A 72089-nucleotide genomic window follows, 5' to 3' on the forward strand; every position below is an offset into this window, starting at 1 on the left:
TATACACATGCCTACACATACCCATATACATATGTGTACATATACATACATTTATACATACATACACACATAACTCTCCAAAAAATACATTTACCAAACATTATTGGCCAACCTGATTCATATAGACAGATTTGACCTTCTACATTGCCTCGGACAAATCCTCAACTTTATTTGCCCCATTTGACCGGGCAATAGAAAGCTCTAGAGAGATTATGTCTCATAAAACAGGACAATCCAGTGAGTCATATGGAGTGTATGAGGGGGTTTCCACCTCTGTATTGAGCTGACTCTTCTAAAGCCACAACTAAAGCCACAACAAAGACAAGACAGATTACTGTGTCACAGTAACCTACATGTGGAAACAAATCCACCTTATCACTATTCACTTTTACTTAGAACATTACTGGATTGACCTACAGCCACACCACAACTATCATTTTCAAATATCTCTTTTTCTAGCCTGGTTGTTATATATAGTTAAACATTATTTACACACAGCTAATTCTCCATTTGATCTCCATGACGGCCATGGTTCCTGTGAGATTTGCGATGCAACTTCTTTACACATTTGTAACAGTCTAATGTGTTCGCACTCACAGTGAGGAAGTTGGAGAAGGAGGGTCTAGAGCTGAGGACCTGCAGGAGGTTTCCTGTACAGGTGTAGCCATCTCCAATGTAGCCTAGCTTACACTCACACTTCACCTCTGGAATAAGGAAAATAAAAAAAACAAAGCACAGACAGAGAACAGCAGACATCAGAACATCAGGCAAAGTCAAGTTTTGGTGAGACTCCACACTATCTTCCCTTCCTCCACCTCCTCTCTTACCTTTGACCCTGTAGCAGAAGGCGTCCCAGGTCTCGCTGAGGTTCTTGCGGGTGCCGTAGTCCACGATGCCCACATGTCCGAAGCCACAGTTGGGGTTGGAGTAGGTGGTGGGGTAGGCCACCCTGGTCTGATCCAGCCAGCCCGCCGCACACATGTTCAAGCCGCCCTACAGAGTGAGGAGAAGAAGAATGGATCATCTGTAGCTTTGTTCATGGTTGTTTTTCTGTATGATCAACTGCTCCTCAATATGTTTCTGTTGAAATCGTTGTAAATGTAAGCTGTTAATGATCACCAAAGACCTGTGCCATACATATTCATCTCTTTTTTACATATAGCACCACAGTTAATAACCACATCAATGATGACAGTTATGAGTTGAACTTTGACTATTATGATATATAATAATAATGATAATAATAATAATAATAATAACAATAATAATAATAATAATAATAATAATAAACTTTATTTGTATATCACCTTTCATACAAGAAATGCAGCTCAAAGTGCTTTACAACAAAGAAATTACATGCACCAAGTGCTTCACATAAAACTTGATAATAATAGTGAAAATAAGATAAAGAGGAGAATAGAATACATAGAATGCATCTTCACATGAAAATAGACATAGAATGAGCATAAAAAAAGGGATAGAATGGCATAATTAATGTAAAATAAGATGGAGAATAAAACCCACTTGATAATAATAGTAAAAATAAAATAAAGAATAATAAAAGAATAATAAAGAATATTATCAGTTCAGTTATTACATTTCTGAGAACTAAAAATGTCAGCTTTAATTACTGCATTGACATGAAAAAAGTTATTTTTTTATTTTTATTACATTAATGGGAAATTAACGTTAATGTTACCATGTTAATGTAATGAATTAATAACTTTATCTTATCTTATCTTAATGAGAAGTTATTACATTAACAGTTGTAATGCACTATGTACTCACCTGCTGTGCATAGGAGAGCTGTGTGTATGTGGCCAGGGTGCCTCCCTCTCCTGTGCAGGCTTCCTGAGCAGCAGTGTAGTTCAGCTTGTACTGACCTTTGTCCGAGCGGAAGTGGAACACACCAAGTGTGGCATCTGGACTCCGATTATAAACACATCACACACACAAAAAAAAGTCAAACACATAAACATTTCATGCCAAAATATGTGTTCCTGTTGACTATTCTAGATGGTTCTATTTAGGACGGTTGGATGTGTTGGCCATACCCTCAAAGTGGAGGTCAGTGCACTTGGCGTCTTGGTGACACAGCCCGTTCTCTTGGAGACAGCGATTGATTGGCAGTTCTTTCACTTCACAGGTCACACCATCACCGATGTAGTTATCCTTGCATATACACTTCTTTTTTCCCTATTGACAACCATAGTATGCACAAAAACGCCAATGAATTGGAATAGAATCTTTCAAAACAGCCAACACTGAAGTCAAACAGCATCTCTTTAAGCAGTGATTCTCAACCTTTTTCATATCAAGGACCCTAATTTAGTCCACATTAGGGCCACAGACCCCCATTTGATGAGATTTTGTCTCTCTGACCCAACAGTGTGTATAACAGTGAAACTATGATCACAACAGTCATTCTTCTATATAAAATGGTGAAGTTTAACGATTCATCAATTTGCTGGGGACCCCCTGGAACCCCCTCAAGGACCCCTGATGGTCCCCGGACCCCACGTTGAGAACCACTGGTCTAGTTTAAGGTGCTCACCGGTCCGGTCATGGTGCAGGTGGCGTGCTCGTGGCAGCCCCCGTTGTCCTCGGAGGCACACGGGTCGATGGGCTGGCAGGAGAAGCCGTCTCCGCTGTGGCCCTTAGGACACGTGCAGCTCACCTTCTCTCCCGTTTGGAGACACTTGGCGCCTTTAGCACAGCCGCCGTTCCAGATCTTACACATGTCCGCGACTACAGGGACCGGGTGGGACAATACAGCAGGATTAATGGTGAGAAACTCTAAGTGTCTTGCAGCGATGATAGCATACTTTAGTATTCATGGGGTGCTACAAAGACAATACATATGAGAGAGGAACTAAATAAAGGAATCCTTAAGGAATCAGCATGAGTAAAATCTTATCAGTTCCAAGGTTATTATCATTAACGAAAACTAACGAAATAACAAAAACTAGGTGTGAAAAAACATTTTCGTTAACTGAAATAAAAATAAAAACGAGGCTTTACGAAAAAACGATAACTAACTGAAACTGTATTGTGTGTTTACAAAACTAACTAAAATAAACTAAAATTATAGAGAAAATGTCTTTAGTTTTCGTCTTTGTCAATTTATAAGCCTAGTATTTTGGGTGGATATGAAATCTATCTTCCAATTTTTTTTTTCCATTTTTTTTTTACCTTTTTGAATCTCACCCCTGACAAATACCCCATATTACCAAAAAAGACTAAAACTAACACTGAAACTTATAAAAACTAAACTAAAACTAAGCATTTTCAAAAAATAAAAACTAAACTAACCTGCTTTAAAAACAAATTAAAACTAAACTGAAATTGAAAACAAAAAGTCAAAACGAAAATAAAAATAAAAACTAATGAAAAATGCAAAACTATAATAACCTTGATCAGTTCCCATGTGTATATACACGTGCATGTGATCCCTCAGCCCTTACCTGTGCACGTGATGCCGTCTCCCTCATAGAAAGGCCGACACACACAGGTGTTGTTGTCCCGACACACCCCCTTTGGAGAGCAGGGTGGGGAACACACAAAGACCTCAGCTTGTGGGGACAGAAAGACCATCAGTCAATGACTGTCAACACAAGTGCTTCAGTAACTCAGAAATAACAGATGGGAACTGTCCCGCACACCTTGTGGGGTCTCGCAGCGCTCCCCGGTCCAGCCTGGCTCACAGAAACAGGAACCTGTCCCTTTACGGCCCTCGTCGCACGACCCGTGCTCTGTGCAGTTACAGGCTGAGGACGGGACGGCAAAACACACATCAGGATTCGAAATGCAGCGTCACATGGGAAAACTGAGGCAGGAGGACTGTCACCCAAGTGCTACACACCCTTGCAGGTCGGTCCATAGTGTCCCTCGCTGCACAGCTCACAGGCGGCACCCTGGAAACCTGCATCACACTTACAGGTGCCGTTACCAAGGTGACCCTCATCACATTTTCCACGATTACTGCAAGGCAACGCTGCCCCGCCGGGACAAACTGGACAAAAGTAGATGAAGAATTGAAATGAGTGGAAGGAAAAAAATCCTTATTTTAATGGATCTTGCCTTTTCTGTTTGAAAGTTTAGGGGTTTTATTGTGTTGCTCTTACCCAGACAGTCTCGTCCATAGTAGCCCGCACAGCACTTAGGCTGCCAGAAGTTGAGTGTACAAATGGCCCGACAGCCTGAGTTCTTAGTGACAAACATCATGGGCAGGTCACACTTCTGAACCTCCTGAAGACAACATACATGAAGAGCATAAGGTGAAGGCCCACATGCATGCAAAAAAAATATGGATGAATAGTTAGACACACAATTGAGCGGTCAGTTTTGAGTGCTAAAGCCCGGAAGCGAGTTAGCATTTTTGAGCCATGGGTTTCCCTCGGGTGAAAAATGATTACGATTTGAATGGGGTTTTGGTTCAAAGCCTGAAAATAAGGTCTGTGGTTAAGCTTAAGAAAGTTTTCACATTTCGTTCTGTGAGAAAAAATAAATCATTAAACATCCCATTTGTGAATTTTAAAGGTTTTATGCGCCCTAATAAAATAAGTTGCTAACAAATGGCTAACTGTCTGAAACTGAACTACAATGGGTTTGTCACACAATAACATGTCATTATGCAGAATAGTCTGTCATAAAGCCTCTGAACTAGTACACACTTTTTTCAATTTAGATTTACCGATTTATAGTTTTTTCCAATTGTAGTTTTTTAAATGGTAGGTTTTTGAATTTGCTAGCGTGTTATCTTGCCTGAAGCTGAAGCTTTGAGCGTTTGTGACATTGGAGGAACGCTCCTCTGCTATAGTTAATTTTTGAATGAACAAAGAAGAAAAAATAATATAACTGTTGTCATTTGTTGTCCATCATTGTTTATCCTGGGTATTGCAATTGCATTTTTACTTGTTGCACCCCAGTTTATGTAGTTTTGCTGTTATAGTTGGTATTTTTTCATAAGGTTTCTCCTTGTGTTGCATAGGGCTTTATATATATTGTTGGCACTGTGAGCCAGGTGACAGGAAGTGGTGTATTCAACCAATGATTGTTTGACCACACCTTTATATTCCACTCTGGGGTTGACAGCAGCCATTTTGAACATTAATTGTTTGGAGCACCCTGATGAAGGCCGGTGCTGAAACGTGTTGGAGCTTTGTAAGTGTTTTTAATGTCCTTAGATGAGCCCATGAAATAAAAGCTTTTTACATTTTTCACAGAAGAGTGCCTCGGACATTTGTTTCCTTTGGATTACAATTATGCTTTAAAATTCAAGAAAGCAGTATTGATTTGTCAAAATTATCTCATATAACAAAATGTATGAACATTACAAGCTGCATTAAACACAGAGTTTATTTTCGGTATCATTCCAAAAGCACATTCAAAAACCCATTGAAGTTATAATGGGGCTTCTTAACTTCCAGGTCGGCCCACAAAAAAACGTCATTGCTGGACCACTCTATAGATACATAGACAGGGGGTAGATGGGGGACATACCTTTACTTTTGATCCACCAGGACAGCGAGTTGATGAGGAGGTGCATGGCCCGCAATTCATCTATCACAAGGAAAAATGCCAAAAAAACATGTCAATCTCAAAATATCCTTTTCATTTCATGCCTGTTCAATTGCATTGCATATATTAGCATCCTAAGGGAGTGTAATGGTGTGAGGAGTCACCTGAAGCTCAATGGTTCTCTGCTCATCACAGCGCCCCCCGAGACTGGGCGGAGTCAGCAGGCAGTCAATCCCATAGGCGATTCCCCCGTTGAAGAGCAGGTGCCTCTGGATGATCCGGCACTTTCCGCCATTCACAAAGACTTCTCCCTGTTGAGAGGCGAAACGATCAATCCCAAGTATTCCCGCTATCCTCTCTGCTCGGTTTACCGCGCTTTTACTCTTCACTTACGATGTTGTCCATTCCTCCGCAGCTGAATGAGAGCTGGGAGCCCTGGAGAGTCCTGGCTGAGTCCAGGTGGATCAGCTCTGCGGCATAAACCTGAGGTTGGAGAAGGAAAGGTTGAACACAGGCGGAGAAGAAGAAACTAAAAAGGGATGAATCTACATAGGAGCCACAGTAGCCTAGTCTTGAGTTTATTAAACACTAGTAAAAGAATAAGGTCTCCAGGATTGGTCAAAGAGGGTTTTCATGAGACATCCAAACAAATATACAGAGAGAAAATTAGTGCTTCCTTACCTTTTGGCCCTGAAGGATGTGGTACATGAGGTATTCCTTCAACTGTGGTCTGTTGTGCAGGTGGTAGAGGAAGTCCTTCTGCTCCTGGGCCAGGGAGGCCATGACTTGGTCCGAGGGCAGGAACACCGTCACTGGCTGGTACATATGATCATTCACCATGTCCATCACACCCGTGTCCTGGCAGAAACAGAGACAAATTATTCCTTTTCATCCTTACTTCGTTAATGCACCAAGTCAATTCCATCCATGAGCTGAATCTGTTTCCTTACTCAACAGATGGAGGGTAAAAACTCTGTTTACTGTAGATCAGAGATTAGGGGGAATCCAATTAAGTATAAAACTGTCATTTAAGGGTCTAGCAAAATTTTTAACCATTTACCTCCAGCAGTTTGTAGAAGGTCTTATAACCATGGCGATCTGCCACATCTGTCAGGTTGAGCTATGTTGGGTTGAGCAAGAGAAAGAGAGGGATATGAAGAAGTGTAGCAACTGATAATGTAATAACTAACAGATAATGTATTAACTTGTCAAAATACAATAAAATACTAAATAGGTTGAAAAGGTAAGAAAACCTGTTAATGGAATAAACTAATGGATAATGTACTAAATCACATTATTACATAAATTTGTATAACTTCAATTAAATAATTATTACTCCATCAGGGATGTAACATGATTATAGACTAATAATATTGACTAATAATGAAAAAACTCATAAGGATAATAGAAATGTGATAACTTGGGGTATTACATAATTAGTCAATATTATTACATCATCAGTTAAAAATATGTTATAATAATAGTAATAGTAATAATCACCTTTATTACATTTTTTGACCCATTTAGAGGGACATTTTTATTACATTTTGACAAGTTATTACATTATTTTAGACATGCCTTGCTTTGACCCTTGCTTCTCACTTATTTGTAATCTTGGTGAACTATAACAACAGGTTAATGGTATATATGATTGCTTTAGTGCTGGTTGCAAAAAGTGTTGCAGTAAGGTGTGAATTTTACTTTAAAAATATAATTCATTATAGGTTACTGATTGCCTGCTTAAAGTTGTAATCAGTTCATCCATTGGAATAGTCAAATTCAGTAACGTAATTTGAAAATATTAAAATTACTTTGTCAAATATTATCATCAATCACAGTCAGACAAAAGATATTTCAAAATATTTAAAATTATGTGAGCATATCTATAATTAACATGTCTTTTTCCCCTTCAAATGTTTTTTAATTAACCCAAAAGGTAAAAAAGGTAAAAATAATTCTAATCTGATTTTATAGTCTTATTACTGCAAATTACAGCAAATGCAATGGATAACTCTTATGAAATTACTGTAATCTCATTATAGGTAATCTGTTAGTTGCAAACTCTGGTTTTAGTACTGTACATACTGGCACATCTGGCTCCTTTTCTTTCTCCACACTGGGTGGAACCAGAATAGTGTCAATCTCATGGATAATCCCATTGACACTGACATCATCGGTGTCTGTCACATTAGCCTGGTTGATGAAGATGCTGCCCTGAAAATATCCAACAGTGGAGATGCAGAGATCAGACATTGTCAGTGAACACATTTCCCCTATGAACACCAGAGTTAACAATCGTATTCATTCATAACTCTATTACAAAGACTGAGGATGAGGTCTTCCTGTGGATCTAAATGATCAGAGTTCATTGGTCACCTGGGAGAATGTGGTGGTTAAGACTTCCCCTGACAGAGTGGTCAGGTTTCTGGGTCTGGTCAGATCGCTGGCCAGCAGGGTGTGGCACATCACAACGTGGCTGCGGAGGACTTTGGCGAACCTCTCCTTACGGCTGTCCGACAGCAAGGCTTTTATCTAGGGGAAAAAAATCAGACCTCTAACTCTCTCAAACATACATAACCAATCCTGAATCAAGAAATGGGGAAATTAAATTTATCACCTTGCCACTGCCATTGCGGTCTTTCGCATATGCCTCGGTTGTTGGGGCGAAGACAGTGAACGGGCCGCGGCCTTTCAAGGAGATGTCGGTTATCTGAAAAGAGAATTCAACTCCGTTGGTCCACTTTCTCCTTGCGGTGGCGGGACATGCGGATAGCCATTTCAACAAAAGATAAACATGTTTGCAGATGATCATCGCTTACCATCAAGCCAACGTAAAAGTCTCTTAATTTCCTGCCGATAAGTTCCTGTGGAGAGTGAACGATTGGTGAAAAATAGTGTGTGTACATAAATTTGTGTGTGTGGAGTTGCCAGCAGCTCCTGTGCTCCTCACCTTTCCCACTGAGCCTTTGCAGGTAATGCCATCTCCTATGAACCCGCTGGGACACGTGCACGTACGTACACCCGGACCGGTCATGTTACACCTGGCGTACCTGTGACACTCCCCGTTTTTCTGACAGTTACATAAATGCACAGTAAAGTGTTAGATTTGATTGGACGCTACACAACACGACAGCACGAGTGCATATCCACAGAACTCCTTTTCAGGTTTTAGGCCCGAAAATTCCAGATCCCTTCAGTTCTCTGGACATGATACTCCGAGCTGAACGCCATCAGTCCCAGCCTCATCCATGATTGAAAGAAACGTTCTTCAATGTGTATCAAGTCCATGGATCAGCGGGAGTGAAGGGAATGGTCAAAAACATACAGTAGGTGCTGATTGGCTGAAAAGGAGTTCTGTGAATCTGCACTCGATTGCTCTTCCTCAACAACCAGGATGTGTGTCTCAGTGAACTGAAATTGAATTGCAAGAGCTGAATTTGAATTACGAGAACTGAATTTGAATTGTGAGAACTGAATACAGTTTCAGAGCAAATTAATTCAATTTCATAATATTACATTCAGTTTCAAGTTTATTGGAATTCAGTTTCAAACTAATAAATTCAATTTCAAATTATGCTATTCAGATTAAGTTTTTCAGTGCAATTATTCAAGTTGAGCAATTCAAATTCAAATATAAATAATTCAATTTCAGTTTCTAGTGACACATATTTCGGTTAAAAAGTATTTCACATTGATTTATGGTGTCATTTAATTGTAAATACACTAAGAGAGTCAAACTGCAGCAGGGATGTACCTTTCGACAGAGGTCAATCATCCTGCAGTTCTGTCCGTCTCCTGAGTAGCCTTGACTGCAAGCACAGGATGTCTGCAGAGAGAGAGATTTTTCATGATGAAAAATGTATTTCATGAAAAACATGACAACAGTAAATATTTCATCCCCCAAGAATGATGCAGTCACCCTCTGGACCAGTTTGTAACCTGAATTTTTAGCATCTCCCTTGGGACAATCAGTCCAGTTTTGAAAATACCGGAACACAGTGGTGAGATGCAGCATTTCCCCAAGCCTTGTCAAAATTAGATAAGCGGTGTCACCATGTGACCCCCCCCACATGGTAGTGTAACAAGTAGGTAACAAAGCAGGATTTACTTTGTTGGGTCCAACGTGAATACAGTCCGCATTGACATGGCAGCCTCCGTTTCCTTCCAGGCAGGGGTTTATCTCTGAGGGTAAACACAAGACTCCTCCAGCACATGGATGTACAGTATGATGCAATCAGCATTTCTTTCTCTCTTCCTGACACACAGTGAGCTCCACATGTATTCAGAAAGCAACGCATCTTTTTTTGTCTTGGCTTCAAATGCCACATTCCACGTTCAAATTCAATCGTGCATTCCTGTTCAAATATTTATGGCGCTCATGCGGTGTTTCTTACATATCAAGGTGTAACAAGAATCTTTTTCACAAAATGTGACACGTTAAAGCAGCCTACCTACCCACACACACCAGGCCATCACCAGCATACCCTTGTCCACACACACAGTCCCGACGGCCTGGCCGAGTCCTCTTACACACTGCATGAAGACTACAGCCTCCATTATCCACTGCACAGGCGTCTTTAGCTACATACACACACACAGACATGCATAAACAATGAATAGTTTATAAATCAGCACCACCGATGCCTGAAAATGCCAGTCTCAGTCCTCTAACAAGAGAACTGTGCAGGTTGTTAGGAGTGAGAATGTAATCCAACCAACTACAAGAAAACAACCCAAAAACACAAGGTATTATGGGTATAAGGAGACGGGTGTTGACATCTGATAGCCAGCAGTTCCTCATGTTTGGAAAGCCTCCCTCAGACAGCACATCATTGGCCCCATGCTGGCATCGCCACACTGACAAAATGTGTGTCATTTTGTTGTTCTTACCTTTGCAGTAAGTGCCATTGCCCTCAAATCCAGCTGCGCAGATACACTGCATGTCAGATGGCTTGATGACACAACTATCACAAGGATGGATAAAAAAGAATAAAAGAGCCTGATTCATTCTCAACAAGTGTTTGACAAAAGCCAGATGGATGTAGATGAGGGCATTTGTTACAGTTTCCGTCAGTGTCCACTCACTTTGCACTGGTATGGCACTTCACCGAGCCACATAGTTCTTCAGCTTTGGATTCTATCTCTGCAACAGGATAAACAGACAGCTCAGTCTCCACTGGCATCGCATGTCTTATATGCCAAGATATCAAAGTAAGGATTATTTTCATACTTTCATCACAGAGGATGCCTTTCCAACCCAAGTCACACTCGCACGTCCCGTCCCCCTGCAATCCATCATTACACTGGCCATTTTTACACGTGCAGTCTGCAGAGAGAAAGAGAAAGAAAGTGAGGTGGAGGAAAGAGAGAACAAATAGATGGATGAGCAGTAGAGGATTGCAATTTCATCTTAATAGTAGTACTGCTGCATTCCAGTTCTTCAGAGTTCCAAAAAGACCTACAGTATATTTACACCATCATTTAGTACTGATTGATTGGTTTGCAACAAATAATGGTGTATAGGTCGGTCTTTCTATTCACAGTGTGATTGTTTGGCTGTTTTTGTTTTGGAACTCTAAAGAACTGGTCCCCATTGACTTCAGTTGTTTTGGAGAAGGCTGCTACCAAGTTGTGCTGGCAACCTCCCTGTGTGTTATATGGACTAACAAATTTCACCTGTGTTTCATTTGGCATGAGGGTGAGTAGATGATGACAGAATTTTCAGTTTTGGGTGAACTATTCCTTTAATTGAGATTACTAACTGATGCCTTACCTTGATCACAGTGGACACCATATTTGCCAGTGTGGCAGGTTTCGCAGGCTGTTCCATTGAAACCTTGGTTACACCGGCAGATACCTGTCCCGTTAGTCCCGTCCATACACACACCGTTACCAAAGCAAGGCTGGCCCTTCGACCCAGGACACGGTTCACAATGCTCCCCAAAAAACCCACTACAGCACTTGCGCACCTGTAAAGGGACAGATTCTTACATGTAACCTTTTTTTATTGTTTTGGACATAGGCCACATTCTCAACAACATAGATACTGGTATTTGTTCACATCATATCTGTCTTTTGTACATGTTTTTAGTGATGAAACACTCTTCTGCATAGTAAAATATTTCACTTACAATGTTTGTCTTTCTGCAGGTGGCCCTGCAGCCAATGCTGAGCAGTCGTTCCCCATCATACATTTGGCTGAACATACACTTCTTCCTTCGTACTGATTTCTGCAGGGAACACAAACCATTATAGCTCACATAATATACATATATAATTTTTGGTTGGATGTGGATGTCAGAAATCCTACCATTGGGGTTGTTCCATTTGGGCAGGATTTGCTTGGTGGGAAGAAACAATCCTGACAGGATCCCTTTGGATAAAATATATTGTTATCAATATTCAGCATCAGTTTGATTTCAGTCAATAAGGGTTAGCGTATGACTGAGGGTATTTAGCATATGAATTTACAAGAATCTGCTGGTATTGTGCATCGTCGCAGCGATTCCTGTTGATCTCCAGAACTGATGTCAGGCCGTGGATCACCCCTTTACCGCTCAGTATGTTGGACACATTTACTTGAGCCTCATTGACAAACAACTGGAGAGAAGAGGAGATTAAAAGAGAAGTGAGAACATGAAAAGAGAGAAAATGAGAACCAAATTATTGTTTGCAGCATAAAATGAAAATTGGTTAAAATAACCAAAATACAAGCGTGGAAGTAACGAATTACAGCAGTTCTTTACTGTAATTGAGTAGCTTTTTGTTTATGTGGACGTTTGACTTTTTTTTGCTTTTTGTTTTGTTAGTACCGGTAGTCAATTCTGGACACCCTTTGCCAATTCCACGCAATCTTTTATTAGTTTCCTGCCCAAAGACAAGTGATGTTAAGTCCTACATATTTGAGAGGATAAAATTACATGTAATTTTAAAGAGTGCGTGTATCTGGAATTGGCCACTTTTATGTTTGCATATTGACTTAAGTATTGTACTTTGCTACATTTTAAATAGCACTCATCACAGTATACATTTTGTAGCCTCTCCATAAGCATTACATCAGAAACTGGCAAGTTGTAAATTACACCTGCCTCAAACCTATTAAAACTAATAGCAACAGAATCATCAATGTAGTAACATTGTTGAACAATGGGGATGGATGTCCTTTTTTTTTTTATTACAGATTGAATAATCACATGATTTCAGAATATGATTTTCAGAAAGCTCATGATAGTCTATAACAACATGTACAACACATATTGACTGTCCTCTGTCTTGCATGTGCTACTTTTTAATTTTATTCTTACTAGATTTTTACACCAGTCATTTTACTTGTACTTGAGTAAACCTTCAGTAACTAAGTACTTACATGAGTAGGATATTTTGATACTCTTTTCACCCCTTCCAAAATATGGAAATATGGCAGAGAACAGATTCATTCATACCTTTCCGTCCCTGGGGAAGATGCCCAGCTGGTAGGAGAACCCCAGCATGGTCTCCTTATAGCCGCCAGCCTGCAGGTCTGTTTTCAAAAGCCGCTCTGACAGGACAACATGGTAGCGTGTTGTGTTCACATCCTGCCATCAGTATAGACACAGGGTTCATAATGTAGGAGTAAGATATATAACCAGGGTGGGTATTTTTCATAGCCTCATAGCTTCATTGCAGTTGTAGTAGTTGTGTAGTTGTCATTGTAGGAAACATGACGTCCCATCATCTATGTTTGGCCAGTTATCCATAACAATAGATCTGCCAATGAAAAGTGCTTCAGAAATGAAGTGGACCAGCAATTTTTGTTAATAGAGCACCTTTTAATTGTCAAGTTTAGCATGGGTCACAAGTATTAACAAAAATGCTGGTCAGAGTTATAAATTGTGCCCTTGGCAGAAATACTCAGCTCTCAAAAACAAGAAAGAAAAGCAATAAAATGGGGGGAAATATTACTTAAAATAAGCAAAATTATCTGCCAACAGAACAGGAAAATTTCCCTTGCCAAGATTTTTTAAAACAAGTAGAAAATATCTAGTCTCAAAGAACCCACAGATATCTTAAAGCTAGTGCAGCCAGACTAAAATCAAGTACATTTGTCTAGATACAAAGAAAAGATTTAAGATTTTTTTTCTCAATATGTAGGAAAATGTGCTTGAATTTAGCATCCAATGCTATTGCAATCGTCTTGAAATAAGGCTATATACCCTGGAATTTACAGAGAAAAATAGCATATTGTGCTTAAAATAAGTAATCCTGACTAAGACAAATTGTACTACTACTAGAAATGAGATTGGCTTGCTTAAAGAAAGAAATGAATAAGAAAAATACACCAACAAACAACAAAATGGGCCAAGAAATGCACGGTACATTGCAAAAAGCTGTTTTTTAACAGTGTTTTAGGGTGGATTTTTCCTTTAAGTCCCCCCTCCTTCTTGCTTATGATACATACACAAATACACACATAAAAACATGCACACATACACACTATAACAACATTGAAGCAAGGGCAATTGTTTTACTTTACCATAGAAGTTGCAGCCATTGTTTTTAGGTAATCTCTGATCGCACTGTCTATTGGAACAAAGACTGTGTACTCATCTGCCTGCTCGACCTCATCTGCCAGGTTATGTTCCTGAAAAGGAGAAAAGTACAAACTGTGTGCAATCCTGAACGTCACAAGATGTTAACTATGGTTAATGCTGAGAAATGTGAGCAAAAAACTAAGTCAACGTGGAAATCAAACATTCAATTTGGACAAAAATAGCACTTCATAGCCATGTCTTTGTACATACTATGAGGTAAGATCTGAACAGAGAAAACTCTGGCCTCAGGTCAAGCAGCGCCAGTAGTCCTTCACTCAGCTTCCTGTCTGGAACCAAAACCTGGAGGAAAGAAAGACATGGAGATAGGACAGGGAATAAAAGAGAGGCAGTGGTAGAGAAAGACATCATCTGGCATGCTCTTAGCGTGAGCTGTAGTGTGCCCGTCTGAATGGATCATCGTCAGTACTGTACCTTATCAATAACATGTATCAATCCATTGGTTGCAGCTACATTCGCTGTAGTGATGGTCGCTCCCCCAATCACTGTGGACTGACAGAAAAACACAGGGTTAATTAACTCCATGTCCCTTGTCAACTCTGAATGTCAGGTTGGATCTCACCAGAAATAATAATTAGAAGAGTGCCCATGTCCTATCAATGACTGTCATCGAGTAAAGTAATCAATGAATATTTAGCATTTTCATTTTCTTTGACCACTGACATGGCAGAAGATCCAACCACAACCAATGACAACCTGAAGATACCCCCATTCATGAATAATTAAAATAGAGTCATTATAACATAGACCTAGCAGACCAAGCTCATGCCCCCACCTAGCATAGTAAAGTTGGAAATCTTGTGCCCGACCATCTTTGGTCTCACATCTCGGGACTCACCTCATTGGTGGTTGAAATAGGAAGCGTTGTCTTGAGAATGGAAGTAACCTGTGCAGAGGAAATGTTGCGCAGAGTAGATAATGGATAGTCGCCCAGGATCATGTGATTTCTGTTAAAAAATAAATTTGAATTTAATCTCTTGCTATTCATAAAATATTACACTTTATTTCCAAGCAATTACCAATGATAAAAAAATAACTTATTCTGACTGTTAAGAGTCAAATAAACAACAAAAGAGACATTTTAAAATGAGCAAATGCTCCAGGCCTGCAGGGTTGTGACCTGATGATGCTTGGTAAGTTGCCCTTTGTGGTCCAGAAGGACTTGTCATCCTTAGACATTTTGCTCATGGCTGCTGAGGTCGGCACCAGGAGGGTGATGTTCTGCTCCGACAGAAACTGAGACAGACCTGATTCCTGGGACAGGAGGACACACAGGCAATCATCTAAACAAAGGCAGGGACAGCTAAAAGGAAAAATGTAAACAATCGAAATTCAAGTATGCGTACAAATACATGTCACTTACAGTTAACCATGTGATGAACTCTGTGGCCTCTGTGAGAGCGGTCAGCTCCTGTAATCACAGAGACAGACAAAACAAGTTCAGGCTGTTGGAAAAATACAGTAACAGTGGTTGAGTTTGGAACATGGCCATAGCCATACTTTGTACGCCACTAACCTGTTCAATGGTGCCGTAGCATACTTTTCCATTCCCTGCGTATCCCTCCTCACACACACACTGCCACAGACCGGACAGCAAGCGACAGCTGGCCTAGAGAGAGAGAGAGGGAGAGAGTTAAGTAACTTGAGATTCAATCGTCTTACAGTCAAATCCTACATTTCAGTCTTACCGTCAGTGGTGGAAAGTAACTAAGTACATTTACTCAAGTACTGTACTTAAGTGCAATTTTGAGATACTTGTACTTTACTTGAGTATTTCCATTTGATGCTACTTTATACTTCCACTCCACTACATTTCAAAGGGAAATATTGTACTTTCTACTCCACTACATTTATTTGACAGCTTTAGTTACTTTTCAGGTGGAGATTTGACACAATGGATTATATAACAAGCTTTTAAAATACAACACATTGTTAAAGATGAAACCAGTGGTTTCCAACCTTTTTGGCTTTTGACGTCTTCCAAAAAGCAGTGTGTAGTCGGGGTCACATTTCAGATGTCTATGAGTTGTTAACAGCTCCACCAAATAGTGATTTTTCCCTCTAAACCTCACATGGCTTCATTTCAGTAAATGTTCAAATGATCCAATATTTCAGCAAAAATCAAAGATTAGAGAGAAAGTCCAAAAACTGAAAACAGATTTGTGTATTGTGTATAATGCCCCTTTGGAGGGGCCCGACCCCTAGGTTGGGGACCACTGGACTAAACTAGCTAACTGTATATAAAGTAGTTCAAACTAGCTCCACCTCCAGCAGCTACAACAGTAACATGCTGCTTACACACTGATGCTTCAGTATTAATAATCTAATGATGTCATATATAATAAAATATCAGTCAGAGGGACCAAACCACTGCTTTTACTTTAATACTTTAACTACATTTTGCTGCTAATACTTATGTACTTTTACTTAAGTAGGATTTTTCATGCAGGACTTTTACTTAAGTAAAGGATCAGAGTACTTCTTCCACCACTGCTTACAGTCAATTCAAATCATCAGAATGAACAACAAGTGCTTGTGAACTTTTTCAGCCCAGGACCCAAAGTGAGAAAATTTAGTCTTGCTCATTACAATATATACCTACTGTAGTTAGAACTAAAAAGAAACAGACCAGAGAGCCATCTTGTGTTTTGGCCCATAGTTTAAGAAATCAGACTATACAGTATATTGATTCATCATTCTATTTACCAGTTTTAAGCTTGATGCTTGATGAGCCCTTCCCAATAAGAAGTCTTGCTACCTACCAAGTAATGACAACCTCCGTTTTGGGTCACACACTGATTGGCCGCTTCACAGTCTCTCCCACTACCTCTGTAGCCCGCCTTACACAGACATTGGCTCTGTTGGTTTAAAAAAAGAACAGAATAAAAAAAAATCACAGTGTCTGTTTTGGTCCATTGATCACTTTACCCAATATTTGACGAGAGGAGTGGCACCAAAATCATCTCTGTATCTCCAGTAGATAGGTCTGTCCGGTGCGCATGCTAACACTTAAGCATACTAGCATTATCCAAAGTATGAAGATAAACCTTTGAGTAATGAAAAGTTGGTATTTTGTTTTTTTATTCTATGGATTCAAGCCTGGCAGGTTTAGAAGCCTGACATTAAAATGAACTAACCATCCAGTCACAGAGCTGCTATGTGTTCTAATTTTCTCAGTTTTAGGATAATGCTAGTCGCCTACAATTGCTTAACATACTGTATGCTAAAGCGCTAGCATCCGAATCCAATCCTCTCATCAGATATATGTTAAGGTGACCAATGGGCCAGACTCTCCAAAAGATGTTGTAGTCCTTTATGTGAGAGGGAATGTTTCTCCTTACCTGCCCAGGCCCTATATAGACACAGGTGGCATTAGGGTGGCAGCCCCCCCTGTCAGGACTGTCACATTTGTTGATGGGCTGGCACTCATCCCCATCATCCCTCCACCCTGTTAGACACTGGCATGAGTGTGTACCTGGTCCTGTCGTTACACATTTGGCCTGCAGGGGGCAGAATACAGCACACATTTACAGAAACAGAAACCTCTGTCTATGAAACACTATGCACATTATTAAGAGCTTTGTGTTGTACCAAAAATCAAACATATGCTTAACACATATAGGCTTGCTTGGAAACCACTGTATATTAATTTTAATTTGCTCCAGGAAATGAAACAACTTCTGACTTACATTTACACTGCAGCCACCCCGAAGTGGTGGGGCACACGGATCTTGTTCCACACAGGTGATACCATCGCCCTGGTAGCCAGGTTTACATACACACCTGAAAAACACACACACACACACACACACACACACACACACACACACACACACACACACACACACATATTAAAAAAAGTATTTTGTAATGAATTTATTATTACACACTTTCTTTTATTGGCTGTGAAGTGAAATTGAGTGAACCCAAAGCGATTCCACACACTTTGTTGCCCCTTGGTTGAAGTCACAGTCTGCATGGGCGTGGCAGAACTGAACCTGGGTTCCACAGGCCCGGGTCTGGCGCTCGCAGTACAGTCCGGTGTAACCTGACAGGCAGGAGTCCAGCTTACACCGCCCATCTGCCTCTGGGCGGTTATCACACTGACCATGGATACAGGCGCAGGCTGGGGACAGAAGGACACACGGGCATGGGCAAATTTAATCTTGAGACACCGGAGCAAACCACTGTCTTGGCATTGTCAGACCAGGCTGGAAGCAAGAAGGCTCAGCGGACATACATTTGTCACAGTTAGGTCCATATTTGTTGGAGCTGGCACAGTACTGGCATCGGGAGCCTCTGAAGTTTGGCTCACAGATACAGGTTCCATTTCCTTCAATTCCCTCCATACACTGTTTCACACAAGACACAAACACAAACGTTTTGGTATCAAATTATTAACTCTTTGACTGATCCTAATCCAGTGGAAGGGGCTTGAACAATTTGAAGCTAATTTAATGTAGACTTTACAAATTTTTATTCAGTGTCGTGAATATCGACTGCGTCTGACCTGGCCATGGCTGGAGCAGGGCGTCTTGAATCCCCCGGGGCAGGGGCTGCACTCTGGACCATAGAAACCCTTACAACATGCTGGTGTCTGGGCAGAGAGAGGTACAGGTCACTTAAAGGGGCCTTATTGTAGGAATTCAGATTGTTTTCTATTTATACACATACATGATGAAAGATGATTAATGAACACATTGTTAAAATTTGATTTTGTTGAAGTGGTTAAATTTAAAATTACAGCATTTTTAAAAATCCATCCTTTTTCACTGGCACTTTCAGACTAACACATCACAACTGGTCTTGATTGGCTCCCATTAGTAAACAATTGTTAAAATCCTTCTGATTAGGAGTTCAGTATTTGAACTGACACGCCCACTGGAAAGCCTGCGCTCAGCAGGTTTGCCTCATTTTAATTAAACGTGGTATTGTTGACCAATCAGGGTCCCGTATTGTGCTGCTAACGACTTAGTCTTCAAATTCATTCATCCCTTTTACCTAAACTACACTTATTTACATCACAAAGAATATTATTTTTATTGTGAGCCATAATATATTTTAAAATAAAATTGTGAAAAATAAATCATATGGCACCTTTAAACATTCATGCCTGAGGTACAGGGAAGTGGCTGCATGTGAGTATATATATAACAATATGTGTGTCTACCGTGATGGTTGTATTGCAGAGAGGTGAGCAGCCTGTGGCTGGGATAATCAAGGGTGGGCGGCCGATACTGATAGGGTACACACAGCCATAAATGGAGGAGTCCTATACAACACAGAAACAGGAGTGGTGACATTATCACAAACAAATGTGCTTCAGGTTGGTCATATCTTGAAAGGGATGTTAGTAGAAAAGAGAGAGAAAGAATGCATGTACTGTATAGGTAAAGGAAGAGATGGAGAAAGACAGAGAAAGAGATACACAGAAAGAGGTCTTACTGTTAAAACTCCAGAGGGGCATTCGGTCAATTTCACTTTTGAGCAGCTGGTACAAGTGCCCTGGGAAAGGAGAGAGCATGAACTTTCTTTTACATCTTGATCACAGGTGGCAAACAAAACAAAGAGAAAGCTGATGGTGACACGTCTGGAAAACCCACCTTAACCATCTTTGTCGCCGTGGTGTCACACCTGTGGGGAAGCACCGGCTCAATGGTGGACGGGGTCAAAACTCCATCCAGCGAATAGAGACGTCCGTTCTTCGCCTCTACATCGGCCTCCAATACCGCCATTCCATTGACTAGAATCTGACCCTGTGTTTGTTACGTTTGTATTACACATGTGTATTGAAAGACAGTATGAACTAAAAGTCAGGTGGATCCAAAAGTACATCAAGACATGGATAGGGTGTCTAGTTTTTCGGGTCAATGCACTTACGTTATCTGTCACGTTAAATGATAGAACGTTATTGGCCATGGTCTGAAGTCTGAGGCTTGACGCGGCATTGTAGACCTCCAGCTTCAAATTCAGGAGAAGAAATTGTCATCAGAAGATATCACCAATAAAAAAAACGTGTTCATTGGCATGAAATATATGCAAACCTCAAGTCAACACACATACTCACTGTGGTAGAAGCCACTATATGGTTTCTTAGAAGCGCCACCAGTTTGCTATTGCCCTGAGGTATCAGACAAAAGGTGTCACATTGGATGGATGTAGATGTGACTTTATGCAATTGTATATGTAAGTGTTTCTGCCCCTTACTTCAGGAGAGCTAAGGTACTGCAGGTGTCCTTCCTTCATGGCATCAAAGGCTGTGCTGGTGGGGGCAAAGACGGTGTATGGACCGGGCAAATCCATGATAAACGCCACGTTGGCTTTCTGCAAAGAAAGGAAATGGTCCAAGCACATCTAAAACGCTTTACTAGGTTCTTGATTTGAATGTCAGGACAGACAGAAAATACTAATTCTGTTTGCAGGGATGCCACTGCGTTCTGACAACCTGGAGCATTATCGTAGATGCATATAACCATTTTGTGAAGAGAGGGTCGCACTCAGAGATATATCATTCACTTGATTTAATTGTTCATCTGTCACAGGACGTTTTCGGCCATCCGGCCTTCATCATTGTGTACAAATGAAGGAATACGTTCCTTATTTACAGGGGACAGGTAGATTGCCAGGTGAACCTAATTTCTAATCATTGTGGTGTTGTAATCACATGGAAACACATCACATAGAATGGAATCACATAGAATTTCACTGTCAGTCAATAGTGTGCATTGTAATATCAAACAATGTCATCTGAAGTACATCCACCATCCAGTTAGACATACTGAAATAACAATATTTAAAATTAGCATTATTCACAAAGCATATTCCAAAACAACTATGGCTATCACTGTGGGCCTCAGGTTTCTCACCGTTCATAAATCAGTTCAAACCAATAGTTGGCAAAAAACGTTAAACATGTAAATATAATCCAGGGATCAGTACAGCCTCCAAAGCTACATCTGTTATCAAAGCCACACTTAGTAATTTGGTATAATGCAACTTTGAACAATTTTCTTAATTGTGACTTTTAAAAAAAAAACATTTTGAATGGCAGGAACAGATAACACTCTGGAAGATATAGCGTCACTTGTCTTATGTTTATAGAAAAGGAATCAAATTACATTCTTCATTCATGCCAGCAGGATAAAGGGTTTTTAGCTGATGTATACAAAAACACTCCCATTGGAAGAGTAATCATGAAAAATTACTCTCGCATTTAATGCCTGAAGAGCAACTTCAGAACAGCTTCTTGGGACATTCATGAATACTGACATTAATACTCTTATGTCAGCTTTCCTAGTGTGTCATTTTAACTGAAAATCTTTTTTTTTTTTTGTTGGCAGTTACTGAAGGAATTTTATATGAAAATGTTTGCTCAGTATACTGACACACTGTTTCACTGCTCCATCACAAATAACATTATACTATTATATGACCATATAATGAATCACATAAACTGTCACCAAAAATAAATGTACTTCAATATACATACCTCTAATAAAGACTTGAACTTGTCAAATTTGCCATAGTCTGAAACAATCTTCATCAGGTTTTCCTGTGAAAAAATGTTTGTAATACAACAAGAAATTGATTAGAAATTAATAAATGAAGGACAAACAAATGGATGATTGAGATAAAATATGGATAGAAAAATGAAAGTTTTGTAAATAAAAGTCACATTGTATATACTGTGTATACATTTTTTTCAGGAATTTCTTCTTTCTTCTTCTTTGTATTTAATATTTGATATTTAAATTCTATTTGTAAAGCTTGATTTCTGCTTGTTTGTCTGTCTAAATGTCTGTATATTGCACTGCACCAACTTCACCAAGTCAAATTCCTATTATGTGAAAATGTACCTGGCGAAAATAAATCTGATTCTGATTCTGATTAACAGGAGCAAGGAGCAGACATTCTTTTCTGTGAGAGAAAATATGAGGATTATGTATCTATGACGAGCAATAAGTTAGTTGGGTGTGTGGTGTTTCTGCACCTCTTTGTCACTTTCCACAGTGGGTGAGACACTGTCCATCAGCTTACTGATGATGTGGATCATCCCATTGGATGCAATGACATCAGACTGGAGGATCACGCCCTTCTTCCTGCTGCCATGGATCCGGATTTTTGTATCCTGTAAATAAAATAGAAGTTGCTCTTTTTAAAGGGTTATATGGATGGGAAAGTGTATGAAATCCAACGCAATCACAAGACACAATCTTGAGACAAGTGAAGCTCCCATTAATTGAAGGTTTTCGCAACTTTGGAACAAGTTATCGCCGGACTAGTGGCTATTCCTGGTATTTTTGAGTCTGGGAGCTAAGATTTCAGAAGAATGACAGTTGAAAAGAACCTCAGAGTGAACTTCCTCAGAGAAACATTTAAAACGCCTCATAACAAAGTACAGGGGGATGATGGAGAGGAAGACAGAGCCAGGAAAGGAAATGGGCTTGATCTTAGGACACACACAACCATGTGTTTCCACTCTCACTTCCTGTACACACACACACACACACACACACACACACGCCGCCCGCACACCATGAAGTAAAGGTACAACAGGGGGGAGGGCATTAGAGGGACTATCTTGGTACACTGTAAAAACTCATAGTGCAATTTAGAGAAATCAACTCATCTTTAATCATTAACTCAGTGTATGTAGATGTTTTCTGTCTGTCAATATCAATGTCAACGATCAGCTTCAGAACTTATAATCATGAGTTCATGTCTTGTGACTTAAAATTATGAGTTGAAGAACACCAAGCATTCACTAAACTGACCACATTCTTATCTTATTAGCATACTCCCCAGCATGCATTGTATTTGAGCTGACCCCTTTGCTGATTTAACATAATGTTTTAGTTTAATGTTTTGTTTATGTGCAGGATAATAAAGAGAATGAATTTTGGGTGGAGAATTTTTGGCTATTCTAAAGTAAAATAAAAAACTAAAATACTAAAACTAGAACTGAACCAAAATAAAAACTAAGCTAAAATGAATCATTTGTATGAAATAACAAAATTAAAAGATACCAAAGCCACACTGAGAACTAACTAAAAGTAAACAAAAACTGAAATAAAAATTGAAAACTATATAATAAAACTATATGCCAGCAAAATGTCTAAAATGTCAAATGTTTCACTGTGACATAAAATAGATACTTTTCAGCATGTACTGTACATCTTCACTGGAGTTTTTGAGCAGCTAAACAATGACTGTCCTGGAAGTCAAGAGTGATATCAGTGAATATCATTCTTGTAACAGATTGCTGCTGTTGGGTGAAAAACCTCATATCCTCAACTTTTCAGGAAATAAGAAAAACAGCATTGTTTTCGGCTTCATGACACTGCATTTTTTTGACATTATCCAATGGGTTTTGAAAGGGTTTCATTAGTATGGAAGCCCATTTCCGCCAGCGTGATGAAAAAAACGGTCCTGTAAGTCATTATAATGAGAAACTTTCTCAAAATAATGAGTTAGTATCTCAAAATAATGAGTTAGTATCTCAAAACAATGACGTAGTTTCTCATTATTTTGAGATATTAAGTCATTATTTTGAGATACCAAGTCATTATTTTGAGAAAGTTTCTCATTATTTTGAGATACTAAGTCATTATTTTGAGAAAGTTTCTCATTATTTTGAGGTACTAACTCATTATTTTGAGATACTAACTCATTATAATGACTTACAGGATCTTTTTTTTTCCATCACACTGGTGGAAATGGGCTTCCATACATAAGCCCAGGTTGGAGAATGTGAAAACATGAAAATCACCTAAACTGGAGTTACAAGGTTTTCACGCAACAAAAGCGCTATGTTACCAAATAAAACAGATGTACCCTCAAAAATAATTGTTTTGTTTTCTGAGGTCGCTCTTTGATAAAGAGTGATATTGATAAAGAGAGAATGAAACATTGCTTTAGGGTTACACTGTATAATATTTGATGTGGTCAGCTAAAGTTACACAAGACTATCAATCATTCAGATTTCTGGCCTGTTTCTCTCACCCCGTCTGTGGTGTCGGTCTCGCCAGCTTTGCCAGTTAGAGTGTAGTAGACGTCGCTTTTCTTCAGAGTGTCCAGGGGCATCTCCCCAGCAACCATGTGCAGCTTACACAAGTATTTATTTTTGGAGGAGTCAGCCGTTAGAACCTTCAACTAAGGCATCAGGGTGAAAAAAAGAGAAGTCTCAAAAACACACACAGAGCTTACAGCAGAGCATATTAATCATTTTAAATAAGTTTTTTTAGATTTCATTTATTTATCTTTTTATTTAAGAAGAGACATATTAGGCTAGGGACCCCCATTCGATAAAATGACACAGGAACCCATATGGGAAGATTGTTCTTGTTGTTGATTTACTGCTGAATTGTAGAACTGTCTACACTGTGTGTGGGTGAGAGTGAAAACAGTGGTGAGAGTGAAAACCGTGATTACGATACATTCTCTAACTGGGATAATTTCTAGTGAATTAAGTTGTGGTGAATTTAAACTAGGCCTCATTTTGCTGGAGAACCCCAGGAACCCCTTCAAGGACTCCTGGAAATCCCCGGATCCCACTTTGAGAACTGCTTCTTCTCTAATTAGAGGTTAGTGAAGCACGCTTTTGACTGGAGGCTCGGCGGTTCAAATACCCACTCGAAAAATCTCGACCTCAAACACAGGCAAGGTAGTTAGGAGTGCTTTCAACTGATTACTGTTGGGTGTATATGTGATTCTCTAGGTAACAGCTCACCGATGTTCCCCGGAAGCCTTTGTTGATTGGGACAAAAATAGTGAAAGGCCCTAAGTTGGCCAAGGGCCAGGATATGGAGCCTGAAAAAGAGAGACAAAGATATGGAAATACAGAGAAAATGAGAAGAGCAAGAGACAGATGGAGACAGAAAGATCACATATAGAAAACATCAGTAAAGCATTATCTGCATTTCATATAGTGCGTGATGGATTTCAACCAAAAGAGTGGAGTGCTGGTGAACCAATGAGGCGTACCGAAGAGTGTGATGGCGCTGCTGAGCTGACCGGTCCATTGGCCGCCGGGCTCTGTATTCAGATCATTGAGACGCTGCATGATGTTGCCATAGCAAACTTTTCCATTACCAAGGTAACCCTGGTGACAGGTGCACCTAAAGGAGAGGGACAATCATGCATGACCACCTTCAATCTATTGAATATGACACATCATACATTCTGTAGCTGAATAGAAAGCCACTGACTCGACTCTTCCCGGTCCCACGGTAGAACAGTTGGCGTATCTGTGGCAGGAGTCAGGTGTACAGGAATCCTTCAGGCTGCAGCTCACCCCTCTCTCCAGATTGTCAAACCCAGGAAGACACTCGCAGTGAGACTACAGGACAAAAAACCCACCACAGGTATGGCGGTCAAACTTTTGCCCACACCTTTCCCAAACAACACATTAACAAGAGAAATATGCCAATCAACTTAAAAATGCAATAAAAACACAACCAAATTTTATAGATGCACTAGTCAAGATTTTTTATACAAAAATACACACTTTAGCCTAAATGACAATGTGGGGCTGTAACAGAGAACAGCACCCATATGCCTCGTCATTGAGACCCCGTGGATTTGCCCAAATGAAACACTGGTGTCTGGTATGTACATTTCTCATCCCACACGAAAAATCCCCCCTCAGATCCTCTTATACTGTTATATATCATCAGTTTCTTTGGTGTACCCACTTCCCCTCAACCTGCCTCGTCTACTGCTACTTCAGTTAGTGATTTCCTGCGTTTTCCACAAGGCCTTTGGACAGCCCCCAGAGATGGGGCGTGAAGTTGTTGCAATCAATCAAAAGTGGCCGTATGGGCATATAAATATAGCTGCATTGTATTCTGGTCTATCGAGGCTACTGTGGGTACAGAAATTGGTCAGTCTTCTTCTTCTATGATGGATTTCTCCCTGTATGATTGTTAAACGTTGGTGCAAAATGCCGGCTCTTGAAACAAGCCCTTGCTGTTTGATTCTGAGGGACTGACACCAAAACCTGACGTTTACTGATGATTATAGAGTTGCAAAATGTTCTGCTATCAAACTGCATTGTAGCTGCACTGGAAATATCTGGACCTAATGTCACATTGTGTATGTTTGGCCAGTTATCCATGGGAGTTGCCTATGTGCAAAGTTGTCTAGTACAGCTTCTAATGTAACTTCTAATGTACAGTACAGGTATTTTCACCAGATGACTTGACTAACTGTAACCATACCCACATATCAGACATGCACACATGTGCACACTCACCCTCCCAGGTCCATCATACACACAGCGGGTGGTGAGGACAGAGCAGCCGCCTTGATTGGTCTGGCATGGGTCGATGGCCATACAGACATGGCCATCCCCGCTGTAGCCCTCAGCACAGGCACACAGGTGTTTGTTGGGACCAGTGTGGACACAGGTAGCGTGGGTATGGCAGACCCGCTGTAGACATGGGTTTATGGCTGAGGAAAGGGAAGATAAAAGAAAATCCCACACATTGCAACTCCTTTTAACATCTTCTTAAAGGAATACACCAAGTTCAGATCTACTGGGAGCACATGGATTACTTTGCTGTCTCGTCATTTAATGGCTAAGTTGACCAACGGGCCAATCTGTTTTGTCATATGAAACTCACATATGCACTGTGTTCCTGAGCTCTGGTAACCAGGCATGCAGCTACAGACCAGTTTCCCTGTGAGAGCTTCCTCCATACAGCGAGAGTTCTGCTGGCAGCTAAGGGCAGCGCACTCTGGCAGTTCTGGGAAAGAGACAACGACTTACATTAGAAAGGCACATCTGGTGCTATAGCCTGTATCCATGCACATTCATTCTCACAGCAATAGACACACTAGTTCTTGAATGTGGCGCCAAAATTAGTCAATGTCGATTAACCCCTTACCTTGGTCACAGTTGGGGCCTTTGTACCCAGAGAAGCAGGTGCATATCCCATCACCTTGTAAACCCGTGTTACACAAGCCATGTACACATGTGCAGACTAATACAAAATTATGGGATGGAGAAACAGAAAGAAATAAAGAATTAAGTGTATTAGAAAACCAAACAATAAATCTTAAAGACTTTTGAGTAATCCGCATAGGGTTCATTTTTTTGCTTTTTTGTTTTAGGTAAGGTTACCTGAGCTACAAGTTGGACCGTATCTGTCTGGTGCACAATCCTCACATGCAGTTCCTGCAAAGCCCACCTGAATCCATACACAAACACACACACACACACACACACACACAAATATGCAAGCACACATAGAGGATAAAACACTTCAGATTCACTGCGTTTGTGTTGCAAAAGCAATTGTTTGAGCTAAGAGCATAAAGTTTGTGTTTATATGCAGGTGTGTATCACACCATACAGTAGGCTACCTTACAACTGCACGTTCCGTTACCCCCCATTCCATCAGAGCAGACTCCGTTATTGCTACAAGGCGAGTTTGCATGCTCTGGACACTCTGTAACACATCCAGAAGTATTTTAAAATCAACAAAATACAGAAAAATACATTCTGGAAACCACATTGACAGTGCAACAATACGCAATTAGATTCATGATTTGCGGAGCTGCAAAAGCTTTGTTTGTGATAGCCTCTCTCCAAGGACATGAGTAAGCAGACATGCTCTTGTTAAAACAGACACAGACCCCCCCTTCAACTTCCCGTTTCCTTCCTTTCCTATCGTCATTCTCTTCAGTCCCTATCTCGCTTCTTCCCTTGTCCCTCTCCTATCAGAATAACCCGGAGATGCAGCCACTCAATTCATCACCTCACTCCGCTAACAAGGTGGGATCTTTCTTTCTCGTTTTCACTCTCTCACTCTCTCTCAGACATTCACACGTTCCATCGATTTCGGTCGAGGTGCCCCTTGAGCAAGACACTGAACCCCCAACTGCTCAGCAAGGTTATTATCGTTCACAAAAACTAACAAAATAATGAAAACTAGGTGTGAAAAAACATTTTTGTTAACTGAAATAAAATTAAAAACGAGGCTTTACAAAAAAACGATAACTGAAACTGTATTGTGTGTTTACAAAACTAACGAGAAAATGTCTTTAGTTTTGTCTTTGTCAATTTATTTCATACATAAGTCCAGTATTTTGGGTGGATATGAAATCTATCTTCCAATTTTTAATTTTTTTAATTTTTTTTTTTAGCTTTTTGAATCTCACGCCTGACAAATACCCCATATTACAAAAAAAGACTAAAACTAACACTGAAACTAATAAAAACGAAACTAAAATTAAGCATTTTCAAAAAATAAAAACTAAACTAAACTAGCAAACCCACTTTAAAAACTAATTGAAACTAAACTGAAATTGAAAACAAAAAGTCCAAACGAAATAAAAATAAAAACTAATGAAAAATGCAAAACTATAATAACCTTGCTGCTCAGTGGCCACCAATAGAACTGGGCAGCTACCGGTGTGAATGTGTGGAACTGTATGAATGTGAAGCAGAGCGTTGCTGGAAAAGCATAGAATAAAGGTTAAAATAAAACCGTTCGCTATTGCAGAACCCAAAGAGAGGAAGCCTGTACCTAATCCCCCCCCCCCAACGTCCAGCCACACTCTGGATGTCAGCACATTCCTGGAAGATGGGGCCCTGCTGACGGTGAGTCCTACCAGGGGGAGGAAGGAAGTGTGGCAGTCCCCTGCTCCCCCGCCGGGCCTGGCTGCATCCTGGACCCACTGGAGCGAATGCCAGCTCACAGTGTCAGTCACCTTGCACACAGGACGCTCCTGACACACTTAGCCACTCTTCACACTCTTTCATCTGAGGCTCTGGTGCTTTACAGCTTGTTGTCCGGCTGGAAGAGAATCCTAAACTTTTCCACCTGTGCCTCCTTCCTCCCTAGGACATTGCCTCTTTCTTTCCCTCTGCTGTCCTGTCCAGGTGCTCGGGGAGGTAGCAGCGGCCGGATTCTCATCTGAAAACTTCCTACCAAAATATTCCCTCAGTGTCCCCTGTAGTATTGTGTAGTCACAGGAGCTGTGTGGCCTTTGACATCCATGAACTTTTTTTTTTTTTTTTTTAGGAGAAGCAGGGCTTGAATTAATTCTTAACAGACAGATTTCTCAACAGTGATACTTGCAAACATAATTGGATCCCTTCAAATAGTGGCTCAATATTCAGTCTATAATGTTTTGACTGATTTGGCAGGCAAGATTAGCCATTAGCTATTGATGTACACTGAATGTACAACATATTAGGGACATATTCCTGATATTGCACAATCCACATCTCAGTTGTCTCAAAGCATAAAAATCCTTCTCTAACTCATCTGCTTCTTTTCATCTCCATCTCCTCGTTTGTGATTGGCATAGATTTAAAAAGGGAAATCAATAAGGGATAATGGCTTTTATCTTCATCAGTGGACTTCTTGAAAAGAGCAAGTGTCTCTAATATTATGTACATTCAGCGCATGTGTGTCTTGTTCTCAGTGGTTGAAAGTAAATAAGTACATTTACTCAAGTACTGTACTTAAGTACAATTTTGAGATAATTGTACTTTACTTGAGTATTTCCATTTGATGCTACTTTATATTTCCACTCCACTACATTTCAGAGGGAAATATTGTACTTTCTACTCCACTACATTTATTTGACAGCTTTAGTTACTTTTCAGATGGAGATTTGACACAATGGATAATATAACAAGCTTTAAAATACAACACATCGTTAAAGATTAAACCAGTGGTTTCCAACCTTTTTGGCTTTTGACGTCTTACAAAAAGCAGTGTGTGGTCGGGTCACATTTCAGATGTCTATGAGTTGTTAACAGCTCCACCAAATAGTGATTTTTCCCTCTAAACATCACATGGTTTCATTTCAATAAATGTTCAAATGATCCAATATTTCAGCAAAAATCAAAGATTAGAGAAAAAGTCCAAAAACTGAAAACAGATTTGTGTATCAGAACTTTGTTTTTTCTTCTTTCCTCTCCCATTAATCATCTCACGACCCCTCAGATTTATCTGGTGACCCTTTGGAGGGGCCCGACCCCTAGGTTGGGAACCACTGGACTAAACTAGCTAACTGAATATAAAGTAGTTCAAACTAGCTCCACCTCCAGCAGCTACAACAGTAACATGCTGCTTACACACTGATGCTTCAGTATTAATAATCTAATGATGTCATATATAATAAAATATCAGTCAGAGGGACCAAACCACTACTTTTACTTTAATACTTTAACTATATTTTGCTGCTAATACTTATGTACTTTTACTTAAGTAGGATTTTTCATGCAGGACTTTTACTTGTAATTAAGTATTTTTACATTGCTGTATTGGTACTTTTACGTAAGTAAAGGATCAGAGTACTTCTTCCACCACTGCTTGTTCTACTTACCGATGCAGTCTGGGCCCCAGTACCCTGGACAGCACCTTTTCTCCTCCACCTCCTTATAGCACTCAAAAGAGCAGCCTTTGATGGCTAGCTTCAAAGATGCAGTCTTTATATAGTACCTGCAGACAGACAGATGGAGACACAGACAGTCCTAATGTAACGTACATGTGTGATGCATGTCCAACTCAGATACACATATTGCAGTACATGCAATACTACTCCCAGATACCCCACACACTTATTCCTACTCACTTGCAGTCTTGTCCAATAGTCCCGGGGCTTTGCTTGAAACCAGAGGGACAGGGGATCAACAGACTGATGCTGCAGGAATGACACTTCGTCCTCGTTCTGACTACCGTCGTATTGGAGCAATAGTTCTGTCAGTGAAAAACATACTGGTTACTTTCACCACACCAGCATATTGTTTATGATTTTTTAAGCTACTTTTGAGCATTTTTGATAGTTGACAGTGGAGAATGACTAGGAAGATGGGAAAGAGAGAAGGGGATGACATGAAACAAAGGCCCAAAATTAGGGTTAGACCGGTATTGCCCTTTTATTAAATATCAGATGTCATGTCATCCACTGCTGATATGAGGTAAGGTCCTCCCTAATTACAGTGACATGAAATTTTATTGTTTGCACAAATTCTGGGGGAAACGCTAAATGCTTGTAAAATGTTTGGCATGAAAATGGTCAAATTTAAAGATATTGGCACAAAATATTGGCTTTCGTCAATTTCAGTCTATAAGTATTGGGCTTCAAAAACCCATATCGGTCGAACCCTAATCCAAAGATTTGAACCGAGAATGTTGCAACTACATGGTCTGCACTTCAGCCAACTGAGCCTCAGTCAGTGTGTTACACTATGCTGTCTCTCACCCAAACTGTGGGCCATTATCAGAACCAAAGTTCCCCCTGCTCCCACCCAAACTGAGCAAATAGTACACCATGTATGCACAGAGATCATAACTTTCCATAGAATAGAGATTACTGCATAAACATCAAAGACCAGACTGTTATTGTTGACTTTGACCGAAGCTGGACTGCAGGAAAGTAAACAGGAAGGGTGTCTAATCTAAGTTTCTGCTGCTATCTGTCTGATCTGATCTACCCAGCCAGGCCAGCTACAGGCCGGTTTCAACATGCACAGAGAAGAGGCACATAAATGTGACACAGAAAATGCATAGAATAACGTAAACTTCTCCAAAACACAGTTAAAAACTCTTCTTCTAATATAAAGACTTTTTGGACTTTTGCACACAAGAGTAGAATGCCTTGGCTTCCTTTTTTTTCAGGCTAAGAAACTAGTATTTCAAGTTTCTTAATTGGGTAGAAAACTGGCTAGTGCCTTGATGAGAGTGAGAGAAGACGCACTTATGCATCACTTTGTAATAATTTAGCTCTGTGTGTGCCTCCTTACTGTTACTGAATGAATGAATGACCTTACCTGATCTGATGCAGCTGACACCATATTGTGCAAGTCTGTCTCCAGCAGCAACAGCGTGAGCAGCATGAAACCTAGAGCTGGACAACAAGACCCCATGTCGTCTGTCCGTGTCTGTTCCCCCACACTACTGGTCACTAACCCCTCTCTCCCTGTATTTTCTTTTTTTTTTTTTTTTTCAGTCACTTGCCTCCGACGCCGTCTCTTTCTGTCTTTTCCTGTGCGAGACTCACCGCAGGACTGGGACGGCTCACATCGTCTATCTGCCTTTTCACTTGCCGACACCTCTCATCCCCCTCCCCTTATCTCTCAGCATTGCCCACTGCATTGAAAGGGCACCTAACCCCCCCCCCCCTCCTTTTCTTTTATTTAGTTGCCATCTCTGCCATGCTAAGCACTCATTTCTGTGGTGTTTTTTTTATTTTTTTTTATTTTGTCTCCATCTTTGTTGCTCAGCGCTCATTGCTGTGGTGTTTCTGCACTGCACTTCCCAGAGATCACCTGTCAATCAAACAGTGTGTCCAGCACTGTGACGTCTTTTTCCTTGGATTTCCCTGGATTTTCTGTTGATGAAGTTGGAGTTTCTGCAAATGGAAAATCTTTCATGAACTAATAGAGTGTAACAAAACAGACATTTATTTATGTGAAAATGTTACCGATTATCACTTTAATCATTTTAAAGTACTTCTGTGTGTTGTATTTTAATTTGAAATATTATAAACTGAAGTAAACTCGCTTCCTCTCTCTCCTCTCTCTCTCTGTCACATACGCAGCAAGAGCCCCTGTCAGCAAATTAGCAAATGTTGGGGGTTGGGGGGAGGGGGGGGGTCTATTGCCCTGCTTGTGTTCAAACAGTGGGTGAGCGAGGGGTGCAGGAGAATGGCAGGATATCCTGCACTGTAAATAAGATTCACTCTCTCCTGTCCTCTCACACACTCTTCCTGAAACAATCTGCTCTGTCATGACTTTCACACACAGCGCTTTTCCCAGATAACGCTGCACAGAGAACAATCGATTTTCTGCTGAACGGCAATACTGGCGTTACCAAACATTTACATTGGGTTGTGTACTGCCATGTAAAGGAGCCCATGTATAGGCTAATATCGTAGGGTAGGGTCTTTTAAGGGAAAAAATATAATTGATTTCTGCTTATAATGGTGATTGTTTGCTATGTATGCTATGACCTGCAAACGGAGGTCATAGTATACCCTCCTTTTTATTATTATTGCCACGTCATTACTGGTTGTGCAACTATGGATAATTAAGCTAGAAATGGTCCAATACATGCTCAATCATGTTAGGATATGTGTGATTACCTGAATATTGTAACAAATCCATTTTTCAGTTGGTCCGTAGGTCAGGAAAAAACAAAGTGAAGTCATCCTTCATGGCCACCAGATTTGGACTGATTCCAATGATGATGGACTGATGGATGAGAGAAAAAGCCAGGATTGTAATGTGTGATAACCTGTTACTGTTGACTAAATCCTGACTTCTGATTTAGGATGGATTTTTTTGGATGACTGTTCATAGTCATATCTATTTAAATTGTTAAGAAGAAGCTCTGAGGTAGCAGTGCATAGTGTGATTCAGATGCTTAAGGTCAAGTTTGCAGATCGACGTTTCAATTTGTGGCTTTTGAAGTCCTGGATCGGAGGTGAGATCTTGTGAATATCCTGCTTCCATCGTAGTTTAGCAGAAATTTAGCAGGAAACACTCACATTCTCTTCATCCCAGGGGCGATTCTAGGATCAGACCTTTAGGGGGGCTCAGCCCCTAATGAAAATGTAATATGCATACAGTGCCTTGCAAAAGTGTTCAACCCCCCTGCTAAATCACTCATTTCACTGGATAACAATTAATACATTCATATTTTTCTATATATGATATTTTAATTTACAACAATAATACTTTTAACGAATTACTAGTAAGTAACATGAGTTTTACACCACAAAATATTTTTTAAGAAAATGAAAAACTGAATATGCTTTTTGCAAAGGTATTCAATCACAGATTTCAATATAATACACCTGTTTTAGAGAGCATATATAGTTAACTAGGAAAGTGTTTTAATGAAGATGTCCTGTTTAGAATGAAGTCCACTAACATATGTTCTAAGTGTACTTCTGGAAAGCATTTAATGTGGGAAAAAAACGCACAGCATCCATGAAATACATGTAAAATTATATTGTGAATGGAATGTTTTTTTTTCTCAGCGAAACAGTTACTGTTTTGCTACTATAATAATAATCTTGACTTCACTATCTGTCCACTTTCTCACCTGGTTCTTCCTGCTCTTGCTCTCTCTCTCTCCATCCTCCTCAGTCAGTGCAAAGAGGGAGTTCTTTGCACTGACAATCACACACAAACATATTGTATTCAACTAGAAAATGACATATAATCTGATAATAAATAAAGCAAACAAACAGAGTATTTGTGACGTAAATAAATGTAAGAGGAGGTTGGGGAGAATCCACATTTGATAACAGTATATCAGTCCACTGCTTAGTTATGTGAAATCATTGTGGAGTCCACTGCAATGAATGTGGGCAAAACAGAAGCTGCCTTGACATTATAACTATGTGGTCTTGACTACCTGTCCACTTTCTCACCTGGTTCTTGCTCTCTCTCTCTCTCTCTCTCTCTCTCTGTGCTGACTCCATCCTGCTCTCTCTCCTTCTCTCCCTCTCTATCCTCCCTCTCCCTCTTTGTGCTGTCAACCAAAAGGCAAATATAACAACCAAACAGAGTATTTATAATCTAATAAGAGGTATAAATTGATCCATATCAATTTATAACATTATTCTAATTGAATACTGGGTTGCTGTGGGCAAGTGCATCAGTTAAAATCTCCCCAGAAGACCACCTGAAGACCTCATGACCTTGAAAAACACTTTAGAAAACTTCATGCTATGATGCAGTATCAATAACTTTTGAAAATTGGAGTTTTGTGCGATTTTGACAATTTTGACGATTGGATGACAAGCACTATTTCTGAAAATGGCTCAGACAAACCCACTTATCTTCAATGTACCTGGACATCCCATACATTTTCTGAATGGTCTAGGTGTCTAGATTCTGGGTCTAGAGTTTCATGAGGCTGTGATTATCCTAGAGCTCACAATAGGTCATTTTATACAGTAAGGTCAAGTTTTAAAAAAATGCTGTCATCACATTGAAAGGGTTACTATGAGGCCATATTTCATCACACATGAATGCAATTTAATCTTTGGATTCACAAGAGTCTCAGCTTTGTAGCCATACCCAATTTCTACAATTCGGGGCTGGGCTTAATTATTATTATTATTTTTTTTAGGGGTGCTGAGATGAAATTTAGGTGTGCTTGAGCACCCCTAAAAAGAGTCTAAAATCGCCAATGTGGGAACATACTATTTCTTGAACTTGTAGATTATGGTTAAAATCTATAAAGCCATCCCCTGGCAATACATAACTCTCAGTTGAATGTGATAAATAATTATTAGATAAATAAATGAATAAATGTAACTCCACAAAGAGTCATGATTAATCTGTGTGTGCCTGTATAAGTACTTACACCACAAGGGGTAAAACACTGAATAACTTTTATTTCAGCTATAAAACTGCCCTCCATGCTGCAGAAATATAGTTTTGATTTGGTTCTGGTGGTGAAAAGCGTTCCTTTGGGAACTCAAGCAACTTTCTCAGCATCAACGCCAAAAATATTTCCCTCTTCTGTTTTATCTGGCCAATTTGGAATGTTATTATTTATTTATTTATTTGTTTATTTTTCATGTTAAATTCAGTAAGTCTACTTTGAATTAATCCTAATAGAATAAAATAAAACAGTGTCTGTTTTTGATAAGTGTGGTGTGCTGAAGAGGAAGGGAACCCGTAACTGTTTCCATCCAACTGTCAAGTGAGTTTTACACAAACATTTGAAATGTTGGAAAAAATCCATCAGCTTGGTTTGGAGTGAATAAATTGGAACCAGGAAAAAAAAACACCCACCAGAAAAAGGGAGAATATTTCAAGAATTGATTAGTTGTTGTATTTTTGTTTTAGCTGATGTTAGCCACATTTTACGCTTTCAACCAAAGACGAAAACAAAGAAACACACTTGGCAACGTTCTAATTCAGTAGTTGCTGACCATACAACCACAATGGAGACTTATACATAGAAGAGACAGCTGTTATGATGTTTCTGGAGGTTGTGGTGGACAGATAGACATTTCAGAATGCCCAAAGCCAATTTTGAACTGTGCTATGAGTTTGAAGCATTACAGTAACTAACCATCCAGCCTTAGAGCTGCTACAAGTTCTCATTTTCTCACTTTTAGGATAACGCCTCACTTTTACATGACTTTCCATAACTAAGTCAGCGTGATTCCAAGATCTGAAAATGTTCTTCCTTCCTGGTTTGTTAATGTTGTTTTTTTCTAAAGGAGTGAACAGTCTGGTTTCCACTCCAGTTGGGCTGAAAAAAACATCTAATGCAATGAATGTGTGAAACAAGTTGGAAGATACATTCTGCTGTATTTCTGTAAAGTGACTCTGACTTCCCTAGAGAATTTAGCAGCCTTTCCCTGCCTGGAATGATTTAATGATATTCCAGGAACTCCATGACCAGTGGGAACCCTGTCCATATGGGATAAATCCTTTCTGGGCCAGGTGAGAATTTTAGCTGCAGTACCGATGTCAGCCACCAGGCCAAATTAGCCTGCTTGGGTGGAAGTCAGACTGGAAGGGACAATAGGTTAAAAGCTCTGATGTCCTTTAGTGACATCTAGTGGTAGAAGGCATTTTAGATGAGTTTTTACAGGATAAAAAAAAAGTAAATGCTCTTCCTCTTCCTATGGTTGTTACTTTGTGCCAATTGCAAGGGCAAATGTGGAGCTTCTTTCCCATGACTATTGTTTCATCAGCTTCTAGTAATGTGCTCTTTCTATTCGTAGTCATGTCCATGGCAAAAACTGTTAATGTGTTATCCTTCTGTGAGTAATCTTCCACCACTATTCTTGAAGACTCCAAGACCAGCTTTGGATACTGCTGCTATGGGTTGCTTGTTGGAGTCTATTCCCTCCTGTCAGCTGTCTTTACAAGCTATCACATGGGCTTTCCCTAGTTGTCATCTGCTCCATTCACAGCATTTTAATTGATGAATCAGGTTGAAGCATTTACCAATTCACTCATGTAACTATTCCGTGTGCTGAGATCGGATGTTAGAGGAAAGAGGGGTGGTTGAGAAAAACTAGACATGGAAAAAAGTGAAAATGCATGAAGGGGATGAGAGATGGAGAAATAATTTCAGAATAGAGAACGGAAATATAGCAAAAAAAAAAAAAATGTTATATCGTGTTTCAATTTTAAGGTGTAAAGCATGCCCAGAATGTTTGCTCTGAGGAGTTCACTGGCAATGCTTATGCTCTATATAAGCCAAATTACTGGCATGGGGTCTGCTGGCCCCAAAGAGAGCTTGGACCCACTAAGAGGAGCAGATGTGGAGAAAGACACAAGTGAAAGAAACAGACCTTGGCTTGGTTGTTAAAGTTTACGCTTCAACACACAGAGGGATTCATGGAGAACCAAAACCATGAAATACACTGTACATCAACAAAATGTTGATATTGATCCCAGTCCAAACCCATGTCTCGCATTCACTTCACACAAAAGTCAAGTGTCACCAAGTTCCACAAGGTCCTCATGAGTTTTACGAGCCAGGCAATTCTATTGTGGATCTATTGGCACAACAAATCTCACCCTCTATATTGGCAGTGAAGCCTAGGTTCAAGGATGAGTTCACGAGAACAGGGGTTGTTTAGGGATTGTTTTCAGCTGCGCATTCCTACGTAAATGAAACCAAGACTGTTCATACAAACACTGTTCTCAGTTTTAACTAAGTGACATATGTTCAAAGTTGAGTTGGATACATAAAAACCAATAAAGTCGCTATACCTGTTCCTCAGAATGTGTGATTAGAAGAATACTGTTGACTTCAGCTTCAGAAACAAGCTGCTTATCTGTTGGATTTGCAGCTGACATGGGTCTGCTTGCTTATCCCCTTTTCATGTCAAAATAAAACCCTCAAAAAGAGAAAAATGTGCTTGACTTTCGTCAGTTACTGTGTGGTCACTTGTGCTATTTCTATGAAATGGTATACCATGAATAATACTGACATATGTAAGTCAGCGGCTAATGTCAGTACACAGCAAACCAATGAGTCAAGCCTGTAAACTGTAAAGCTGACACTGATCATTTCTGGTGTTCAGATCTCCTTCCTCTCCAGTCTGCCGGTCTCCGCGTTGCCCTCTCCTCTCTCTAATAAATCACTTTACTTCAGGGTTCAGGGGGGCTCTCTTTAAGAGAAAACACTCCCGGCATTTAACGCAGCATTGCCACTTCTCGCATATCACAGTCTTTCATGCCGATGGGGGGGGGGTAAAAGAAGAGAGAAGCAAGAAAGGGGAAGAGAGAGACAGAGAAGGAAGAGGTTGAATTTTTAGACACAGCAAGAGGAATGCTGGACAGCCGACCAAAAGCATCTCCGGAGTTGTGCCAATGTACCTACCGAGAGCAAGTTGCCCCATTACGGCCATGCCTTCCTTCATTTATAGTTGAGGTTTGGGACCAGTGAAGCAAACAAACAGAGGAAGAGGAGGCCTGGGCCTACAGACCTCGTCCCCTTAACTCCTTAATCCTTGTCATTCATTATAATCTGAAAGACCATCTGAAAGATTACAGATCAGAACCCCTACTTTCAGGTGACTAATAATACAAACCCTCAGAAGAAATCTGGAAAGTAGTGGAATATGCTGACAAAAATATACAAAAAAAGATAAAGGCTTTTGTCATTGTACAGCATAATTTAATATTTACAAAGTATAAACAATTTACAAAAATACTACTTCTGTTTTATATAGTCTCTCTTGAAGCACTTATGCCTTTTGCATGTAAATTTATCTTGCCCTGAATTTTGCTGAATTATTATATACTGTAGCTATTATTGCATGATAACCATTTTCCAAAAGTATTTATAATTAAAATGTCATGGTGATCCATAAATTATTGTTTATTGCAAAAAAACCCCATAGCATTTCACTGGTTATTTTCTATTGCAAATGTTGCCAAGAAATATTAATTGATATGGTAGGTGTTGTTTCTAACCCTTCTCACAATCCCATATCCTTTATCCACCATTATTATAAAATACAATTGGTTATTGTAAAAAAACAAAAAAAGTCCCATATTTAGCTCATCTGGCTGATGATGTAATATTATTTATCTTTAGTCCTCAAAACATATCACCAAGTGATTCTCATCCCTGCCAAAAACAAATCTGAGAATCTGAGAATCTGGCTTATTCATCAAGCAATCTAAAGCTAAATAACACTGATTATCATTAACTATATGCTACACAAGCATAGAGAAGCAGCGCTCACAGTGAGCTGAATAAGTGCACCCCAGGTCTACAGGCAGTCTGAGTTCCCTTTGTACTCCTGTCAGACAGAACTGACTGTCACCTGAAATACCACACGCAAGTCTCCATCAGCTCTCTCAAACTGAAACCATAATAACTTCAGTTTTCAGATTTATCGGAGAGTCATATATCTGACATCTTGTCTATTCCCCTGGAAACACTGGAGGCCAAGAGTTAAGGCGTTTGAGTCACAAGTCTTTGTCTATCTTTCAGTCCTCTCTTCTCGATCTCTCCTCCTTATTTACAGGTGTGCATGTCGTTCATGCTCTCGCAGCGCCTGCAGCGGACGTAGCAGCACCACACGAACTTGCACTCGCAGCGCTCCACGTGCCGGACCACGTGCGTGTTGTAACCCCGCCCGCAGCACAGCAGGTTGCAGCCGTCGGGTCCTTGAGAGGTGCGGTTGCAGCGGCGCCCCCGTGTGCCCGACACGCCCCAGCGCTTGTCCTCCAGGCAGTAGTTGGGCGACTTGCTGAAAAAGATGAGCTCGTCCTTCCCTATGGGCACGTGCCGCTGCTCCTTCTCCTTCCTCTTCACCTTCTTCTTGGAGCGGTCCAGCACCTGCACGCTGCTCTCGTAGCGCTCCTTCAGGAAGTTGCCCACCCGCTCGAACGAGGCCATGGTGCGCCAGCATGTCTTCACGGCGCAGGAGCCCGAGACGCCGTGGCAGCGGCAGTCGGTGGACATCGTCTTGTCGATGGCCTGAGAAAGAGAGAGGGACACTGAGGGAAAAAAATAATGTTTTTGGCTCTGATCAAGAGTCCTTGTCTGCTTTTTGTTCCACTGTCAGTTCACGTTTCAATCTGAATCCCGTGGCGACATTCTGATCATGATCCCAGCCCAAGACCCTAAATTACAGTGGAAATAGCGGGCTTTTACCATAAACTTTCATTTCTAACCTTGTTGTTACCTCCGCCAAGGAGGTTATGTTTTCGGTGCCGTTTGTTTGTCTGTTTGTCAGCAGGATTACAGAAAAACTACCAATTGAATCCGGATCCGACTCACGAACAAGCAATAATAGCACGAACCTTGGCGGAAGTCTGCACTCTCCGAGTGCCCTTCTAGTTTTATATTCAGCCATTATTTGCACACAACCTCCATGACCTCCATGATGCTGCCAGACATGGTTGCTAGGACCTGTGACTCCAAAAGCCTCTACAGGAGTCAGGCCTAGCCGCTAGGTTCAGTCGTTACACTGATACAATACGCTCCCTGGACACGAGTGGAACAAAAGCTACTGTGTTCCTCTCACTTCAGACAGGGGAGACAGGAGACTGCAAACCTCAGGGCCTGACAGTGATATTTGGATGGCCCCCTCTTCTCCCTTCACCTTCTAAACCTCCCACCAGATACACTGCTTTCTTTGTGTCCAGTGGAGGGCTGTGTGTCGAGAAGTGTGTGTGCCTTTATGTGTCTATAATAATATTGTGATAGCTCATTGCTCCCTGCGGGGAAATTGTCTTTTGTCTTGTCCCCCTCCATAGGGAGGTCAGAACTATATCGACTCATTGTCTTGCTCAAGGACACTTCAGCAGGATGCATACTTACTGACAAATTTGAACCCCGGTCTCCTTACTCTCTACATCAGTGATTCACAACCTTTTTCACGTCAAGGACCCCTAATTTAGTCCACATTAGGGACACAGACCCCCATTTGATGAGATTTTGTCTCTCAGACCCAAATCTGAGAATATTGTTATTGTTAGATATGATTTTGTCCAGAATTCCATGACTCTCTGTATTGTAGGTAGAGAGATAACAGAGAAACTATGATCAAAACAGTCATTCTTCTACATTCTCTAATTGTGTTAACTTCTTGTAAACGAAACAATGCTGAAGTTTAACAATTCATCAATTTGCTGGGGACCCCCAGGAACCCCCTCAAGGACCCCTGGTGGTCCCCGGACCCCAGGTTGAGAACCACTGCTCTACATCATGGGCATACCTTGCATTGAGTTGATTTGACCCCAAATGGTTGGGTTATGCATCTGATCCAGCAACAATAAGAGTCAAACCTAACCTGGAGTAGTTTAAAACACCTGACCCAGTGTTTTGGGTCATACGTATAACTGTACCATGCTGGGCAAGGATGTAATGGACGGTAAACTGAGTCTAAAAATTAGATTACCCACTATTGTATTTGCGGAAAATAGTCACCCACTTTATAGGCTGACATAAATTGTTGTATAAATGTTATAAGGAACATTGCAAAATGCAATGACGTATTAACAGGCTGTGTAAAATAGCAGCAGTACTATCAGTAGTAGCAATTTTATTGTAAATGGTTTTGTCATTTTGAAATCTCAGAGACAAATTGGCCTGAGTTTGTCTCTCAGTTCTCCAACAGACACATCATTTGTTCATTTATTCATACACTAGGAATCTAATGCCTGCTGAAATGACTAATCATGATATGACATGCAGTACATCTGAGTCCTAAATCTCTCTCAAGAACAAATCCATCCTAAACATTTTAACAGTTAAAACAGCTATTGGGTGATGAATCTTGCATTTCTGGGTCCATTTTGTTGTTTGACGGTCTATTTTTTTCTTTTATTCCTGTGGATAACTAGCCAAACATAGACGTCTTGTTGAGATATTTCCAGCAGCTACAATGTAGTTTGATAGCATTAAATGTTTCAGCAATCTAAAACACCAACGGTAAATGTCAGGTTTTGGAGTCAGTCCCTCAGAATCAAAGAGCAAAGGCTTCTTTCTACAGGGAGAAATCCATCACAGAAGAAGCAGAGAGTCCAATTTCTCCACCGACAGTAGCCTCAATAGACCAGAACACAATGCAGACACAAGACATGGAGTGTTTTGCTTTTGAGTAAGGGGCGTGACTCTCGCTTTTTCTCTATGGGAAAAACTCTATCTCTTACTATGCTATCACTTTAGTTATCACTCTCTCCACCTAGAGTACAGGTAAAACCAACAGCTGAACGCAACACAGTTCTCTGGGGGTGTTGAAAAGGCATTCTGGGAAATGTAATCACTAACTGAAGTTGAAGTAGACAAGGCAGGTTGATGGAAAATGGGTACACCATAAAGTAAATTACAACATTTCATCACAAAATAATTCCTGGAATGCTTTGAATGCATCATAGATCGATGATATCTAAATGATAACACCAAAATCATCTGTGTGTTCATCACATTTTACATTCGAGTGCAGTGCGTCTGTCTCACCTGGCGCCCGGCCTCACTGTTATGCTGGTTCATGGTGAGCAGGCTGTAGCCTCCCCGGGCGGAGGACGCGTTCTTGGCGCCGTTGTCGATGAACTTGCGGCTGAACCAGGTGCCGTAGTGGATGTGGTCGGAGCAGCCGCCCCAGTGCCAGCCCTCGGCGGGCGAGCCGGTGCCCTGCAGCCTGGTGTCGCAGCCGCACTCCGTCATGTTGCCCTGGCTGCAGGAGCGGGTCACGGCGTGGACCAGCCCCGCTGCCATCACCGCATAGATGAACGCCGTCTCCTTGGTTCCTGCGGTCCCACATAAAGACAATGGAGTCAGTACTTCGCATGAATTCTCATTTCTGGTTGCTGGCTTTGAAAAGAGACTTATTTGACCGGTAATTTTAGTAGACGGGAATGATCACAAATAGTTCCATTCCTGGGGCTCTATTATAGTAATTCAAATAAATGTTTCTGTATTTATATACATATATGATCAAAGATGTTTAAAGGAATAGTTCACTCAAAAATGAAAGTTCTGTCATCATCTACTCACCCTCATGCCAAATGAAACACAGGTGAAATGTGTTAGTCCATATAACACACAGGGAGGTTGCCAGCACAACTTGGTAGCAGCCTTCTCCAAAACAACTGAAGTCAATGGGGACCTGTTCTTTAGAGTTCCAAAACAAAAACAGCCAAACGATCACACTGTGAATAGAAAGACCTATACACCATTATTTGTTGCAAATCAATCAGCTGTAGTTAAGATTTGCACTAAATGATGGTGTAAATATACTGTAGGTCTTTTTGGAACTCTGAAGAACTGGTCCCCACTGACTTCAGTTGTTTTGGAGAAGGCTGCTATGGAGTTTTGCTGCAACCTCCCTGTGTGTTATATGGACAAACTTCACCTGTGTTTCAACTGGCATGAGGGGGAGGAGATGATGACAGAATTTTCATTTTTGGGTGAACTATTCATTTCAACTTTTTTTTTGTTTGAGTAGTTAAATTTCAAGTTACTGCATTTTCAAAAATCCATCGTTTTCCAGACAGTTTCAGACAAACTCCAGGATATGCACAACACATCACAACTGGACTCAGTCCTGATTAGCCCCCAGTTTGCAGCGCTTGAACTGGCAAGCCTCGACTCAGCGGGTTTACCTCATCTGAATTCGAGGAGCTGCTGCTGACACCCAATCCGGGTCCAGCTGTGACGACTTAGTCTTCAAATTCATTCAATAAATATCCTTTTTTCGAGACTACATTTATTTGCATTATTTACATTTACATCATGACCAACATTATTCTTATCCTGAGCCATGGCAGATTTGAAAACAGATAATGAAAGTGAATAATATGGCTTTCAGAATAGTCATCTTAGAGTCAGTTTTGGATCATACCTAGCAACTCTCAAATGCAAAAAATAAATGCCATTGTGTTTCAAGATTTAATTAGTATTGGGCAAGTTGCTGTTGTTCTTCACTATCAGCTAATATTACCATATTTCACGTTTCATCCAAAGACAAAAACAAACAAATGAACTTGGTGATATTATAAAACACCACAAATGTCCTGTATATCCACTGCATAATGTGATACTGAGCACATTTTTATTTCATTTTGCTCTTTCCATCCAGCTTTTTCCACTTTGATACTGTGTACAAAAAACACACTCGGATGGAAAGCCGTCTACTGTGGTACACAGTGCGAGGAGTAACAGAGGTGAGATGTGAGGGCGGCAGACACAAAGTCCCATGGGAAACTGACCGCGGCCGAGAAGAGGGGCGTCGGGTTACAGACTTCAGAGGCCAAGTGTGGACAGACAGGCTCACTACAATACTACTGATCACAGCAGGGGGAGGTGGCAGAGAAAAGGCTTTTCAAGAGAGCAGTGAGGAGTTAAACACATGGATGGAGTGGTAAATAAAGAAGTGGGTGATCTATGACCTCCAGCCAGTCATCATCATATCAGCAAAGAACCACCAATATAAACAAAAATTATATTTTCAGTAAAAAACATGAATTATACTTTCATTATACATAATGACAGCGACATATTAGGGTTAGATCAATATATTGATTTATATAGGCCTGATATTGACCTATTATTAAATATTGGGCAGTAGTCTTCCACTGCTGATAAGCTACAGAGAAACAATAAAATTGTATTTCTTTTGCACATTTTATTCATTCATTTTTCAAAAAGGTGTTTTTTTTTGTGTGTAAATTAACTCACCACCTTAAACAATTTCATCTGAATTGGTTTCAGTGGAGAGTTTTAGTGTTCCATGATGGCCTAAACGCAGTTTCAGAGGCTTTTACTCCCTGAGAAGAGTAAAATTCTGGGGGAAACACTGAATTACTGTCATTTTTTGGGCATGAAAACTATCAAATTTTAAGACATTGAATATAGGCACAAAATATGTGCTATCTGCAAATAATATTGTATCGGCCTCCAAAAACTCATATCAATCAAACCCATATCACCAGTATTGATGTAGTGTTAAATAAAAGGAGGGTAAAAAATCCAAATGGTCATCATCATGGGAAAAAAACACCACTATAAACTAAAGTCAAATATCTTTTCAAAAAAGCATTAATTCATGTTTTTTTTTGTTTCTTTGTTCAGCTAAAAGATCCTCATATAGCCTAACTAACATCAGTTTGACAGTGCCATGCAGCATTCATTGTTCAGCATTAATAAGTTGTGTTAATTAAGTTATGGACATGATTTGGTTAAAGTTGTTATTGTTGAATTGGTTGTTAAACAGTGTGTGTGAATTTGACATAGTTTAGTTGACGGTAGGTAATGAGAACCGTGAGTGTGAAGGTTAGGTTCAAATTTACTTCCCAGCTGTGAATATTCTCTTCTCAGCAGGCTGCGCTTGATATAAGCCGTGAGTGGAAGTATTATAGAAAATACCTAGGTTGGCTATATTGATTTGTGGCGAAACCATAATTGACCACAATATTAATTCATCCCATAACGAATCATTTCAACCCAAAAAGGATATTTCTGTTACCAATAATGTGATTAATATGTTATTTGGAATTATCCAAAATTTTAATGCACAACAGGTCTTTGATATATTCATGTGCAGGATTAATTTGGAGCATGTGATTGATCAAATATGAGTCTGGATCATAAAATATACAGTAGGTCCTTTGACATCAAAGGTTGAACTTTGATAGATCTCTATGTGACGACAATATCTCATTCTAATGGAGAGAACTGACTATTCTTGAATCTGAACATTTTTTTGGCAAAATATCGTTAGGCCATTGAAGTTTAAGGATGGAATTTGGTGCAAATGTTAGTAGAGAGGAATCCTCCTGAAACATAATTATATAAAAATCCTCTGATTTGATTAGAACATATAAAAGGAAACATCTGCAGTCATGGGACAAAATCCTCTCATCACCACTTTATAGCCTGTCTGACTAAAACGGCACCATGGTTACTTTAAAGTTGTAAACTATCTTTACCAAAACAAAACTACCTCAACACATTTATTTCCTTTTCAATTAGAGGACCGATTGAATGTGACGGCGGGGCGGAGGAGAGAGAGAAAAAATGAGTTCAATTGTTTAAACAGCTAAACCCAGAGACACAATGGGAACCAACGTCCCAGATCTGGAATCTGTAAAACAAAGAAACCGGGTCTTGTGTTACATGTGGACCGTACGGCTTTCGCAATTAGGACAATCCCGCTGGATGGAGAGCAGTTCTCTGTTCAAAGGCGACGTTTGACCGTGGAGAAAGCGCTGCTGAAACGGTTTAAACCGGAGCAGATGTGCGTTGCGCACCGCGGCGCTTCAGGCCTACAGCTGCCGCACAAATCAAATCACCGTCTCTGACCGACACAACACATTGTCATCACTCCAGTCCACCACGAGAAATAAATTATACAACATTAAACAACATGATATTGACTGAAGCCACCAGTTAACGCACATCAGATCCGTGTGGCTACTGGTAGGCTAAATGAACCAAGGTGTTCAATTTAGATAGGGTGCAGGTGAAAATAGCCTGCAGTCATTTGTAATTTAAATCAAATGCTTATGCCTTAATTAAAAACTGGATTAACAAACATGGCATACAAAACCCCAGAGAAACAAAAAGGAACAAATTAAAGAAAACGGAAAATATGCCAGAAATAAGCTATTTATTTTGTCTTGTAAATCACACAGAAGAGAGAAGAGAAGAGAAGAGAAGAGAAGAGAAGAGAAGAGAAGAGAAGAGAAGAGAAGAGAAGAGAAGAGAAGACGAAACTGTTAATGATGCAATTGGGCCGCTGCAGCAGCAAAAGTAATAGGATAGGCCTACAGCAGGGGGGAAAAATTGAATAAAAGGCATAGAAAATTGACCATAAAAAAAATAAAAATCGGGGTTATCTAAACATAAGCAGCCTCACCGCTTGTCAACTCGTAGCCGAACACGGACGGAGCGGCGGTGGTCGAGCAGTTCCACCGCTCGTCCCTGAACTGGCTCTGGCACTCGGCGATGCCCAGGCTCGCTCCGTCGCGGATGCTGGGCAGCAGGAACGGCCTTCTCTTGCACAGCTCCCGCTGCTTGGGGGTTAACGGGAGGTTGGCGCAGCCCAGCTTCTCCGGTACTCCCGCCGACGTTATTCCCAACCACCTGAGACACACAGCAGCAGACCAGGAGACGGTTATTACAAATGCATCTAGGCCCTATATAGCCGCGATACGTGCCGTTCTCTCTTGTATGGAGAGAACGTGTTGCGAACTTCAATTTAAAAATCTCTGTTTTCTTGTTGTTTTGTTTGTCGACAACCGCCTATACTTCGGAAAACATGGCTCAAGATATTTTCCGAAATCTTAAGAGTCACTTTACAATTCGGCATATATATAATATACCAACCTGCATCTTTTTCAATAAAAAAATCGACTTTTATAATTGGTTTACACTGCTTGCTTCCACCCGCCACGGTGTATTTAGGTAGGGGGGGAATTGAGGGAATAACGGACGAACCCGTTCTAAAAAATGATATTTTATTTAAATAAGTGCTACTTTGTGTGTTGTATATATGCCGAATTGAAGAGTAGATCGTAGTGATTCAGAAAATATCTTGAGTCATATTTTAAGCGGTATGTGCGTGGGCCGATAAGCATGAAACCATCAATTTGACAGATTTTTGAACGGACTTTGGACTGAATCGGGAGTCCCCCAAAATGAATTGCGCAAAAGTCATTTGTAGAGCGGCGTGCAACCGGTTATTTCACCTCAACTCACACGGCCACGCCAACAGCCCGAAGGCGTTCATACTCACATCCAGCTGGCTCGGCAGTAGAGCGGATAGAGGGAGAGCAGCAGCAGAGTCAGAGTGCAGATCTGCTGGACTCCACAGTTCCTTCTCTCCATGGCCACTTCATCTACATGAGCCGACCGCACTCTGCGCACTCTGTCTGTCCATGAAGGGCTTGATCCCGGAGCGGGGATCTGTCTCTCATGCTAGAAAAAACAAACAAACCCGGTGGCACAGGAACCCAATTAATCCCCAGTCCGGTTCTTGGGCTCTGCGGCCATAGTTAACTCCAATGGAAGAAGGTTTAGAGCGCACCGGCGGCTCCCTGGCTGTCCCGGGCTGCTGCTACCGATGAGTGATAATAGTAGTTCCTGACGGGGTTGCCTAAAGGTCCAGGCAAAGTTTTTATTCTGGAGTGGAAGAAGCAGCACCGAGTCGACAAGTCCGTGCCGCGGAGGCTCCCAGGCTCCCGATTGGATCAGCGGAGGATTCATATTCAGCAGACGTCAGTCCTGGACGCTAATTGGACGGGCAGGATGGATTAGAGAGGTAGCAGGGGAAACTGTCAATAAGGCAACTGGGTGAGATAGGCTAGTTAAAGTCCTGCTGTATTGGTGAAGCGGTGTCTGACCCAAACCACACGCTTGAAACAGACTGTCTGACTGTTTGATAGTGGATATAAAAAAAAAAAAAATTTGTACTTTATCTCTTTAAGGGAGCAAAAATACAAAATATTAGAGATGTCTTCCTGATAGTGAGTTGCAGCTCCTTTTGCACAATCCTCACTTCAATAGTCTCAAAGCTTCAAAATCCTTCTGCTTCTCTTTATCTCCATCTCCTCCGTTGTGGTTGGTTTAGATCTAATAAGGTAAATCAATGAGGGATAATGGCTTTAACCTGGATTCACCTCATCAGTGCTGAAAATAGTAAGTGTCCCTATTATTTTCCTCTATTCAGTTTAGGTCTAAGCGCATAGACTGAGGCTATAGCTGTCAGTTTCATAAAGTTATAGGCCTTTCTATGGCATTTCTGTCTATTAGATTGATGCTTGTGAGAGTAAACTTAATGCTGACTCGTTAGAATTGCAAAGTAAAGTTTTGTTTTTCTCCATCTGTGATCATCTGTGTGTCTAAATCTTGATTTTCTGACAATTTGAAAATATGAAACAGTAATTCATTAGATTGTGGGCAAAGCCACAGTTACTGCATTACAAAACTGAACAGCAGTAACTGCATGTGTGGTGAGAAACAGGACTTAAGTGGATAGTATTACTTAATGGCATTTACAGTCTAAATTTTGTTATGGAATCTAAACCCTCATCATGAGCTTTGACCTTTGTCAGGCAGCACAGAGGCCTGCTGAATGTCACTAGATAAGACCACGCGCCTGTCTTTGAACAAACTTTTGTCTCAATCAATTAAAAAAACATGAGCAGCTGTTATTTTGTTGCATTTTTGAGCATATTTCGATTTAGCGGTAGAATGAGATGGAGTTTATTTGTCTTTGGTCCAGAGACAAATTCATTGACTCTTTCAAAACTGTTCCTGTTTTTTGATCCGTGCTAGGAATAGCTGTAGGAGGTGAAGCCTACAATATTTTCCATATCATAAGATACATCTATTTAACAATAAATGCCCCAAAAATGTAATTTTTTTTTCACTTTTTATATTAAAATTTAATTTCTTGTACTACTTAGAAAGCGGTGTATTTTTAGTGGTTACTTCATTCCGTACCAGTAAACCACATAAAAATGTAACCAATTATACCATCACACATTTTTGACCAATCCTCCTGTCATTTAAAACAGTGGTTCTCAACGTGGGGTCCAGGGACCACCAGGGGCCCTTGAGGGGGTTCCAGGGGGTCCCCAGCAAATTGATGTATTGTTAAAATTCACCATTATTTCATTTACAAGACGTTAACACAGTTAGAGAATGTAGAAGAATGACTGTTTTGATCATAGTTTCTCTGTTATCTCTCTACCTACAATACAGATAGTCATGAAATTCTGGACAAAATCATATCTAACAATAAAAATATTCACAGATTTGGGTCCGAGAAACAAAACCTCATCAAATGGGGGTCCTTGATATGAAAAAAGTTGAGAATCACTGATTTAAAACCTGTAACTTCACTTTCAAAGTGGCAGAGTGGCAACATGGTACGGTAGTGAAAACGCTGTTTCCTTCATGGCTGAGTCCCAGTTGCTGGAATTTATTCATTTTGAAGAATCTGGAGTTTGTGAAGCTCAGTGTTATGAGCAAAGCATTCTTGAATCCGTTTCAACCGGAAATCCACATTTTATTTTCTTTGAACATCGTATTTATCCACTTAATTTTTCGGTTCTCAAACTTACAGACATAAACCTGACATAAAAGAAGGGACCAAAGCGTGTCAGATTGGTCACTTCTGCTGGAGGGGAAAGCAACGAGCTGGAATGCCCATTAATGGCAAAGCATTTATTAAAATTTATGAAGACACAATTTACACAACTTTTTTGCTGGTTTAGAAAATGGTAAATTCAAAGGGGGTAAGTAGAGAAAATAGAGTTTAATGTGAGATTCTGCTGATTCTTGGACATTCATGTGGAGAAACCAAGGTGGAAGTGCAGTGAAGAGCGGAGACTTGTTAAAAGTTGGCACAAAGAAAATTCATGGTGAAAGCAAATAATATTCACCCTTAACAGATTAAATTCACATTCGGATGCTGTGTGTGTGTGTGTGTGTGTGTCTGTGTGTCAGGCTCGGGCCGTATCGCAATATTTTGTGACACTCCCCCTCAAATGGCAATAATATTGTATATCGCGATATTTTGGGGGGACAGTATCGCGATACAAAATTTTGGATATTGCCCAAGCCTAGTGTGTATGTGTGTGTATGTGTGTGTGTGTGTGTGTGTGTGTGTACATGCTGGCTTTCTGGTAAACTTCACCAGTTTTCATGTTTCCAATAATGCCAGGGCAGAGAAGAATCACGACATTCATATATAAATACCTTCTGTGACAGTCCTTTCCCAATGTGTAAACATATTAAGAGATAGGCACAATATACATCTGTAGAAAAATATAGAGAATATAAGCAGGTAATTAATACATAAGACATTTTTCTTGCACAGGATAAACATATTTATCATTGCGTCATTATCTTTGGCTTTGAATATTATGTGACATCCACAAAAAAAGTGGATGAATGAGGTATATAAAGGAGGCGTGCCTCCAAAAGACTTGAAAAGACAGGAGAAAGTTGCTGATTTGGGGTCAGGAGAGAGTGGAATCCAAGGCTACGTTCACACTAGGTTTAGACTGATATATCAGGCTGATATTGGCCTTTTATTAAATATCAGATATCACTCAGTTATGTCATCCACTGCCGATATGATGCAGCTGATCACAGCTATGTGTCAGGAAAACCTGACTTGGGACTTTTTTCTTGCACATTTTCTTTTTTCATTTAATTGTTTGGTAATGCTTTCTTTTTTGACATTAATTTGTAATTTAAAAACCTAATTGAAAAGAGTTTCCCTATCATTGAATAGGTGTGGTGGGTCTCCCTGCCTTAAAGAGCTGCTGACCCTAAAATAATGTCATTAGTCTGGGCTTCAATGGAGAGTTTTAGTGTCCCATGATGGTCTAAATGCAGTTTCAGGGGCTTTTACACCCTGATAAGAATACAAATCTGTGGGTAAACACTGAATACTTGTGATTTTTGGGCATAAAAATAGTCAAATTGATAGATATTGAATATCGGCACAGCAGGTCTTCATACTCAGTTCTGAATTGCTGCTCAAATCTGACCCACTCATACCGATATGAGCTGACAGCGTTGTTGAAAAGACATGCGTGAGCAGAGTGACAATAACAAAAGATGTTACAGACGTTTTTGTTCCAACACATTTTGGTTACAAGTGAGGCGTCTCCCCAAATAACAATCAAGTCGGCCGCTTGGCTTTCTTTCCACTGTTGTGTCCCGCGTTGGAATACATGTCGCATGTAGGCCACATGCCTCAGGATACAATTTTATAGCACATATCCATGTGGTCCGGATGGGAATTGAAAGAATGTGACTCCATGCAGCTTTTTGCTGTTCACACTGATTAGAAAACATCAGATCTGTGTCACATGGGGAAAAAAAAAAAATCTGAATTGGGACACTTTCAGCTGCAGTGTGAATGTAGCCCAAGTAAGTTTGGCTCTCAGACCTTTTCTTCTCCTTCATTGTTTTTTTTAACTCTCCTCTTTCTCCTTTCGGCGGGGCTTCTGCGATCCTCCTCTTCCAGCAGATGGTAACCTTGTAACCCCCGCCAACCTTTCAAGTTCAAGTCCCAGAGCAGGTGAATATGACAGGAGTGGGATCTCTGCCTCACGGCTGAACAGTCAAGACTCTCCTGTTACTCCTACACCTCTCGCATGGAATGGCCTCTCAGTCTTTTCAGATAACACACACACACGCGCACGCACACACACACACCCACACACACACGTACACACACGCACACTCGAGTTCTAGTTTCCTCTGTGTTTGGGACACAGCCGGCTCAGCAGGATCTCAGAGTACACCTGGTTGACTGGTCCTCTCACGTGATAGGAGGAGGCATTAGACCCCGGCCACTGGTCCGTGTCCAGCAGCACAGACTGACCGCTGAGTCCAGCTCCAGTTCCAGTTCCAGCTCCAGCTCCAGTGAATATGGCTCTGGTGCTTCTGGATGCTGTGCCATCTGCACTGTGCTGGAGGATCTTCATCTTCCTGTAGAGTGGAGCCTTGGAAAACCATAACTTCTCAACCTGGCCATTGCAGAGGGAGAGACACACTGCTTAGGTAGGTAATCATAATATGAATGATAGTAATGATTATGTCTATGTTATTATTATTATTCTAGAGCAATAAAACATTCATAATAATCTGTATAATAACAATAATAGAAGTAATTATTCAAATAGTTATTAACTTCATTTGTACAGCACTTTTCAAAACAGTGTTACAAAGCGCTTTACAGCCAATAAAACAATAAAGGAAAGCTATTATGATAAACCATAAAAGAAGAATAAAACAGGCAAATACAAGAGAATAAAATTGTTTCATTGGTACATAAATAGAAGTAAAATAGCTTAATATGAGACCGCATAATGGCTCGGCTGTAAAAATGTGTTTTATGAGGTGATTTAAATGATGACACTGATCTAAGCTGGTTCTGGTTGTGTTTTAGCTTTGCGTGCAAACGTATGAAATGAAGCACATACAGCAGGAGTTGAAACGCGTCATGGGTAAAGTATGACTATTTTGTACATTTTTCCTGTTGGAACCATGGAATGAGACAAACTTTCTCCAGCACGCAACAAAAACAACAGTGCTCTCATATAGAGTTGGATAGCCGACCATAAAAAGTGATTATTTCTTTTACTTAGGGAATCGCTATATCAGTGTTTTTGTTTTTTTTTGTAGTTAGCTCTATATAGGAAAAGTGAGACTGCAAAAGCTACTACAGCAGGAATGTGATGAAAAGTTCAAATAGATGGTAGAGATAGACTATAGATAGTCCATGGTGGATATGTAGAATTGAAACCAAAAGGAATATGGGAAAGAAACCATTTTTTAGGAGGTTACCGTGGAGAGATGGGATAATCCTCAGCTATTGTCTTGTAAATAGAGGAAATACCCCAAAAATGGTTTAAAAGCCTATGCAATGGATTTTAAAATGTGAATTTACATGAGTAGTTCAAAAAATAGACTTGAAATGTAAAAAACTGGTGTAGACAGCAGTGTTGATTAAAACGAGAGAGACAGACGCCTGAGACACTTCTGGTGTAGACTGGGCGTAATCGGAGGTCTGATGAAATGGAAAACCCGTCCAATAAAACCTCTAATTTCTGTCACATCAGTGTCAATCAAATCCCTGCCATTCACTAAGAAACGCAACCACAGCCAGCCTTCAGCACTAGCCGGGAGTTTGTTTAGACAATACTTCTGTAAGTCAGTCACACAGATTCGTCTGGGCACTCTCTGCTTCCTCCTGTTGTCATTTAAGAGCCACATGCGCAGGGACTGGAGGGGAATTGGGCCTGCCATGCATGTAGCCCTCTGAAACCACTTCACACACACACACACACAGGCCCAGCTGCTACCAGTGTGTGCTTTATTACCCAGTAAAGCATGGCCTAATTCGTAATTACTCATTAACTCCTGCAGAGGCCAATTTTATAGGTGAATAAAAACAAAAAGGCAGCTCTTTTACAGGGAACTGGAAGTGGTGGTGGTGGGGATTTTCTTCGAGAAAGCTTCTCGACATGGAGGGCAGAGAACAGTAGATTGTTCTATCAGAGAAACAGGAGAGCTGATTTCCTCACCAATTAGAAACTGGTGGTTTGTGTTTTAGTGTTTTAGAGTTTTTAGAGGAATACAGCGAGTTTTTGTCCCGTTGATCAACTTCCCAATTAAATACCGTTAAAAAACAGCTATTCTTGGTCAATTTTGTTGTTTGGTGGTGTATTTTTCTTGTTCCCATGGATAACTAGCCAAACACAGACGTGACATCATGTTGAGATATTTCCAGCGTAGCTACAATGTATGAACTGCATCTTATCTATGTCAGCACACATAATGAATATGGACAAAAAAACAAACAGTTATTTTGGAAATTATTTGGAGAGGGAGAACCTTGTGTGGGTCTGGCTGTATTTCTCTGGCTGGTCTTTCACATCTGTTGGTCCTAATTTGTTCTGATTACTCAACAACACCATACTCAACATCCCCATACTTGGTTGGACTACAGGCCAAGCCTAATTTAATTTAGCAGCTAGATATAATTGATCTGTAATTCTAAAGACCATCTGAAGGATCAACCAAAGATGAAATCATATGGGGTTACCTCATGAAAATGGCAGGCACATCGTCCCTGCAGGAACTCTTTGTATCGGCCCATGGTGATGCAAAAGGTGTCAATCACCTCATACCCATACTGCTTTGCTGTGGCAATGATGTTGTGGTTCTCTCGGTAGAGGTCCTGAATTCCTCGCTGAAAGATTGATCGACAGGAAAGCACTTGTCAAAATGAGGAGAAAGGTGTTTTGAAATGCTTTGAAGTCCCCCAAAACGTAGTGAAGTCTGGGAGGCAAGTCATGGCTGTGAGTGGGTCAGGTTTCAGATAATTGAGCTTGAACTGAGTCAGTGTTTTTGTGTTTGTTGAACGAGCAGAGACATTGCTGATGTTGGCTCAGAGAGCGCACTGGGAGCCATGGATTACTAACCGCTAATGTCTTGGACAAATGCACACCACAGGCAGCTCTGTGGGATTAGTCACTTCTAAAAGTTTGATGGGTCAGCAACAGAACTACAGAGGAACAAGTCTGGGGTAATGTGCAGAGGAACATAAAGGGGTTTGACCTGGGAGAATGGATTGAGGGGTTTTTCCTGCATTCATGTCACATGGGAAAGGAGGTAGACACAAGCTTCCTACTTGAAAACACTGTTCACCTCAGCTTGCAGATGGTAAACTTGGGGACTTCACATCATATCGGAAGAAGTGAAAGAAGTGAAGAAGAAGAAAGAGCGTCTAATTTGTTGGAACGCCCATATTCAAAAGTTTGCCGCTTGTGTTCCGCAATTCGTGACACCAAGTGGGACATATGGGAGCCCACATGTCCTACTTGTAATTACCACCAGAAGGTTGATGTGTATGACTTTTCCCGGTCAGCAGGTTGTATTTACGGTAAATCCAACATGATGTGAACACGGCATTAATGAGGTGCCCAGATTTCTCCGATTACCTGAATTGTGGACATTACCAACAAGGAAATATCTGTACTCAAGCGTAGGCAATGGCATACTTGTGTCAAAAGTTCATGTTAGCTGTAAAACATGAACTTAAATGTATCATCACAAAGTGTATATGTGAAAATTATAAGAAAGCTGATAACGAGCAGCTAAAGTCTACAGAAAACTTCAATCATGGCGTCTTGACGGCTTTAAACGAGTTCAAACACGTGAACGCTTCTTAGGCTTTACTTTGAACCGTCAAGTTGTTCACATGGTAATTCCCATACGACATGAATGCATCATTAGACTTGAGGAGACGGGGATATGGTTGTGAACGTACCAGGCCGAGAGAGCGGATGCCATCTACAGGCAGATGGAAACCCATGCCCAGCGACTTCACCACCACCATGATGTTACTGAGACCTTCTCTGAGGATGGGAGAGAGGACAGAGGATAAGGTGAGTTAGTGAATGAGAAAGTCAATGAGTGAGTGAGTGAGTCATTGATAGAGTGAGAAAAAGTAACCCAAACCTTAAACCTAAACCTTACCTAACCCTAACCCTAAACAGATGGACTGGACTAACTAGTAGTGGAATTTCAGCACCAATACTAAATTTAACATCTAAAAATTCAATGTTACTATGATACCACAGCAAGAAAAAAGCAAGCAATGTCACAAACAACAGTCAGTGAGATGGTTTGCTAAGTTGCTTGTATTTCCACATTGACTTGGACAGCTTCGTATCAACTTCTGCGCAGGGGTATGAATGTTGGTCAGGTGTCTGTCTTTGTTAGCTCTGTAACCAAACTAGTTCAATATGTGGTGGACTATTTGACGCTATTGAATATTATCAGCTTTGTGACTCCGACTGCTGCATTCCACTGTTGAGCCATACTGACGCTTGACTACTGTTTCTTTTAGCTATTCCAATCTGCACGTTTACGCCCTCTGGTGGTGATGTTGAAATTGAATTTTAGCTTGCAGAACACATTTAGTGAAAGTATCAAATGTTTATAAAATACAGCATTGAATTCAATCTTTTGCAAAGGTACCAAAGTCGTAGCGAAATTTCGGTTACTGTGACAACACTGCTAACTAGTAAGAAATAAAACATAGTAGTAGTAACACAGCAACATCAAAGTGCAACCAACAGAAAAACAGCTCCTCTTGATGACCATCTTTAACCAGTGTGACTAGTGCAAATTTAGTGGTTGCTCATTATTTTGAGGTTCCGTATGATGTCAGTCTGGATTTGTTGTAACGCGCTTGGTCGTGTCTTAGCTTGTATTAGCTTAAGTGAAATGCTCCTTGTTAGCTTGAGAGAGCCAGGCGACATCAGAATTGGGATTCACACATGTAGTACCGCTTTATTCAACTATACTTGACCACCATACAATTCCTGGTCTCTACGGCACTATATTCTCTAAACATACTGTACATGTGTAGATTAATATAGTGTACACGTGCCAAGTCATTACTGAAGAGACGTAATGCTACTCATCGGACGACAGACTGGGAGCAGAACTGAATAAGCTACCTGTTGCTGTAACTCAGTCTCGGTAAAAATTTAGCGCCACCCAGTGACGTAATCTGTTACTGCAACTAAACAATGTTCCAAAAGCATAGTAGGCTTATTTCTGACTGTTACAATGTGTGTGTCTCTGTGTGTGTGTGTGTCTGTGTGTGTGCATCTGCTTACCTCTCCAACACCTCACTTATGATCCTTAGGTGATTGGTGTTGAGCCATTGGACGCCTCCTGCCACAAGTACTGTCTGATCGGAGTTCACCAGGGGTCGTGACCTGCAGTGAGGGTCATGCAACGGTCAAACATTTCATCGGCATATCAACAACATATGGCCATATTCTGCAGTGATGCTAGCTTTAAACACACATATAGATACATGCTTAAAAGCTCTACTAGACCCCACAAGCAGGGATAGGTACCGAAATTTGGTACAACAGAGAGACTGACCGAATTTTGCTGGTACCTTTTACGACCAAAAGGCTTTGAAAATTTTTTATTCCAATGGCATTAAATAATGACCACACAATGCGCTGACTTGTTTCCGTGCTCTTAATTTGAAAAGACAGAAGACCAAGATAGACATGATGTTATGCCATGTGGTATTCTGGAAGCCAATGTGAGTGGAGACCATGGTTATTATAGTTTTGCATTTTTAATTTTTTTTTTATTTATTTCGTTATGACTTTTTGTTTTCAATTTCAGTTTAGTTTTAATTAGTTTTTAAAGCGGGTTTGCTAGTTTAGTTTAGTTTTTATTTTTTGAAAATGCTTAGTTTTAGTTTAGTTTTTATTAGTTTCAGTCTTTTTTTGTAATATGGGGTATTTGTCAGGGGCAAGATTCAAAAATTCAAAATACTAGGCTTATATATGAAATAAATTGACAAAAACTAAAGACATTTTCTCTATAATTTTAGTTTATTTTAGTTAGCTTTGTAAAAAACACAATACGGTTTCAGTTAGTTCTGGTTTTTTGTAAGCCTCGTTTTTATTTTTATTTCAGTTAACGAAAATGTTTTTTCACACCTAGTTTTCGTTATTTCGTTAGTTTTCGTTAAGGATAATAACCTTGGTGGAGACAACAAAACAAAACAGGTATTGATGGAGTAACGCAAAGCTAGAATAACACGACTGCTGGTCAACAGTCAGTCACAGTTAACACAATGCACTTTATTAAAAATAACAGTTAGTCCACTCCACTGCACTACTAGATAGTGATTAATCAATATTCCTGTTTTTGACATTTAACGTAAAACCAGTTCTGTTTGACTTTTTTTTGTTAAAATAAGTGTTTAAATAAATACATTATGTGAAATTGGAATTAACTCTATTAGGTACCGAAAAAAAGTACAGAATTGGTGCCGGAATCTAAATAAGGAACCAAGACACAACCCGAAATGGAAAAAACTTCAAACGATACTCAACCCTACCCATAAGGCACATGACACCCATACCGCCAGTCTAATTCTGCCTTCAAGTGCTGTTGGCAATATGGAAATTACAAGTTGACCTCACATGAATGACCAAAACAGAGTATGGGTCCGAAAGCGAGTTTTGAAAGCCAGAAATCAAAGCACTGGGCAATGTGCAGGAGCTTATGGGGAGCATATGAAGGCAGCGTGATGCTTCCTGAGCTGTTGCTGGCTTAACAGTTGTGCCCACTAAAATGGCAGTTTACAACCTCAACTGTATACAGTGTGTGTTCAGGCTTTGACCACAACTAAGGCAGCATGAGATCGCTGGTTAGAAGCTTTGCTGTGTGACATCAGTCTGACAAACCTCCTGGCACATGACTGCCAACCCTTTGATCAGAACAACTGATTAAGCCTCTGTGTGCATATGGTGGGAGAGGTGGACATATGTCTTAACACATTTGAACATACTGTAGTGGGCTATGTGGCATAACAGATGGATCATGGGGCAAATGCAATTACGGGGAACGTGTAGCAGATTTCTCTAAGGCAATGATCTGAATGAAGTCAATGATCTGAATGAAATTTGTCTTTTTCTGCAGTTTCAAAGCCAAGTTTCAAAGAAATTAAAAATAAAAATATTTACTCCTCTGGCTCCATCCCTCATTCTCCAACCCCTCACCTCTGTAGTAGCTGTTCCAGGGCCTGCTGAAAGGTGGGTCTAAGGCTCTTCTCCAGCCAGAACTGGGGGTAGTAGGAGTAGCTGACGTGTGTGTGTCCCTGATTCAGGTTGCTGTAGATCAGAGTGTCGTGGGCTTTGCCCCAGTCCTCCAGGCTGGTGTTGACCCGCTCCATCAGGAAGTACATCATACCGCGGTTGGTGGAGTCGCCGATGAACAGCACCTGAGGAGGAAAGAGCAGGTTTGAACTGACAAAGCAGGTTATGAGCAGTGTAAGAAAATTAAATATTTAGGCACATAATGTCCAACAAGTTTGTCATACTGTATTAACACTGTTCTGTATTAATTTAAGAGTGAACATGCATGGGGGTCAAACTTAATGTGACCAACTAGAAGTTCAGTAATGTAACACAACATGAGAAAATAAAACCAACACTACTGCCGGTCCCAACCTGTTATTACATTGTAATGTGCTCTTCATTCTTTCTTGTAATATTGTCTCATCTTTCAGTTTTTCAACTTGTTTTCTCCCTCAGACAATATGGAATACTCATATTCTCAAACTACGTCACTATATATGATGGCCCTACCGCTCCGCAGAAACAAGTACACACATTTGCTTTTAAAAAATTGTACTTTAGGCTCACTCACATATTATATTACCACGCAACAACTTTCTCCCAAAGCTAAAAACCAGACAAACAAGAGTGCAATCTTCAAGCATAGTTCATAGAGTCCATTCACTGACAAAATGTGACTCTGTGAAAGCTTTCTGGATACTGTCACTGTCCACAGTCTCCCATTAAAAACCAAATTGACACCATCAAGGGAATCTGGTTACTTTTTATTCTTGCTGAAGGAGAGACTCGTCCATGTTCACAAATTCAAACCTTACTGTCTTAAGGTCATGGGAAGAACATATGAAAACCTCGTAACGCCAAATTTGGCAATTTTAAAGTTTCATTTCATATATGAATACTGTTTTAAAGAGGTTGTTACCTTACAAGAGTTCACTAGTGTTTCCCAGTCTTAGGTCAGACATTAAATGTTTCCTCATGAGTTGAAAGTGTCACTGCCAAAATGCAAGCATTATTGTCTAAAGCTGCCTCTTATCCACCAATCAGCTAAAGCACATTTGACAGTGTGTTCACAAAAAAGGGTAGCGTCTCATGTGATGACATCAGCATCCATCTTAGCCAACCCCAGTCAGTGTTTACTCACTTATTAAGATGGATAGTCAGATTTCCTAGAAAAATACAAAATCCCAGCAAAATACAATATCTTTAAAAATGGATCTAGTGCATAAAAGATGCACAAGAATGACTGAGAAGACATGGAAATACCTGCGCTGTCAATCAGAACATACATGAGAAAACGGAATTGTTTACGAGGAAACACTCAAAACGAGACTTTCTCTGGCGGAGGCCCTGATTCTTGGCTCAATGTTTCAGAGGAAATGTGAAACAGTACTCCAGAGGGATTTCTAGCGGCTTCTCTCTCCATGGGAAAGCTTTGGAAAGAGACAGCGGAGCAGCATTCAGCATGTCATCTCTTTACTGATCTAACACTAACAATCGGAGACTGTGGTTGATGAACTAGACTTGCTTTGCCTCTCCCATTTATCCGGTTGGCAGCTCCACTCCGTTATCGCCTGTTTGGGTTGCATGGACCTCTACATGCAAATTGAAATACATTCCTCCCTCTTTAATTCTTAGCATCAGTCTAATTTTCCTTGAAGGCACTGAATCCTAAACCATCTGAAAGAGGAATTCCAAACATCTCTTCAAGTAATAATCCGGGACATTTTCATAAATTAAATGTCCATTTTGCTGCTATCACTGTTTGATATAACAGTGATCAAATCTATATCCAGTTCATGAAAGCTTTTACATTTGCTGTTCTTAACACCCAGTATCTGGTAGCTCTTTTCTGGGATTCTTTGAGAAGATCACTGCACTCACGACTATTGAATGCGCTAAGGTGCCAGAAGACCGAAGAACATTATTAAGGAAGAAGGTTCTGCACAATTAGATCCATGCAAATTTCTTTAATAAATCAATTGCCCCAGCTTTCGGTCACAAGACCTTCATCAGGGCAAAGCAGCCTCCACAATGAACTAGGTCCATATATGATCATCAATGCAATCAGCTGTATAGATAACACCTGTGCTGTATTGCTCTTGCTCAGATGGGAAGTGTAGTTCAGCAGATACTTAGTGTGTAGTCCTCTCCAGATGCACACAAGAAAACACATACATTAACTAGATGGGACACGAGAGGATGTATAATCCGCATCACAAGTGTGAACACTCAACAAGCACAGTGTGCAAAAAAATGACAAACAACCAGAAAGTTGAAAAAAAAAAAGCTATTTTCTGGGGAAAATCCTCTGGCACACAGGAAGTGATGCGTTTTGAGTTTCTGGTTTGTTTGGAACAAACAGAAGAAGAACTGGGTAGTTAGCATGAGCAACGATAGCCACCATGGCTGAACAGACAGAGAAAAGAGAAACTCAAACTGCATCAACAGAAAATCCAAGGAAAAATATGCCACAGTACTGGACACATTGTTTGAATTGTTTGATTGACAGGTGATCTCTGGGAAGAGCAGTGCAGAAACACCACAGCAATGAGCGCTTAGCAACAAAGATGGAGACAAAATAAAAAAACAATGATCTCGAAGATTAGCACTTTGATGTGAAGGGGAGAGGGCGAAAAAACCTGCGATCGCCATTTTTACTAGAAAAAAGAACAATACAAATATCCCATACTATCATTCAACATAGTGTCTGCTGAAGTGTTAACATGGAGCGCCAGAGCCAGTGATCTACCGGGGACATATGGATGATTTTGTTGTCTTTGCTCTCAGCACTAAATCCGATCTCCCAAAACTTGGTGTATGCCCTTAACACTCCCCATTAAATTTGCTGGCACAGCTGTGAGGCCGGCTGCAGCTGGCTCCCTAGGCAGCGCTTTATGAGACATGTGGTTATGGCTATTTAGCACCTGATGTTAACCTTACCTCCTGCTAGCAGCATGGTAATTGCTAATCTGACATCACAGGTGACAAGCGTGAAGTAATAGAAGAATAACCTTTTAATGTATTTACTGAATGAACGGAACACAGGGTTTCCCCCCGTGGCGCCGTTGTAAAATTCCATGATTTTCCCATGACTTTCCATAACTAAGTTGGAGCAGTTCCATGACCTAAAAACTGGATTCCCTCCTTGTTGTTTTCCAGCTCAGAACAGTTCTAAAGCTGTCTGGCCTCAATTACATTTGGGTTTGCTGTGGAGAAAAACATCTGAAAACCATCTAATGCAATGAAAGTGTGAAAATACATTCTGCTATATTCATGTCTAGTGACCCATTGGTAAAATTCCCTGATGTTCCCTTACTTCCCCAGATCATATGTCAAATTCCTTGACTATCCCTGTCTGAAATACACCTCTCAAAATTCCATGATATTCCAGAATTTCTAATGGGAACCCTGTTGATGGAGCAGAGCTGTTGGTTGCGGTTGGTATGAAAAACACCTGACCATTCTGCCTTGGGTCTGTTAAACCCTGTGTTACAGTCTAAAGTCCCTTCCCATGGCCTCACCTTTCTGTCCATCATGCAGTCCTGTAGCTGTGAACGGTCCAGCAACGGGTGATAACAACCCTCGGGTTGCCAGGCAACCTCCCTCCAATCACAGGTCCGGTTATCGGCACAGCTGAGGCAGGGGACGACCCATCGGCCTGTGGAGGAAGGAGAGAGAGAGAGAGAGAGAGAGAGAGTGAAGTAGACAAGCACAGAGTGATATAAGAGAGAGAAAGCAAGAGAGACAGACAAAGGTGTCTGCAGGTTTCAGTAAGCCAAATTCAAGACTTTTTAAGACCTTTTAAATGCTAGAGTTGAATCTGAAGTCATCACATCAACCAATTAATATCTCATTAGGGTTATCCCCAGAACTTTTATGAATATAAGCCGGTTTGGAAGGTTTTGTGTCAAATTGTATTAATTGCAGCGCCTTTGCCATACTGTAGCTTAGGGTTCGGTGGGGAAATTAAACCAACCTGGAACATCCCCCGAGGTGCAGGGCTGAGGTGTAGCCTTGCTTAAAGTCTTGGATCCGGGGAACGGCTCCAGGCCACATGGCTGACCCGGCTGCACAATCAGCCCACAGTCCTGCAACAGAGGGAGAGAGATGAGGAACAAGAGGACAGAGAGATTATGAGAAGAGTCAGTCATTTGAGGAGAACTGGCAAGATGGAGGTGGTTCAAGTTCAACGTCGGCTCAAATGAGCACAGAAGTTTCACAATATATCATGTCACAGTAAAAATTCATATTAAAACAGCTTTGTAAACAGTTTTGAACTGATAGCCAAAGCAGTTTAGATTCCAATTTCACAAATCGATGCAGGCAGCAGCTATGGATGTTGTCTCAACTTTCATTTTGGCAATATATTTACACGGGATCTCAACGCTGGTGAGGAAAGATACATTGAATGTGTGTAACTGATGCAATGACACGAATGGTTCTACATTGTGTGTGGATGCGTTTGTGTGTTTATGTGCTCCTGTCTGAGGTATAAAGTTGAGTGGGCAGTCCACTGGCCTTGAGTATTCTTTATTTTTTAGACAGTTGGAAGGCAGAAAGGAAGACGTAGAAGAAAAGTAGGTGAAACACAGGAGAGAAATATCTGTTGGAATTTGATTCAAGGCTCCAGAGGCAGTGGACTTAGAGTGGTAATCTGCGAGATCCTCGTTTTATTTTGGCTCCATCTTTGGTGCTAAGCGCTTATTGATGTGGTGTTTCTGCGCTGCACTTCCCAGAGATCACCTGTCAATCAAACAGTGTGTCCAGTACTGTGACGACTTTTTGCTTTGATTTTCTGTTGGTGAAGTTTGAGCCTCTGTAGGTGGCGCTCTTTTCTTTGTCTGTTCAGGCATGGTGGCTGTCACTGCTCATGCTAACTACCCAGTTCTTCGGCTGCGGTCGAATAGTCTTTTTTGCTTAGGAAGGTTCCTAACTGAGTGAAATGACCCGGAAGTATCTAAGTGGCAACAATGATAAGAGCTGTTCGAATTCTCTAAATGCTAAGGAAAGGTGCTTCAATGCTTCCTTACTTAGCTCCTTTAGCATAGGATACACTGAGCTATCACTGCTCATGCTAACTACCCAGTTCTTATCCTATGTGTTCCACACAAACCAGAAACTCAAAATGCATCACATTCTGTGCACCAGAGGATTTTTCCTCACAGTGCTCAGAACAGCAAATGTAAAAGCTTTCATGAACCGGCTAGGTTGAATCACTATTGTGTTATATCAATCGGCTATAGAGAGTAGCAAAACAGACATTTATTTATATGAGGATGTCGCGGATTATTACTTTAACGCTTCAACTATTTCCATGCACTGCACTTTCTTGAGGGAATGGATCATTTGATAGCATCTGCTACAATGAAGGAATTCAGACTGATTCTTATAGCTCTCCTAACTACATTTACGGCTGGGGCTCGGTGAAAACTTGACACTTGTGGATAATTTATAAAGGTAGGTGATGAAAGGCTTATATATACTGCAGCTGCAATTCTCGCTCCATCTCTCTTTCAATTACTCGGTGTGTATGGTAAGGGCTTGTTTTTTTTCAATTTTCCTCTATTACGTTTGACCAATGTGCTTCTTTTCATCTCCTCCTGACACCATCTCTCGATCGCTCAACTTTCTGTCTGGCTGCCCCAGACAGAATTCTCTTCTCTTCTCTTCTCTTCTCTTCTCTTCTCTTCTCTTCTCTTCTCTTCTCTTCTCTTCTCTTCTCTTCTCGAGATCCAACTCTTCGCTTTCAAATCACTGGTTTTACTTCTTTCAACCTCTTCTGTTTATCGTGCCTCTTCGTCTCCTGACACCATCTCTTGATTACTCAACTTTCTGTCCGGCTGCCCCTTGAATTTTCTTCTGACCTCCTTCTCTTCTCTTCTCTTCTCTTCTCTTCCGTCCACTTTCCGAGATCCCACAGATGACGCTCTTTTCCCCTTTCAAATCACCGGTTTTACTTCTTTCGACCTCTTCTGTTTATCGTCCCTCTTCATCTCCTGACATCATCTCTTGATTACTAAACTTTCTTTCTCCCTTGAATTTTTTTCTGACCTCCTTCTCTTCTCTTCTCTTCTCTTCTCTTCTCTTCCGTCCACTTTCCGAGATCCCACAGATGACGCTCTTTTCCCCTTTCAAATCACTGGTTTTACTTCTTTCGACCTCTTCTGTTTATTGCCCCTCTTCATCTCCTGACATCATCTCTTGATTACTAAACTTTCTTTCTCCCTTGAATTTTCTTCTGACCTCCTTCTCTTCTCTTCTCTTCTCTTCTCTTCTCTTCTCTTCTCTTCTCTTCTCTTCTCTTCTCTTCCGTCCACTTTCCGAGATCCCACAGATGACGCTCTTTTCCCCTTTCAAATCACCGGTTTTACTGCTTTCGACCTCTTTTGTTTATCGTCCCTCTTTTGTATCAAAGGCTGCGGCGGGCATTGCTCCATCGGTCTCCGCTGGTCAAAGTTCACAGGTCAAATAAACCCGACCAGATGAACGACAGTGGGCGGTTCTGTAATCCCAGAGGCCCCGTGGGAGCCGCTACGTCTGGCCCCCTGACTTCAGACAGGCCGCCGGAGCCTCAACCCCACACCGGCCGGACACACACTCACACAAGATCCGCAACACACATCCCGCCGACGCGTACGCACTCGCACGTTCGCGCAAACACACACACTCCGCACTCCCTCCTTTTCCTTCTGAGGGGCTTCGCGCGGCGGCGTCACATTCCGCACAGCGGCGGTGCAGCTCGCAACAAAGTGCCACAAGACAACTTAACAGGGATTTTCTTGTTCGTACCTGTGCACAGTGTACACGCGCAAACACCGAGGGCTGGAGGTCCGAGGGAGCCGCCGGGGCTAGAGAGCGGCCGCCCGAGGGGAAATGCACTGCCGCCGCCTTTCATCCCCTCGCTCATTCCTCTCTCTCTCCCTTTTCCCCCCCGTCTCGAAAGGACAAACTGCCAGCTTCCATGCCACGTAGCTGACAGCCATTTAGAATTAGAATTTTTGTTCCTCTCTTTAAAATTCATTGCGCAGTCGCGACTTCAGGTGGCCCTACTCAACCTCTCGTTGCCACCCCGCTTGGGTCTACTGGGAATTAGCTGGATTTTTTTGCTGTTTTCAGCGCCGCAGTGGGTATTTTGTTCGGCAGGAAGTAGGTCAAAGTCCCATCTGCTTCTTTGGGGATGTGGGACTGGTCCAAACAGTTAGAGACGTAAATTTAGAGACGTCAGTTCACTAACTAATATCACATGCCACCACAATTTTGAAATCCGGCATACATAGACTAGATGGCGACAATTACGTGAAGCAATGACTGATGACTGACAAGATATTATTTGGTCAATGTGATAAATTATTAAACGTTAGTGATGCGCGGGTCAATCCGAAAACCGCGGGTCCTGCGGGTTTATCCGCGGGTGGGGCAGGTTAGGGTCGAATGATGATGATATTGAGAACGGGTCGGGCGTGGATCAAATGGGCTACACACACAGTACACACACAATGTAATTCTAGACTAAATTTCAATGGGTTTTAAATTTAATTAACGGAGTAAACTTCTCCAATCTCCAGCTGGTTTATCCCGCCATCCATACATTATCACTATTAAACGTAGTTCACCAAACGGTGAACGGTGTATCATTGTAAATAAGAATGTTCTTAAATGCCTGTTGTTTTTTTAACAAGATCAAATTTGCACTCATTTAGGCTAAGGGCCACACCATGCCGTACCCAATTGGCACCCATGCTTAAAAAGATAGGCTGCATTATTAAAATGTATAGGAATTTAAGTTTAAATGCAATAATTATAGGGCAGTATCACCCCTGGAATACATATTGTTACCATAATATGATATTTCAGAGTGCCATTTAAGATGTTCAATGGCCTGTTATTCATATTTGGTCCATTCGTCCCTGAACAATATGCTACCAGCTAAATGGCCTGCTTACTTTACAGTAATGGTATTGTATTGTATGAGCGGTTAGCTACAGGGTCCAGAGTACAACAGCAACAATCTGCCTTGATCAAAGAGTTATGCTAACCCATCCTGATATCACACTAATCCCCTCCACACACAATCCCCCCCCTTTCTGTCTAAGCCAGGCAGCTAATCCGGCTCGGGGCTCCATTAGATCATAGCAGCTTGTCCCTGTGCCATAGCCTTGTTAGCGAATGGCTAGCAACCTGCCTTTTTGGGAGGCAGAAAAAGGCTTCTCAATCTAACAAGAAGCAAACCCTCCAGAACCAAGACATGAACCCTCATTAGACAAAAGAGCTTAACTCAAAAACCAAGTGCCTGAGTCGAGAAGAAGGGTCGACATTCCAGTGAAAAAAAAAAAAAAAGCGGTGAAAAGAGAAAGGGTGAAAAATTAGGAATTCTGAGCTGACTACAAGGGAGATTAAGTATTTCCTGTAGAAGTGTAAACACTGGTATAGAGGGGCAGTTTTGCCAGCATCTGGCAAGGATGGTCAGGTTTAAGATGGTGGCACAAAGCGAACAGGACCAAAACACGCAACCACACAAACATGCTTGCACCCTCATATGAGCTCGCAAGCATGCACACACACACACACACACACATACATATACACACATTTTCCTTTTATAAAAGTAAAAAGGACAGGCTTCCATCTCCACCAGGACTGAGGTTGTTAGATGCTGCTCTGGCTTTTGGACTGGAAGGTTTGGTGAAATTAAAGGCACTCCCAACTGAGATCCATGTGGGTTTTGAAAATTTGTATTCTTGGAAATCAGACTCTCCTGTGAGATCAGCTGAGCCTCTTAGACACAGTAGAAAACAGCATGTTTACATCAAGCAGAACAGTACAGATGGAAATTCTTCTATCTGTAGGTAATCAGATATTCTTTCTAATTTCTAAATAGCTCAGTAACCACCACAATTAAAGCTGCACTAGGCAACTTATATGCTGGCGGCTCCAAATGGCAACTGAGGTAAATGTTTGAAAAATTTGAACTTTAATACCCAGAAATCCTGTAAGATGACCTCAGTAAACTGCACACAGCACGCTCATGTTTACCAACCCGGCCGGTCTGTGATGCTTTATACTAAAGGAAACCAAAGGAATGAGAGGGGAAAAATATCTTAAGTTGGTGAGTTCAGCCTCAATTAGTGGGGATGGGACACTCTCTGTTGCAGCCCCACTTTGTGCTTTAGACTGACAAGACGGGTGTATTTTTACATAAAAATCTTGCTGAGTTAAACTTTTAATTAGTGTAATGTCATATAAATACCCTATAATTCTGATAGAAAAATTCAATACTCCATGGCTACCAATTGAAGAAAAATTTCAATTAAGTCACCAACAAATTAAATTCATGGTGCATCAAAATCAAAAATATAGGAGATAAGTAAATGGGAACCAACAATGAAGTGCTGTGATCTGAATAGGAAGTTCAAAAGGAGTTAATACAGCAATGCATGTTTCAAGTTGTTTTCACTTAATCCAGCTCCCAGGTCACAGACACAGACTTTGTTATTACATATTATTGTAAAGGACCTTTCATGTAATCTGTCACACAAAGGATTAAGTCAAATGCTGTAGGTTGTAATCGCATGCTGTATGGTCACGCTCATGGATAAGCTCTGCTGGAGCGACCACTTTCAGGCCTCACATCCTAAAACTGAGAACAGAAAGGTAAAATGTCACATGGGGCTCTGCCAAAACATTTTGTCCTGATTTTCTCAGGAATGAAAAACACATTGTGCACATTGTGTTTCATTCAAAGAGCAATTTACTGGTTAGCGCTATTATGCAATGAGAAGGAGGATAGACTTGAACACTTTTTATTCTGCCCAAAGTGCTGCGTATTTGATATTCACATTTTAGAAGCTTACAGGTTAACCATCTCATTTGAATTCAAATGGTCATGCTGTTGCATAAGTATAATGCTATGTGTGAATGAGTCAGAAGTCAGGCGGTGTTAAAAATTACAAAATGAAGAATGAAAATGCTTGCTTATAAAAAAAATGTTGTCAACGCTGACTATGACAAATCAAATTTCTGAATCATGACAATATTAGAAAAAAAAAAAAATGTCATCCAACTTTTGACAAAAATGTGATGACACAAAAATCACTGCGTGAGATGATGATTGTAACTGTCCTTGGGGGAAAAAAGTTAATGTTTTGTTGGTAACACTTTACACTAAGGGTCACTAAGTTAAGGGTTAGTTAATACTTAATAAGCATTAACTAACCCTTAATTAACAGTTAACTAATGTGTAATTTACTAATGGTGTTCATGTTAACTAAGGTATTAATTTCTACATTATTTAATAGTTTATAATTAGTTTAATTAGTTTATAAAGATGACTATTAAATAATGTATAGATTAATACCTTAGTTAACATGAACACCATTAGTAAATGATTAACAGACACATTAGTTACTGTAACTGTTAATTAAGGGTTAGTTAATGCTTATTAAGCATTAACTAATCATTAACTTAGTGACCCTTATTGTAAAGTGTTACCGTTTTGTTAAAATGAAACATTGAAAACATTTACTATCCAGTCTAATTTAATAAAAAAAAAAAAAATATATATATATATATATATATATATATATATATATATATATCAGACAGCTCCCATGATGAGACAGATAAATTGGGAAATGTCTCAGTGTTGCACACTACTGCAATGGTGCTGATTCTTCTAATCTACGGTTAAAGAGATGCTGCAGTAGATGTATCTTCATCAACTATAATGTTGTATGACTCAATTTAAAGGACAATGTGGTGAAAAGACAATGACTGGATTTAAAAATGGTGTGAAAATTAGCACTGGAGAGAGGATGATGAAGAGCAAAAACAACAGATTACACTGCACAATGGGGGAAAAAAAATAGGACCATATGCAGCAGCCCGCAAATGCTTGGAACATTATATCTACATAAACAGTGGTAACAGCTGAGAAATTACCGCAGCTAGGCAGCTAGGCAGTTAGGCGCTGACAAATCAGTCAGTGGCTTCCTTTGGGTCCATATGTTTGGGAGCAAAATAGAGAGCAAAATCTCTCACTGTGTCTCCACATCATCGCATATTATTATGACAGATAGATCGAGCACACAGACACACTACAGAGCGTACTCTACTCTCCCAACTGCTGGTTCAGTGGCAATCCTTCAGGCTGTCCCAAAGTTCTCGATAGGTTTGGGCAAGCATGCCTTTCTCCTTACAAGCTACACTCCTATTCCCGGGGGAGGGCGAAGCAGGAAAGAGGAATCCCACCTCCAGTCACGTACAGAAGGACTCGACACAGCCAGGGAATTACCAACAGGCAACACAGAGGCGATGGCTTGCCAAGAGAGAACAATTTTTGTCCAATAGTCACACATACACCCGCGCACATAACACAAAAAACACAGCGAACACATGGCTGCAATCAAGCAGCTCGAAAAAATTCCAATAAATCATGGAGGGAATCCAAGCATCAACTTATATGTGATTGCAGTAAGTTGCAGGGGAAACAGTGGAGCCAGGGGGAGCTGTTGTGTGCACACCGCACTCAACTTATGATCAGCATCACCGGCTACGTTTACATGCAAGGAGAATTCCCTACTCTGATGATGAGAAACCTTAGTGTTAAGATGCCTGGCTTGCTCCCATATTAAACAGATTCCGGCGGCTGGAAACATCTTCGATCACAATTACAATTTGTAAAACTTGTGGAAACTAACTTGCGGTTCACACTGCCCAATTACAAACAAACCAGGACTTGTAAACAAAAGTCACATGGACTCACTAGTAGATCATTGATTGCACAGAGTTTCGGTAACTTATCATCCTGTCAGCATAGAGATTTCAGTTTCAGATTCCAGTCCCTGTGACTTTAGCATGATTGACTTGTCTGCGCTCTTTGCTGTAATTTCCCTTCTCTGGTCTTCATACCAATTAAGAACACATGAAGAAATAGCTGAATATGAGCATCAGTCCAGAGTGCGGTTTGCCCTCGCTTAATTTTATGCTCGGCTTTCCAAGACATGAGGAACTGCTGGCTATCAGATGTCAACATCCGTCTCCTCATACCCATACTTATACTTATCCATATACCCATAATAAATTGCGTTTTGGGGTTGTTTCCTGTAGTTGGTTGGGGTTAGGCCGCACTGATCCGATGTGACTGTTCATTTCAGTTTATTTTCAGTGAGCGCTGTCCTTTGTCTGGACAGGGCTGATGACGCGTCCGTCTCTGGCGGATTTCCATCCGTTTTGACGGACAGTAAATTCAACCCAGTTGAACTTTTTGTGGACCAACGGATTCGTCACCATTCATTTAGCCAGTTTGAGGCATTCCTACGTTTGTTTTGGAAAAAATAGTGGCGAACACAGAGAAAGCGCTACGACCAAAACAAAGATAAAAGAGAGAAAGCCTCCTATAACATTGGGATGATTTTCCAGGTTTTCCAGTTCAATATAATTAATATTAATATAATAATTAATTTATACTCTATAATCTGTTTCTTCTTTTTTTCTAAGAAATAGCATCGTTTTGAGCATTGTTTTGAACTATTGGAGTATGGCCAATAGTTGTGACTCCATGCAGGTAAACGTGGCCAAAGTGCATAGGTTACATAATGTCTCACAAGGACTTTTGCAAGAGATGCATGTATCAAATGAACAGGGCTGTGGGATAATGAGATCTACACACACACACACATACACACACAACCACTCTCTTCATCCTCCCCAGCGACAGTGCAGGATAATAAGCCTTAGAAGTTGAATTGGTGTTCCATCAGATAAGAGTTCCCAATAACACACAGAGGAAATGAACAGAGAACTAAACTGACAGCTCAGCCTTCAACACACGACCTCAGAGAGACTGCTGGAACATG

At 40.7% G+C, this 72089-nt stretch overlaps 3 protein-coding genes across 3 annotated transcripts in view; all 3 read right to left on the bottom strand.

Annotated features, from left to right (window-relative positions):
• Positions 1-597: 597 nt before the first annotated feature.
• Positions 598-31995, bottom strand: stab2 (stabilin 2; the record flags this gene model as incomplete). Its single annotated transcript, XM_071544322.1, has 63 exons — positions 31900-31995; positions 30702-30826; positions 30453-30568; positions 27474-27559; positions 27232-27298; positions 26996-27091; positions 26732-26854; positions 26362-26558; positions 25316-25446; positions 25092-25225; positions 24838-24917; positions 24111-24260; positions 22099-22236; positions 21598-21660; positions 20316-20432; positions 20176-20229; positions 19989-20069; positions 19712-19864; positions 19554-19613; positions 19279-19380; positions 18619-18705; positions 18349-18460; positions 18054-18234; positions 17798-17891; positions 17450-17608; positions 16871-16966; positions 15625-15717; positions 15472-15519; positions 15229-15362; positions 14947-15055; positions 14523-14600; positions 14301-14390; positions 14033-14140; positions 12963-13094; positions 11992-12120; positions 11831-11893; positions 11652-11750; positions 11294-11489; positions 10751-10846; positions 10606-10663; positions 10411-10484; positions 9976-10101; positions 9629-9702; positions 9275-9346; positions 8471-8590; positions 8340-8384; positions 8138-8230; positions 7897-8052; positions 7606-7734; positions 6581-6640; positions 6202-6378; positions 5914-6003; positions 5685-5831; positions 5503-5562; positions 4125-4248; positions 3863-4012; positions 3663-3767; positions 3465-3572; positions 2555-2748; positions 2055-2196; positions 1789-1922; positions 828-993; positions 598-704 (listed from the first exon to the last, which is right to left on the bottom strand). Coding segments are annotated over exons 1-63 (6984 nt in total), but the record flags the coding sequence as incomplete, so codon positions are not given.
• Positions 31996-39586: 7591 nt separating this feature from the next.
• On the bottom strand, positions 39587-47908 carry wnt16 (wingless-type MMTV integration site family, member 16). The gene is made up of 4 exons (XM_071544321.1): positions 47817-47908; positions 46938-47164; positions 42539-42828; positions 39587-40051 (listed from the first exon to the last, which is right to left on the bottom strand). The coding sequence occupies exons 1-4, from the start codon at positions 47906-47908 to the stop codon at positions 39587-39589; spliced, it is 1074 nt and encodes a 357-aa protein (XP_071400422.1).
• A 2184-nt stretch (positions 47909-50092) lies between these two features.
• The window catches only part of cped1 (cadherin-like and PC-esterase domain containing 1), a gene marked incomplete at its 5' end in the record, with an annotated part of 61709 nt that continues 39712 nt past the window's right edge, over positions 50093-72089 (bottom strand). Inside the window, 7 exons of the mRNA XM_071544323.1 lie at positions 50093-52572; positions 54654-54800; positions 55881-55968; positions 57241-57342; positions 59158-59378; positions 62757-62893; positions 63212-63323. Coding sequence (XP_071400424.1) covers positions 52294-52572; positions 54654-54800; positions 55881-55968; positions 57241-57342; positions 59158-59378; positions 62757-62893; positions 63212-63323 — 1086 coding nt within the window. The remainder of the gene's footprint in view (positions 52573-54653; positions 54801-55880; positions 55969-57240; positions 57343-59157; positions 59379-62756; positions 62894-63211; positions 63324-72089) is intronic.

This window comes from Centroberyx affinis, unplaced genomic scaffold (assembly GCF_046629955.1).
Source record: "Centroberyx affinis isolate AG114_WGS23_722 - 3 ecotype Tasmania unplaced genomic scaffold, CSIRO-AGI_Caff_v1 ptg004527l_1, whole genome shotgun sequence".
Classification (NCBI taxonomy): domain Eukaryota; kingdom Metazoa; phylum Chordata; class Actinopteri; order Beryciformes; family Berycidae; genus Centroberyx; species Centroberyx affinis.

What these genes read in the sequence shown, in the direction of transcription:
- wnt16 (XM_071544321.1), bottom strand. Translation starts at nt 47,908, where the DNA reads ATGGAGAGAAGGAACTGTGGAGTCCAGCAGATCTGCACTCTGACTCTG. An exon ending in CGGCTACGAGTTGACAAGCG is followed by an intron (nt 42,829 to 46,937) that starts GTGAGGCTGCTT and finishes GTGGGACCGCAG; the next exon opens with GAACCAAGGAGACGGCGTTC. An exon ending in ACAGTGAGGCCGGGCGCCAG is followed by an intron (nt 40,052 to 42,538) that starts GTGAGACAGACG and finishes TCTCTTTCTCAG; the next exon opens with GCCATCGACAAGACGATGTC.